The sequence below is a fragment of the Ovis aries genome, chromosome 11, assembly GCF_016772045.2.
Source record: "Ovis aries strain OAR_USU_Benz2616 breed Rambouillet chromosome 11, ARS-UI_Ramb_v3.0, whole genome shotgun sequence".
In the NCBI taxonomy this organism is placed as follows: Eukaryota; Metazoa; Chordata; class Mammalia; order Artiodactyla; family Bovidae; genus Ovis; species Ovis aries.
In genome coordinates, this window is record NC_056064.1 from 32,560,942 (window position 1) to 32,633,030 (window position 72,089).

The 72,089-nt window shown below is 42.9% G+C and overlaps 1 protein-coding gene across 1 annotated transcript; it reads right to left on the reverse strand.

Moving 5' to 3' along the window:
* Window positions 1-19,730: 19,730 nt before the first annotated feature.
* Window positions 19,731-55,781, reverse strand: TEKT3 (tektin 3). Its single transcript, XM_004012716.6, has 8 exons — window positions 55,642-55,781; window positions 46,039-46,646; window positions 42,577-42,660; window positions 37,306-37,376; window positions 33,073-33,216; window positions 31,226-31,448; window positions 28,972-29,126; window positions 19,731-21,688 (listed from the first exon to the last, which is right to left on the reverse strand). The coding sequence occupies exons 2-8, from the start codon at window positions 46,615-46,617 to the stop codon at window positions 21,472-21,474; spliced, it is 1,473 nt and encodes a 490-aa protein (XP_004012765.1). The 5' UTR covers window positions 46,618-46,646; window positions 55,642-55,781; the 3' UTR covers window positions 19,731-21,471.
* Window positions 55,782-72,089: the final 16,308 nt, after the last annotated feature.

The window sequence follows — 72,089 nt, forward strand, 5'->3', positions numbered from 1 at the left end:
CACCACCATCTCTAAGCCACAGTCTATTTTTTAAGTATTTATTTATTTACTTTTGGCTGTATCAGGTCTTCCTTGCTGTGCACGGCTCCTCATTGCAGTGGCTTCTCCTGGGCAGAGCGCAGGCTCTAAAGTGCAAGTTTCAGTAGTTGTGGTGCCTGGGCTTAGATGCTCAGTGGCATATGGGATCTTAGTTCCTGGACCGTGTCCCCTGCATTGCAAGGCAGATTCTTAACCACCGGACCTCCAGGGAAGTCCCTGAGCTACAGCCTTGATGGCAACACTACTCTGAGGCTGGCCCTGCCCAGAGCACTGGTCCAACAGTGCTGGGGGAGGGTCTCAGGGCTGCAGAAACTACACTCTACCACATTCTGAGCCATCACCCCCTCAACTGAGCCACTACTATCTTAACAACCTGCAGACCCCAGGACCATAAAGCTGTCATTTCCAGAGAAATCTGCCAAGTGCTTTAAAGAGTGTGCCTTAAAGCACCTTCCTGAGGCAGAGTCTTGCAGCCTTAAGATATTCCTCTTACTGATGGAAACAAAGCTTGACCTGTTTTGCATTTCTCTGTGGAAGTGGGGAAGATGAGAAGAGGGGCCGACTTGTCAAACAGTCAGGGCTGCTGCAGCTCCTTTACTACAAAACCGCCTCAGGACTAGGACATTCTAGAGCCTGCTCTCCTTCATCCGGAGAGGATGGGCCCCTCTGAAAGGTACCAGCATCCAACCATCTGTTGTCAAGTCCGGAAGCTGTGGCATCACCCCCGACTCTGCGCCTTCTCTCAATACCAGTTACCCGTGGATCACCAAGTGTTAGCAGCTCCATCTCCAAACTGTTTCCACCACCTTCATTCTCATGGCAACCACTCTATTTTAGGCCCTGGTTTAATTTCTCTGAATTACTGCCAAAGCCAAATGCTCTCTCTGCCTGCACTTTGTCACTATCTAATGACCATTAAAAATAACCATCATCACCAACTTGTTGCGTTCTGGACATTGGACTAGTACAGTAAGTCCCCTACATATGAACCCCCAAGTTGCCATCTTCCAAAGATGCAAACATGTGTTTTCGTGTCCAATCACATGAGTTAGTTCATGTCTATAAGATTATTGTACTATAAAATCTAAAATATTTTTCTTTATTTTTTATAGAGTGTATGTTAGTCATGTCCAGTTCTTTGTGATCCCATGAACTGTAGCCCACCAGGCTCTTCTGTCCATGGAATTTTCCAGGCAAGAATACTGGAGTAGGTTGCCATTCCCTTCTCCAGGGGATCTTCCCAACCGAGGGATCAAAGCCGTGTCTCTTGCATTGCAGGTGGATTCTTTAACATATGTGAAAAGTATTATAAACCTATTTCAGTTCAGTACTATCAATGATGGACAGGGAAGCCTGGCATGCTGCAGTCCATGGGGTCACAAAGAGTCAGACACAACTGATTAACTGAACTGAACTGAACTGTCAGTATATAGCCAATCATGTTAGTTGGGTACCTAGGTTGACTTTATTGGACTTATGAACAAATTGGACTTAGAAACGTGCTCATGGATGGGAACTCATTCATGTGTAGGGGACTCACTGTACTGAAATTGACCTGAGAAATAGTAATTATTACTTTTCCCCAACATTTTATTATGAAAAAAAATACAAAAAAGTTGAAAGACTGGTCCAATGAACACCCAAATTCCTACCACTTAGAATCTATAATTGCTACCTTTGAACAGCATTTGCTCTATCATATATGGATCCATCTATCAACCCATTTTACTTTTTATTCATTTAAAAGTTAGTTGTAGATGTCAGGTTATTCACTCTTAAGTAATATGACATGAAAACCATTAAATAAAGTGCAATACACGCTTAACATTTTTAAGGTAAGATTTACATATAGTAAAATGTGCATATCTCAAGGGCACCACTGATGGAAATTGATGACTGTCTCCACCTGAGTAATACAGCACATTATTGTCAACCCAGAAAATTCCATCAAGCCACTTTCCAGTCAATTCCTAGTCCCCAAGGGCAACCACTGTTGACAACTATTATTTTTGGAACTATTATTCCAAAACAAAACTAAACTGAAATAAAACTATCATTCCAGCTATTATTCTGAATTTCAGTGAGGGAAGCAAAGCTAGAAAAATTGAACATTTTGCTCATAGAATCGAAGTCAAAAAGCCTGGATCTTTCTAACTCCAGAGACCATGTTCTCATCCTGGCTTTGTCCCAAAGCTTCAGCTGAGTGTCTCTAGTGAGGTGGCACTGCCCACCAAGGCCTCTGTGGGACACGCTGATGATTTCTTGAGAGAAAAGTCCACTAGAGGATTTCTTGATGGATATGAGCATCTAGAAGAATTTCAAAGGTTCTCAGAAGTCCTGCAACAAAAAACATCAAAACAGAACAAAACAGAAACCTGGTGATAGCCTGCTTATTGTTATTTAGCCACTAAGTCTGACTATTTGCAATCCCATGGACTGTAGCCCGCTGGGTTCCTCTGTCCACTGGCATCTCCAGGTAAGAATAGCAGGGTGGGTGACCATTTCCTTCTCCAGGGGATCTTCCTGACCCAAGGATCTAACCCACGTCTCCTGTGTTAGCAGGTGGATTCTTCACCACTGAGCCACCAGGGAAGCCCATTTATTAGCTGACTTACACCCTTTTCTCCTGTAACAAAACATGCTGTGGTGGTGCTTTGGAATATTCCCCAACACCGTCTGAACTTGGTGACAAGTGGGCTGCAGTTTGTAGTGTCTCTACCAGGCATGTTCTGTCCTGCCTTCTGACCCCTGCCCTGCCCCTTCTCCCTGCCTGGAATTCTCTCAGCCTCCATCTCCGCTCTGACTTATGCTGGTCCTCCAGTTCTCAGTCTATTACTTCTTGGAAAGTTCCCAAATGCCCTGAAAGGACCGGTTAGGAATGTATCCCCTGTGTTGCAATGGTCCCCCCTGCCAACATCCCCGCAAATAGCACTCCTCTCTGTTGCCTTGGAGATGTCTTTTTATTTGTGTCTTTTTTTACTTATATGTTCTCTGTTTGCTAAATATCCACAGACCCTATGACCACCCAGACACTTTTATTTGCTCTTATCTTCTCATTCCATACCTGGGTTAGAAGGAACTGTATCAAGCTGGAAAGTCTCTGGGTCCATAATAATTCCCCAGTTCCCCCTTCAGGGCAGCCAAGAGCTTTGGACAGCCCTCTCCAGGGAGGAAGAAGCCTCAAGTGCTTAGAAAAGACCTTTATCCACTGACCAAACAATGCCCAGCTGTTCCCAGAGGCCAGACCTGTCCTCGAACTTCTCCATTTCCATTTCAGTAGACACCTGGAAGCAGGTGAAAGGACTGTTTAAATGACCATTGTTTCCTTGCTCTTCTGGTCCCCCAACATCTCCTTCAGGAAAACAGTGTATAACATGGGGAGACTGTGTCTTCAAACCAGGCTATAAAACCTACTTAACAGAGAATATAGTTGAAATTCCCTCATGTGGAGGAAACAGGCTTTTGTGCATCAGCCAGGAATGAAACTGTCACTTAAAACTGATTCTATGCGGGAAGATATTTCAAGGACAAACAACCAGCTTGTGAACTTTTCTTGCCATGATCACTTTGGGTTGTTTCTGGTCAGAGGGTAAATCCCTACCACCCTCCTTGGCCAGAAACAGAAGCCCCTTTGTTTGGTTTTTGCCCAGTATTTTCCAAACAGGCAAGGGTCTTTCTGAACTTTTGATCTTAGTCACGTGGTCAGTGCCTGACTTATCTTCCAAGAATCTGCTCCAAGTCACTCCCTTCAAGAAGCTTCTAACACTTTCTGTCTACCATCACACATTTCATATAGAATAGAGCCTTTCTATTCATGAGGAATACATTCTGAGCATGGGAAAGAACCTATTTTAGTTAACGAGCACCAAAATGCCCACCAGGTTCCTCTGTCCATGGAATTCTCCAGGCAGGAATACTGGAGTGTGGGTAGCCATTTCCTTCTCCAGGGAATCTTCCTGACCCAAGGATCAAACCCACATCTCTTGCACTGCTGGCAGATTCTTTACCTTCAAGCCACCAGGGAAGCCCCAAAATGCCAGTAAGTGTTCACAAAAATAGTTGCTTCCCATTTGGAATTGAATGCTCTTTAGAAGAAGTATGCTACCAAAGACCCAAGCACACAGAGGGCAACCTACAGTCCATCAGTATCAATGGTTACTGTCAACAGTCATGTCCTTAGAGGTCTTTCATTTCTTCTCTTCTCCATCATCGCCGCTAGAAACTGGATTTTTCTTAAGGTTGTTTCTCACTACACTGAGATAGATTCTTATCAGTCACACTGTGAAGGTAACTATGCCAGTCACCACCACACCCCTCCCTCCAACAAAGTGTCAACTGGTGGTGGAAAGTCAGCTGGTCTCCTCATTAGTTTGGTGACTTGTTCCTGCCCATACATTTCACACTGTGCCCTCAGCCACCCAGGTCACACTGCACCCAAGCAAAATTAAAGTCATTGCATGTATAAATAAACTGGTACATCCAGACAATGGAATATTATTGAACATACACAATGAGCTATCCAACCTTGAAATGACATGGAGGAAGGTAGCTCAGTTGGTAAAGAATCCACCTGCAATGCAGGAGACCCCAGTTCGATTCTCAGGTCAGGAAGATCCCTTTGAAGAGAGCATGACAACCCACTCTGGTATTCTGCTTGGAGAATCCCCATGGACAGAGGAGCCTGGTGGGCTACAGTCCGTGGGGTTGCAAAGAGTTGGACATGACTGAGCAACTAAGCACAGCAAACTTAAATGCACATGATTAAGTAAAAGAAGCCAGTCTGAAAAGTCTGCCTACTGTATGACTCTGACTCCATGACTTTCTATGAAAGGCAAAACCTTGGAGACAGTCAAAAGATCAGCTGTCAGTACTTTGGGGAGCGGTTAGGAATGAATAGTTAATAGCAGTTAGGGCTTCCCATGTGACTCAGACAGTAAAGAATCTGCTTGCAATGCAAGAGACCCAGGTTCAACCCCTAGGTCAGGAAAATCCCCTAGAGAAAGGAATGGCTACCCACTCCAGTATTCTTACTTGGATAATTCCATGGAGAGAGGAGCCTGGCAGGCTACAGTCCACAAGGCCCCAAAGAGCCACTCAGATTGAGTGACTAACATGGACACTAGGAATGAATAAACAAAGTACAGAAGGTTTCTAGGGCAGTGAAAATATTCTGTATGGTATTGTAATGATGGGTACATGTCATTATACCTTTGTCCAAACCCATACAATGTACAACACCAAATGAATGCTAAGGTAAACTGTGGACTTTGGACGACTATGACGAGTCCTTGTAGATTCATCAACTATAATAAACATATCATCTGGTGGGGGACATTGATAATGGGGAGGCTGTGTATGTGGGGAAGCGGGTAGGAGCTATATGGGAAATTCCTGTACCTTTTCCTCAATTTTCCTGTAAACTTAAAACTTGTCTTTAAAAATAGTCATTAAACTTAGCTTCACAGTGATAAGAGAACAGACTCTGTATGATTTCAATACCTTTAGACCATGAAATTTTTGCACCTTGTTTTATATCCTTGGGTATGTTCCAACATCTCCTAGTTTATAGTCTATGGGAACTTGAATACGATTAGTATCTTACTGTTGTATGAAAATTGCATAAATCTGAATTATTTTGAATTGGCTTATGGTGCTGTTCAAGTCTAGTATATCCTTTTCTGTATATTCATTCTATTAATTTTTGAGCATTTGATATTGAACTGCAACCAAAAATCTTAAGTTATCTACTTAAAAAATGATTGTGATACATACTGGAACTATATATAACTTTGTTCTGTATTTTCCAAGTCTGCTGTAAAGGTGTTATCACACTTTCACAATTTAAATAATAAAAGGAAAGGGAAAAAAATAATCATTAAAAAAATCACTGGATGGCACAGGCCTGTGTCCTTGCTCAGATACTGCTGACACCATGAATACCAAGTCCAGCTGTTGAGAATCTAATTACACTTTATTGCATTTCTTTCTTTTTTTAATTTCCTTATTGATGTTCTCCTTCTAGGCTCTAGTTCTGGAAGGCTGAGACTTGTCTTACCACTCTTCCATTCCTATGGCTAATTTCAGTCCCTGGCATAACATAGGCACTTTATTAATATCTGTTGCATGTATGAATGAAGGGGTTGTTGAAAAAACATACAAATCTCCAAACCTCTGTGTTTCACTAGAAATCTGCACATGAAGGTGGGGATCCCCTGTGTATATGCACCACACTTTGACTGTTAAATATTGCTTTGAGTTGCTTTACAACTCATTTATTTATGTTACTTCAAACATTTAAAATTTCCAGCCTCATGGCTCATCAGCTATCCTTTCTGTTGCTTGGACTTCGAGATGGGTTTAAGGAAAATAGACTTTGAAACAGTAGAATCATAGGATGTCTCAAGAATGCTGGGGCAGTGATGAATGTGTTCTTGAAGGTCTTTATCACTTCAGCATTTATCACCTTTCTCATCATTTTCTATGTTTCTTCTTGAAGGCTAATGCGTGCAGGAACTTTGAGAGCTTCCCCACCACAAAGTAGGAACCCTCTTTGCTTTTTAATCTGACTAAAAACCTAGAGCATGTATATAAAGACACACTATTATTTATTTATTTTTTGGCCACACCCTCCAACATGCACGATCTTAATTACCCAACCAGGGATTGAACCCGTGCCTCATGCACTGGGATCATGGAATCTTAATCCCTGGGCCACCAAGAAGTCCCAAGACACACTATTATTATCATTGCGCTTAGTCGCTCAGTCGTATCCAACTCTTTTCAACCCCATACAGCCTGCCAGGCTCCTCTGCCATAGGGATTCTCCAGGCAAGAATACTGGAGCGGGTTGACAAGCCCTCCTCCAGGGGATCTTCCTAACCCAGGAATAGAACCCAGGTCTCCCGAATTGCAGACAAATTCTTAACCGTCTGAGCCACCAGGGAATTATTTTATTATTTCCATTTTAAACATGAGGAAATTGGAGTTCTGAGTATAAAGAAACATCCAAGTCCATTAGAATTGGACTCTCCTGCCACCAGCTCCATCTCAAGCGTCAACTTTCTCCTGGTTCACTTTATCTCCAAGGATAAACACTTCATGGCACTCGGTCTCTCTAACAGTGGATCTGATAACCCTTGACGAGCCGCCGCCTGGAACAGGCTCAGGATTTTATGTGAACTATTTGGAGGCCTCTGATGGAAGGCTGTGTGGTATGAACATTCAGTCATGTTCAAAACATCTGAGGGACTGAGCTATGTTTATCCAGACCTGGCAGTTCTTGTGTTCAGAACTATTTTCCTGGAGCACACTGGAGGGGCTCGCCTTTGCCAGAGAATGTTCCTATAAGGTTTCTCTCGAGTGAGAGGAGAGCATCGTCCCTGCTCTGAGGCCCTCCTAGGGGTGTGGGAACATAGTTTTCATCAGATGCTTAGAGACACCTTGTTCATTACATGGCCCTCCCAGCGCACATGTGGAAAAGCCACAGTCATACAGATTCACAGCACGTCCACACCGGCTTGCAGACAAGCCCAGGGGTTGTGATGCTGGGTTCTACCGCTCTTTTCTTGACCATAAACTCCAGCCACAGACCACTTGTGGTCTGAGACCTAACCCAGCTCTCAGCATGTGTGACCACATGACTTCTGAACAAAATGACGGGCTGTGTGGGTGGGGATCCAGCTCTGGACCCTAGGATGCAGGAGGCATCAATTCTTTTCTGAATGGGATGAGCCATTAGTGAGCTTAAAAAGCAAGCCATTTCTTACAAGCCGGATGACCTAGTTTTACCTTAGTGTGTGAGTCTGGTTCCTTTTTGCTGTGTTGCAAACTTCATGAATAGTCAAAGCTAGGCTTTTTCCAGTAGCCATGTATGGATGTGAGGGTTGGACCCTAAAAAAGGCTGAGCACCAAAGAACTGATGCTTTCTAATTGTGATGCTAAAGAAGACTCTTGAGAGTCTCTTGGATGCAAGGAGATCAAACTGTCAATTCTAAAGGAAATCAACCCTTAGTGTTCATTGGAAGGACTGATGCTGAAGCTCCAATACTTTGGCCACCTGATGCAAAGAGCCGGCTTATCTGAAAAGACCCTGATGATGGGAAAGATTGAGGGCAGGAGGAGAAGGGGGTGACAGAGGATGAGATGGTTGGATGGCATTACCAACTCAACGGACATGAATTTGAGCAAACTCTGGGAGATAGTGGAGGACAGAGGAGTCTGACATGCTGCAGTCCATGGAGTCACAAATAGTCAGACACAACTTAGCAACTGGACAACAATAAACTTTCCAGAAACTTGCCTTAAATGTTTGCTCTCAGCTGTGTTCTTAGACATCAAAAGAAGTCACTTTCCACCCATTGTGTATCATTTGCCAGGATGGCCCTAACAAAGTACCCCAGAGAAGACAGCCACCTTCTTCCCGTGTCTTCACCTGGTCTCTCCTCTATGTGTGTCAATATCTAGGGTGTCCTTCTCTTATAAGGACCCTAGTCATACTTGATGAAGGCTCACCTATACAGCCTCATGGTAACTTATCTCTTTAAGAATCTTGTCTCTTTATACATCTCATTCTGAGGTCCTGGGGTTAAGACTTGAACATGGGAATTTTAGACAACACACTTCAGCCCGTTACACATCCCTACACAGAACAGTGTTGGAGGGCTTGGTAATTAATGAGCAATTCTTCAAAGGGAAGAAAAATTTGAGAGGAGAGAATTGGAGCTTCACTCCTAAATTCCCTTCCCCCCAAAGGAAGAGACTTGGGGTTTCTGGGTTCCTTCCCTTTTTCTTTCGGGGTGACACACATATTCAAACCACAGAAGCCGATGAACACTAGTGCCTAAGACAAGGAACGTCTTTCTCTACTTTTTCATGCTTTGGTTCACAAAAGAATGGACTTTCTCTCTCCTCCTTATAGACAACTTTTAAAGGGAACCTGGCTGACTTTTCTCTACCACTTCCCAGGGTCCTTCCCCCAGGTAAGAATGGGATCACTGACCCATCGAACATGAAATTCATTCATGGCACTGGGGTCACTGGGTTCAGATCACTGCTCGTGGGCCTACACTGTGGTATTTTCAGGGGATTATATGTAAGGCCAGCTAGTTATCCTCACTCCTGGGTGAGAGACAGTAGCTGAGGGACTTCCCTGTGGTGGTCCAGTGGTTAAGAATAGACCTTCCAGTGCAGAGGTCATGGATTCAATACCTGGTCAGGGAACTAAGATCCCACATACCTAGGGGGCAACAAAGCCGACACACTGCAACTACTGAGCCCATGTGTCCCAGCGAAAGATCCCATGTGCTGCAACCAAGACCCAAAACAGCCAAATAAACACATAAATAAAATAGCATGGGGCGGGGGAGGGGAAAGTCAGTAGCTGAGTCAGGAATTTTTGAGGCCGTGCTGCTCTCTCTCCATTGCCATCTTAGAATGTGGTCTCAGATTTCAATTCTGGGGTAAAAGCCAGGAAGTGAGAGACCCCTGTCTTTGATCCCAAGCTTGAGAGCCCTCTTCTAATTACCCACACTTTGCATTGGGATATTGGGCTCTGAACTGGTGTACTCAATATACCATTAAAAAGGGAAGCATACAGATGAAAATGTTTCTCTGTTGTTTAGTGAGACCTGTGTATATAACCAAATAGCAGGAGGAGAGAATGTCCCTCCCAACCTCTTTTCACACCATGATAATTAGAATGTTAAAAGGAGGATTAATTAAAATAATTGGGGTATCTCTTGCAATAAAGGCCAAAAAAAAAAAAACCCATAAGTTGGTTGGAGGTATTGAGAAGGACATTGTCTGATAAAAAGGGGGGATCATATTCTCTGAGGAACCACAAGCTTTGAACTTTTCAGATCGTTCTCATTTCCTGAAAATAAAGACAGAAAGTTTTCTACATTATCTGTCTCTAGGGGTACTGAGTGTGGCTTATACTACTTCCACAAGTCAACTTTTACTGAATATATATATCCATCCTGTTCAAGGACATCTACCTAATTCATTTAAGAACTTCGTTTTATTTTCTCTTTAAATTTTTTTTCAAAAATTTGTCTTTTTGTTGTTGTTGTTATCACTCTGCTGTTTTAAATCCTCAGTTCACAGAAAAGAATCAACAGCTCCAATGTGGTTTGTTAAGAATAAGAGTATATTGAAAATAGTAATGTAAATACTAGAGCTCAAAATAGCATCATAAATATAAATAGGAAAGAGGATTCCAGTCTAGTTCAACTATAGACTATTAATCTGCATGTGCCAGAGCCGTGATAGGAAAACAGATTTCCTACAAACAACTCCAACTGGAGGGCTGAATGAAAAGTCTGACAAGTGAATTTTTAAACTGGATTTCACTGGATGAAGGAATTTCTTTCTATTTCTGCACTGATTTGTCCTGTTCAGAAACTTCATTAAATAGGAGTATGAAGATTTTTCATCATTTTCCACCAGTGACCTCTTTAATAAACCCACTGAGCAATTTTTTTCTAGAACGACCACCAAATACTGCTTTCCAGTCTTCAGTGGAATCTTTTTCTCTAAGAAGTCTAAAACTTCAAAGCCAACATTCAAAGCCTTCTCCAAAGCATCAACAGGTTGGAGTCAAAATATTTTCCCAAAGTTTACAAAACCAGTTTCATAGCCTTTGACACATTTGTGCTCCGAGAGTAAGTCAAATGAGCATGTGGAAATCATTAGGACATTCACTACCCATTTCTAGTTCTCTGCCTCCTGCATGCCTGACAGCACTGCATCTCCCAGCTGCCTTTGAAGTCAGGCTTCAGTCTGGAAAAAAGGGTGGATAAACAATTTTCAGAGTTCTCTCTAGCCTGCTGCCAGGACTTGTCCATGTTCCAGCAGTGGCTGTTCCACCACCCTGGATCTCAGAGTAAGGATGATGTACAGCAGTCTTCAACTGCCTCTTGCCAGTCACAGACTTTGCTGAGTGAGATCAGGGGCCCACTTGTTACTGCAGCATAACTCAGCTCAACCTGACTGATGTGTAGTGATGGGATTTATTCATCAGCGGACACCAGGAGGAGGATGCCCTGTATTAATAACATCTAATGTGAAAGAGCAACATCATGAAGGCTGGTGGTAAGGCTTGTGTTTGGTTTTGGTTTGTGGTTGGATAAAACCCTGGTGTACCAACTTTTGAACTCACTTGAAATACGAGTGACCTATCTTCAAGGAAGAAGAAGCTGACGACTTTTTCTGTTGGAAACTTATAGTACAGAAGAGGTATTTATTTTAGTGAGCAATTATTGTGTGAGTCATAGTGAGGACTGGAAAATGTGTGTTGGGAACACCAGCTAAGTAGGTATGGCGGGAGGAGGAGCTGGTGAAAATAAATGTCAGGATTACCAGTGTGTGTGTTAATCATGACACAGTAAAGCGGGGAAGACGCTCAAACTGGAAATTTAAATCAAGCGGTGTCCATTCAGCATAGGCCTTTTGACACACGGTGTGAAAGTATCAGCAGGAGGTATAAGATTTTATTCTCTACAATAGACTGTACTGAATAAAAGGCACTCAAATGAGTATTTGAATTTAGGAATGAGCGTTTGGATTTTTAAAAAACATCATTTCGTGGCACTGATAATATCTCTTAAGGCCATCTCAGTGATGTCCAGGGCTTTGTACTATACATTTGGAAATTCATGAGGATTTTTCAGGAGATGGACAATTGGTATAAATGAGTGAGTGATAGTCGCTCAGTCAGGTCCAACTCTTTGCGATCCCAGGGACTACAGCCAGCCAGTCTCCTTTGTCCATGGAATTCTCCAGGCAAGAATACTGGAGTAGGTTGCCATTTCCTTCTCCTGGTATAAATGACTTAATAAAAGAATTTGACTCTTTCCCAATACCTGTTGATTTTTTTTCCATTATCAGAAGAAGAGAGAGATGACATTGTTGGGTAGACAACGTCTTAAAACTGCAACCAAAATGATGTCACAGAATTTGAAAACTTCAAAAACTCAATTCAACCAAAAAGTGCATGAGGAAATGTTCACTGATCCTTCCCAGCTTTTGGCTTTCACTTTTATTGTTCTCCTGGATGTTTGAATAGATACAGAGAGTGTATACTTTCATGATACTTAAAAATCTATAGTCATCTAGAATTTATACTAGTTTATCTTACTAAATTACAATCTAAATTAATTTTTTGGCAAATTGCTATTTATTGAATGATCCATCCTCCCTGCTACTATTATAGAGCACTGATTTCATTAGATCCACATATATAAGGGCATGATTTTGGACTCTGTCTCGGTGATCTGTCTGCCTATCTTAGCTTTAATTACTATAATTTTAAAATGCCACTTCTATAATAATAAGCAAGAATAGCTGAAAGATTTTTAAGGACATTTAGAGAAGTCTTACCTTACAGTAACTTTAAAATTGTTATCAAGTAACTCATCTCTTTAGAAGATAATATATGCAATCTGACTCCTCCAGTGTGTTTGATTTTTTCCTCCCTTCATTGGCTTCTTTCTCTATGCTTGCAAACGTGAACAACATTTTCGTATCTTGAAGAAACTTGCACTATCTTGTGTTTTTCTGGATGTTGCATTCCTGCTTTGTCCCCAGCACCTCTGGACATCTTCTGGGTGTGGGAGAAAGGAGCCCTTAATGGGAAAAAACCTCAACACGTGGTTTTCCTAGAAGCTCTCCCATCTTTCCGTTCTACCACAAGTGTATCCTTCCTTCTTCCTCGGTACCTTCCACTGAGAAGTTCATCAGAAGCTTCTCTGGCCTCTTGCTGCCAATAGCTCAAATCAAAATCTCTCAGCCTAACACTCAGGACCACCAGAGGAAGGGCACAAACTTACTTTGTAGCATCCATACCCACTGCCACCCTAGTTAACGTTTGGGCTGAAAGGGTCTGGGTTTCAGTAGCTGTGTGATCTTGGGCCCTTAGCCTCACTCCCTACAAACCCTGAAGTCCACCAGGGAGTGGCTTAGCCAGTGGGATTTTGAGTGTGTCAGGCAGTGAGGAACCTGCGGGATTCGGAGCCCCGTCTTGAGCGCACATGCAGAACACAGCCCATCTCGTACAGCGGTAGTGGCAACACCTCTAGACTCCTGGAGGTAAACACTGGGACCCTTCCTTTTTCTTCTGTGTTCTTAGAGGTCACCAAGTGGTTCTCTTTCTCATTGCTCACCCTTTTTTGACCCAGTGAAACTATTTTATTTCTTGGCATCCCCACAATTACCCTTAATAGATGCTCTATAAAGCTTTGCAAATAAATAGAGACCACATGGTCACAACACAGAGAAAAGATCCCTGAGAGTCAGAAGGTCTGAGTTTCATCTGGATTTGTCCTCTTCCAACTCTGTGGCACTGAACCACTAAATAGCTTTCCTGGGTTCCAGTGCCCTAAATTTTCATTTCAAGTGGTGTTAATTTTCTGTGTTTAAGAGTCACGTGTGGCTAGTAGCTACTCTTTGGGGCAGAGAAGACATAGGACATTTCCATCATTGCAGAAACCTCTCCTGGACGGTGCTGAGAGTTAATACAGCACAAGAAGATGGTGCTGTGGCTGGCAGACATGTCATAAGATAATCTTTATGGGAAATGCCTGGAATAGAAGCTTCACGGACAGCAGAAACACGGCTGCATTGAATGGAAGAGATGGTCAGTGTCTGTGAGAGGCACTCCAGGGCTTCAGAGGAATTAGATTAGTGGAGATTCAGACAAGCAACTGAGAAACCTCACCGGAACCATCTGGGAGTCATCTGAGCTCACTGAATCATAGGGAGGAAAAGGGGAAAGTGGCCCCACCTCATGTGAGAGTCTGCAGCTTTAAACTCAAGCTACAGGGCAGCTCCCCCAAAATATTGTGAGGCTTCAAATGGGAAACAGTGGTGTTCAGATCTTTAAGCTTCTTAATCGATTTAAGAAATTGAGCATGATGAACGCAAGGAAGTAATTACTGGCCTTAAACAGAAATGTTTTGGTGAAGTAACAGAAATGGAAGCCTGATCACAGGAGGCAGAGTGAATGGACACAGCCTATCATGAAAAGACTCTTCACAAATGCAATGAATTCTCTGGCTGCCATATCTAATCTCAGAACCAAGGTCCTATGCCTGCATTCTAGCTATAACAACTACTGGGGGAAAAAAATCCTAAAAGATGCCTAAAAATAAAAATCAAATTGATAGAAAGAAGGCCAATATCTTCAGAAGCTTAACATCGTAAATTCTGAAGCACTGTGCTTCAGGATACGAAGAACAGAAAAGTTGGAAGGAAGTTCTGGGAAGAAATCAGATTTATTCCTCTTATAATCTGAAACATAATAACAGTACCTTTTATTTGTATGGTACTTTAGAGTTCAAAAATGGCTTTTAATATATCTTTCTCTGAGTTAAAAAAGAAAAAGAAAAAGAAAAAGAAATTGAGCTTGAGTTGAAGAGGCAAAAACATGGTGTTTAGCCCAGAGAAAAGAAGACTGGGAGGACACATATAAGAGGTGATACCTTTCCCATCTCAGAAATGTCCTGTTAACCTGTTAACCCTCTGTTCCATTCTCAGGATCCTCTTCCAAAGAGTCCTATAATGTGTTACTTTTAAGAACACCCCTTGGCCAGGTTTTGTTGTACCAGATATACTGTAAGTTTCTAAATGGCAGTAACCATGACACCACTCCTCTCCAGTCTTCACATCACAACCAGAGCATCCTTCAGGAATTGAGACGATGACCCTCCTTGAGTCACACCCTCCAATGGCTACACATCACAAGTAGGATCAAGATCAGACTCCCACAGCCAGGACCACCTATGAAAATGCAGGGCTCCTTGTTCAAAAATTATTAAGAATTTCAAGATGGTAACAGCAGAGCACTGGCCCAAGCATGAGCTCCCCTGAGTCCAGGGCCTCGAGTGGCTGTGCAGGTCTCATGCCCATGAAGCCAGCCCTGCCCGTTTCTAACTCCCTTATGTTAGTGTTGCCACTCAGTCATGTCTGACTCTGTGACCCCATGGACTGTAGCCCACCAGGCTCCTCTGTCCCTGGGATTCTCTCGGCAAGAATACTGGAGTGGGTTGCCATGCCCTTCTCCAGGGCTTCTTCCTGATGCAGGGATCAAACCCAGGTCTCCTGCATTGCGGGAAGATTGTTTACTGTCTGAGTCACCAGAGAAGCCCTGTAATGTCCGGGGTCTTTGAAAATGCACTTCTCTGTACCACTGTGGGCTCTCCCACCCCCAGCACATTACACATTGATTCTGTCCCTTTCAGATAGTTGCTTAAATGTCACAATTTCAAGACAGCCTCCCAAGGTTCAATCCCTATTTGATTGAGTTGCCCGTCAAATTCACTGGGCTGTCACCTCCATAAGGGCAAAGACCATGTCAATCTTGTTCACTGTCTTATTTCCAGAGCTCAATAAGCACAAACACATGGAAGGGACTCAGTAGAAATCTATTGATTCAGTGAATGAATAAAGAATGAATTGCAAATAACCCACATATTTTCTTTTTTTTTTTTTTTTTTTGCAAGTGCATTGTGCCACTTACTGAGAGATCTTCAGCTTCGCTATTGAACTTTCGCTATTGATTTCTAACATAATTCCACAGTGATGAGAACAGACTCTATGTTTTCAATACCTTTAGACTATGAAGTTTTTGCACCTTGTTTCTCTTCCTGAACAGTAAACACATCTCAAAACTTCTCTATGAAGGTAATTACTCATCTGACCAACCAGAACTCAAATGACTCTTGAAATTCTCCCAAGGTAGCTCTGCATCAGTGGGTTTGAGGTTTTTGTTGACTCCTCATTTCTAAATTTCATAATTAAGAGCCCTTTCTACATTCCCTAACACTGCTATTCCACACTGCTTAGCACCCATTTTACTAATACATTCCTGTGTATCCTCAGCTCCTTGCAAACAAAGAAAAATGTGTCCGAAGCTAAGCGTCTTAAAATCCTCAAGATAAGATGAACAGAAACCAAACCAAGGTGAGAAAGGGAGGGACCTACTTCTAAATTCTCTTTCCTGTCTAGAGGAAGTTAGCTATTTCTGTTGCTATAACTCCAGCTCAGAAGACAGTCCAAAATGCACACATACAGGAAAGAACCTATTTTAGTTAACTAGCACTAAAATGCCGGTAAGTGTCACAAAACACAATCGTTTTCCATTTGCAACTGAACACTCTTGAGGAAAAACATGCTGTCAAAGACACAGGCACATGGAGGGCAGTTCTACAGTCCATCAGTATCAATGGCTATTGCCAACAGGATGCTAGAAGAGCTTGATTCCTAGAACTGAGTACCTTCTGTTAAGCTGTTTGAGATTTTTTTCTTCTATCTGCAAAACAGTATACACTCAGATATGGTCCTTAAATTCTATTTAAAGATATACTCAAAGAAGTTTAGATCTAGGACTTTGCAATACTTCAGCAAAATTAATTCATTGATATTGATGAGATTGATTGCTCAAAATATTATATCCTCATGAATATCTGTTGGGAAAAATAATATGTCGGTCTTAAAATAATTTTCTTTAAAACACCACAAGCTTTGATAATGTCTAATTTATTCTAAATAGTCAGAGTTCCCCTCCTCACTCTGCCATGGTGTCCCTGGAGCTGCTTTTTGGTCTTGATGAGCTCTTTAGGAGCTCTTTGCTAAAAGGAAAGAGTTGGCAGCAGAAAGGGTCTCCTATTAGCTTCCAGCAAAATGAGTAAACAGCAGGGTCCCCAGGGAACCAGCCATCAATCACAAAACAGAACCCTTCTGATGTCGGAAGAGAAAGATCTGGGCTGAGGGAGAAGTCAGAACTGTGAGAGCAGAGGCTGCAGAATCTGTGCGGCCACTTCTCCATCCTGGGCCCCTGCAGGTTAGACTCCCCTTCCGACGTCTAGATTCTTACCTGTGTGAACACACACGTGGCCCCAGAATCCTTCTCAACATTCTGAGTAAGCACAACTATGGTCTAGAGCTGGTCTTCCAGATCAGATAGACTTCCCACCCTTGGAGAAGAGATGAAGTATTGTCTCTTTTCCTCATGAATGAAGGCATGAAGGTATAGGGTTCAGGAAATACCATCATGGCACCCTGCCTAGAATGCTGGTGTGGGTAATCTCGACAATGGTGGGTCCAGCACCACTGGGACCAGCTGAAGGGCCAGGGCTAGAGGAGTGGACACCAACAAGGTCAAAGGGGACACATCAATGAGAACCATTCCACCTCCTCCTGCACTGGGTCAGCCCTGCACACAAAAGGAAGGACTCCAGCCCCGTTTTCAGGGCAAAACAAAAATTATAACTGAGCACCAGACCCCACATCAGCTATTTACAGCATGAACTCAAGACTCAAAAATGCCTGGCGAGGTGTTTATGACAACACTCTCCAGGGACGTAAAAGGAAATTACTAAAATTATAGGTGACTTGGCTATTTAGGGGCAGTTACACACATTTCTAAATCGGAATGATGCTTGGCTGGGTGGAAGCCTTCAACATTCCACAACCCTTCTTAAAGCCACATAATATTAAAGACAGTTTGAGCCTGAGTACACGAGGCCAGATCACGTGTTGATATTTGCAGACCTGGGATTCTTACACAAGATCACGCTCTGTGAGTCTTGGCTGTTCATGGGTCCTTGTGTTTGAATATTTGCCCTGGTGAAGTAGTTGTGACATTTAGACCAGAAACCAAATGTTTATTTGTGGAATTTTGCCTTGCCCACACTTTACCAAAATAACAAGAAAACTAGCCTTTTCCTATGTCTGAACTGCGTCTTCTTCCCATCACATTCTTGTAATCCTGGGAACATATGTTTAAGTAAAAGGACTCCACATTCACACATTCCTCAAAAAAATACAACAAATTATAATTCATGGAAAAAGTAGGCAAGACTTTTCCCGAAACATACAAGAAATAAGAGACATGTGGAATTTATGTTTTTTCTCACCATTGTCTAAAAATGATGACCACCAACACTTGATTGCTCTAATTGCTAAGTGTTTGGTGGCACTTATATATCTTTGTTTCCATTAGAAGCAAAAGGAGAATGACGAAACCTACAATTTGATGTCTAAAATGATATACTGGGACTACGAAAATAACACTAGCACAACCTTATCATGTTTATGTCAATTCTACTAGCATTTTGAGATGTTTTGTGAGCTTGACTAAACCAAGAATTGCTGGGAAAAAAACTTTAGGAAACAGAGAGAGAGGAATAGACTTGGGGTTATTAGACAGCGGTTAGGACAGAGCAAAAAGAACTCAGGCAGAAAAAGATGCTATTGAGAGATAGAGAGAGGTAAGCATGCAAGATGCAAGTAGCGAGAAACAGGAGAGAAGAGGCTTCCTTCCCCCACCCCCACCCCCACCCCCACCCCCAGTAATTTCATCTTTCCATTTTAGAGTTTCGAGAACAATGGATTCAAAGCTAGCATGCTCTCTACATCATCTCAAATTGAATTCCAGATGGTTAAGTGAAACTTAAGAAGTCACGAACTGAATTAGAAGAAATTATAAGTAAATAATCCTGTGGTGAGAAAGAGCTTTCCTGGTGTAATTCCAAAGAAATAAATCATAATGGAGACATCTACACAGTTCACCCTCTGAACATTAAACACTATAAGCAAAATGTAAACGCAAGTGGCATATAAAGAATATATGTTCTGTGTATGCATGGCTGAGTCTCTTTGCTGTTCACCTGAAACTGCCACAACATTGTTAATCACCTATATTCCAACACAAAATTAAAAGTTTAAAGTTTTTTTAAAAAGACTATATATTCTTGGGAATTCTCTGCTGGTCCAGTGGTTAGGACTCAGCGTTTTCACTACCTGTGACCCAGGTTCTAAGATCCTACAAACCGCAGAGAAAGTGCAGCCAAGAAAAAAAGAATATATGTTCAGTACGTAGGATGAAAGTGTGTGTCACATGATATACAGGGAACTCTTAAAAACAAATGAAGAAAAGATAAATCCTTGGGGGAAACAGGCAAGTAACAAGGACAAGCAATTGACCAAAGAAAGTCAAGGACCCAGTAAACAATGTCCTACCTCATGATTTTCCAAGGATGAGATGTGAAAGCAATAGGACCACTTTTCTGTGATGGGAAGGACACAGAAAGTCAGGCCCTCTCACGGGCTGGTGGTAGGGATGCTAAGTAACACATTCTCTCAGGAACGCCATTTGACAAAATACCGTAAAAGCCCTTCCCAACGTGCGCCTGAGTTCTGATGTAACAATTACACATCTAGGAACTTATCTTCAGGAAAAGATTAAAGATGTTTGCATCTTTGCAGACATTTCACTAACAAGATTCAGTCATGGCTACATTTTTATAAAGAAAAGTTCCTTTTATAAAGACGAATTTCCTGGAGGTCCAGTGGTTTAGGACTCCATGCTTTCACTGCCAAGGGCACAGGTTTAATCCCATCCCTAGTCAGGGAACTAAGATCCCACAAGGTGCACAGTGGAATGAAAAGAGAAAAAAAATATTTATTAAAAAAATAAATTAAAAAAGAAGAGTCAGCCGCAATAAAAATATCCAATAATGGGGGATGGGACATAAAGCATTCTGAAAACTCTAGACAATGGAATATTAAAAAGCCATCAAAATGATGCTGTGGAAAGGGATTAAATGACATGGAAAGAGTATACATTTTCAAGTGGAAAAAGCATAAATGAATTGAGGTGTGCAAGGCTCTGGGGATGGAGTCAGTCACATAAGTTTCAGCTTTATAAGGGCTACTTTATTTGGAAGTCCATTTCTGAATGGAAAATGTGCACAAAATCACAGAAATAAAATATATGTATATCAAAGCATCTAGTTAGTTTAGAAGTAATTGGAGATTTTTATTTTCCTCTTTTGCTCATTTGTATTTTCTCTTTTTTATCAAAGTATAGTTGACTTACAGAATTATATTAGATTCAGGTGTATGAGTGATTCAATACTTTTACAGATTATAATCCCTTTAAAGTTACTACAACATAAAGGCTGTATTTCCCTATGCTTATGTATTTTATACATAATAGTTTGTACCTCTTAATCGCCTACCCTTCTCTTGCTCCTCCCCCTGCCTTTGCCCACTTGTAACCACTAGTTTATTCTCTGTGAGTCTGTTTCTGTTTTATTAATTTCATTGTTTGTCTTACTTTTCAGATTCCACATATAAGTGATAACATAGTGAAATAAATCAGCCATAGAAAGGTAAATATTGTTATCCCTTGTCTGTATTTTCTGACATTTCCATGAGTGGTATATTGTTTTTACAGACATTGAGGCAAGGTTTTAAAAAATGATGCTGTTTATTAACAGCTAATGACAGAAACCCATTTGAATAAGAAAATGAGATTACCAATCAGCAGCATCATCCAAAATGTTATTAATCATGTATTTAAATATAAGCATTACATACTATACATATTTGTAAATAAACATTGCATACTACCTATATATGCAAATAAATTTTATATGTACATATATTATAATAGAAAAAGGACTGGAAACATGTACCATAAAATGCTAAGAAGCTTCAGTGATTATTTCTGGGTGTTGTGAAAATAAGCAATTTTCAGGGGTTCTGTGTGTGTGTTTCCCCTATTTTCCACAATAGTTGTTCAGCAAATGTTTTTCATTTGTAATAAACAAAAAGTTTTTTTAAAAAAAAATACACAACCCCTGAGATAAGGCGGGACCTCCTACAATGGAAGTGATGTCCCGTTTACTGGTCCATCCAGCATCAGCACCTTTTGGTCATCTTTTTGGGCCCTCTGCACTCACAGGTGAGGTGAACACGTCCTGCTGATTCATTGCAGCGCGTTTGGCGTTTCTCCCCTCTTGGTTTCCAGGCCATCTCTCTAATTCAAGACTCTCCTTCCCCAGTCATGGCTTTTACAAGGACACGTCCCCACCCAGAGATGTCCACTGTTCCCCCAACCGACATGGAATTGAAACCCTCCCCCAACATTTCCAGGCATCTCACCCATCCTATTTCTTCATACACACCCTCCATCAGGAATCACAGCCAAACTGTCTCCTTACTATTGTCCAAACGCACTCTGTTTTTCCAGCTTCCTTTTTGGTTCAAGAACCCGGAAAACCACCTTCCCAGAAACCTTTCTCCTTCTCTCAAAACCCACCTGCCAGGACAGGATCTCTGTCCCCAGGGCCTCAGAGGAAATACACTTCTCCTTTCCAGCCCATTCATGTTACACAGAATAACAGGAATAATAGAAATAAATGTTCTTACCTAGTCTGTTACATTGTATTTATCTAGCCCAGAAGTCTAGTAAATCATAGAGGATGAAGGTTTGGATGCAAAGAAAGGGTTCTCCAAGACAGGACCCCAGTACGTGTCTATAAATACGATCCTTTAATAAGTGAACAGATCATCCCTTGCTTAAGTGCGGGCGCAGGGCCCTGGTCCCGCCTGGTGCCGGGAGCGCCACGTCTGGTCCGGGGAGAGCGCCTAGCAGAAGCCCACCAGGCGCAGGGTGCTGGGGAAGCTTCTGCGCATGCTCATGCACTTGTCCTGGTCGATGTACAGGGAATTGGCCTTGATTGCCAGGTCATGCTCCAGCGTGGCCTTAGTGTGGGCCAGCGACTGCAGCGTGTCCTCCGCGTCCCTCAGGCGCTGCTGCAGGGTCTGGATGGTGTCGTCCACCTCGTACACCTCGTTCACCAGCCTGAGTGAGGAAGAGGCGCCCGTTAGGTTAGCAGAGGTCAGGCCAGTCATTGCTCAACCTGGGGTGCGTGTGCTTACTGCATTCCCACCGGTCACCCCAACCTCAGAACTACTTCACTTCGCACGGGAAACAGTATCGGTGTGCAGTTAGTTGCATGAGGCCAGGAGCATTCCTGTGGTCCATGCTGTTGCTGCTGCTGCTACTAAGTCACTTCAGTCGTGTTCGACTCTGTAGGACCCCATAGACGGCAGCCCATCAGGCTCCCCCGTCCCTGGGATTCTCCAGGCAAGAGTACTGGAGTGGGTTGCCATTTCCTTCTCCAACGCATGAAAGTGAAAAGTGAAAGTGAAGTCGCATAACCAGACCCAAAAGGCTGGGGGACACCATCAAGTTTTCACGTTCGCATTGGTCATACACACACACATATCGAACGCTATATATTTTTTTAAAGGCCAACTTTTAAACATTTGAATTTCTTTTAAATAATAAAGATTTGGGGAAATCGAAACAGCTTAATTTTCATACATTGACATAAAAACGGTTTGCATAGTTAGGAAGAGGGGGATACCCGATTGTATTCAGTGGCTAGAATTCAGTCCAATCTGTTAACCATGGGGGAGGGGTTAGTTAATGGGGCACTTCTCCAACTGTGATACCCCTCCCCCTACCAATGCCCCAGAGTTCCAGAGTAAACACCGAAATGTCAAAAACCCAAGAGAACATGGAAAGACAGTGCATGAAATCAGCTACACGAGCCACGAAACAAGCTGCAGTTCTGCTTGTGCTGCTGCTGAAAAACATGAAACATTCTCCTTAAGACTGAAAGGAAAAAAGGCATGATTTTATATTAAAAACAAAAAACTAGCATCTCCCTTTCAAATTATTTTCATCCATATTGTTTTCATTTTCATTTCTTTAATTATCAGTGAACCTTTCTTCAATGTCTATTGGGCATTTGCAATTCTGCAAAAACAATTTGGCAAATGCTTTCCCTAATTCATTTTTGACTTTTAATCAGCTTATGATATTTTTGTTAAAAGTAAGATTTCAATTTTAAGTAAGCTGTCTTTCTTTGTCTTTGTGATTTCTTCTATTGTGTTTATATGTAGAAGCCTTTTCTCTTCCCAAAGAACAATTAAGCAAGGACTCCTTTACAGTCTGATCTGGCCAATAATATCCAAAGGATATGACCACATGGTCAATCAGGAGAAAGAATATGAAACAGGTTACAAAATGACAGTAATAATGATAATTTATTGACTGCATGCACGCTCAGTCACTCAGTTGTGTCTGACTCTATGACTCCATGAACTGAGCCCACCAGGCTCCTCTGTCCATGGAATTTTTCAGGCAAGAATACTGGAGCGGGTTGCCATTTCCTCCTCCAGGGGATCTTCCCAACCCAGGGATCAAACCCACGTCTCTTGTGTCTCCTGAATTGGCAGACGGATTCTTTACCACCGAGCCACCTGGGAAGCCAGTGAAAACACCAACTCCAAATTCATCAAATTTTGACCAGCGATTGAAAGCTAAAGTTTTCCTTATTTGGAGGTTCATTTTATCAGGAGACTGGAGTTTATGAAATTAACTAAAATGTACCATAATCTAAAGAGAAGAGTGACAGTGAACAAATAGGGATGGGGACATTTCTGGAGCTAGAAAATTATCTCATGATCACAGAAAAATATTTAGGCCATGTTTAAATCATTATACCAAGGCCATCTTATAGCTCCACAGAACTTTGCAACTGAAAAATAAATGTGAGAGGTCATCAAGCCAAGCTTCCTTGTTTTATAGTTGAAGAAACTAAACCCCAGGGACTGATGAACTGCCCTCCCTGCAGGCACACATTCATGTTTATACACCGCATGGTCATCCAGGAAGATGGAAGGAAATCAGGGGCCTTGACAACCATAATAAAGAACTGGGTCCCATTTCCTGCCCGACCCACTCAGCATCCAGAAGCACAGAGCAGGGAAGCTGGCCTCTGCACTCTCTCTTACTCATGAATTTGAACAAAGTGAAGAGTTTGACATCGAAGGATAAAGGAATGATTTCTTCGTTGTGTTAACTTGTGTTGAATAATATTATGTGAGAACGAGAAGAAATAACATCAATGTCTGATGATAACAGACACCACAGCTGGATGATGGGGTACTACACAGTCATACCTTTTATAAAAGAATTTGTTCTTGCCTTGGGATTCCCTGGTGGCTCAGTGGGTAAAAAATCAGATTGTAATGCAGGAGACCTGCGTTCTATCCCTGGGTCGGGAAGATTCCCTGGAGGAGGGCATGGCAACCCTTGTCTAGAAACCTATGGACAGAGGAGACTGTTGGGCTACAGTCCATGGGGTCCCAAAGAGTGGGACAAAACTGAAGTGACTGAGCATGCATGCATTTGGGGAAAGAGACTCAGAATATAATGTTGGTTGAAAACATTAACCTATTTGGAAGCCTCCTGCAGCCAGCCCAAGGTTGGGGGGCACTGCAAAGCACCCCCAAAAGGCTCATGGAGGCAACGACAAGCTCATGTGCACACCCACACCATGACTTCATCTCAGAACCTGACCTGTTTTCTTATGTTGCAGTGGGGGAGGGGAGGAATTAAACTTTTGTGCCAAAGTTTCCTTTGGTCTAAAATCAGTAAACACAGCATCTGAGAACAGAGCTAAAAGCATTTGTTGTTGTTAAGGTCAAGTTGGATTCTAAAAGTTAAGTTTCTTTTTTGAAGATCCCAGGGTTTACAATACCACTAGCAAAGAAACAGGTCTTCAGAGAGACTGTTGAATAGGGCTGGTGGCAGGATTTACGAGGGCCCGTTGTTTATAATCACACCGGCCTGCTTCTTGTCTCTCATCCTTCACTGAACTGTTTTCACTGCTTCAAAAGGAACTCTGAACCCGAAGGTAGGGATGGAGCAGGATTATATGAGTCTTTACTCCTCCAAGCCAAATATGTTAGTCTAGTGGGAAATTTATCTGTGAGAGATCTTCTGAAGACAGACACATTAAAATATCAATTTCTTAAAAGGAATATAATTTCTTAAAAAGATACTTAGAATGCAGGCAGCTAGCATCCTTGTTTTCCTATTGCTGTGTGAAGGCAGCGCAAGGTATTACGCCTCCCTCAACTTGCGCCATTACAAATACATTTTTCCTCCTCTTTCAAGGCCACGTTCCCCTCTCAGTTTCCTTATTTTTTTGGCAGATGGCAGAGAGCCATTCTGCTGGAAACACTTCTTCTGGGGGAAATCACAGAACTGAAAAACAGTTTGCATTCAAATACAAATAAAACTACCATCGTTTGAAAAAAAAAAAAAAAACAAGATGAAGTACAGCAGAGCCTGGTCTGGCCTGCCACCAAGGATGCCAAGAATGTTTAGAATTGCTCTTGAAAGAACCCATTTAGAAAAACTTCAAATGCAAAGCAAAGTCTTGAAATGAAAACAGCATTTCTTCTCTGTCCCCACTCCCCTGAGTTCACGGTTCTTATGTTTTCTTCACCCAGACAGCCAAAGGCTGCTTTCAGAATGCTCGATGAAAGAGAAAAATAATCCCCTCCCTCAATAATCATCCTCAATTCCACAGTTGTTCCTCTAGGACCATATTTTTGGCAACGATATTTTAACAAGAAATCTTTATGGAAACAAAAGCAGGTTTTGTCCTGAAGTTGGTAAAGGAGCAAAGGAAATAGACACACGGCACGGTCGCCAGGAAGAAAAGGAAAAAAAAAAAAAACCAACCAGCAAATTCTGTTCAGCCAGGAAGGGGGAGAAAAGAGGAAAATGCACTCAGCATCTTAGAAGTGGCTGTAAACACCGTACTGTCTGATAACTGCAAAGTCAAATTTGACCATGACCCAAAACCCTTCCAGAAAGCAACCCTGTGCTGGTCTGATGGCAGCCTGAACAATTTCTCTCTCCCTGCCTCTACTTTCGATGACTTTGCAGAAATTGTTGGAGCATGAAACTGCAGCTCAGCTTTTCCTAATAATATTTGCATAAAACCACTATTCATGATCTAATCTAACTGGCCAAATGGGTGTGACCCCACTCACTACCAGGTTCCTGTAATAAACAGACACTTCTGACTGGCTGCCTCCGGAGTAGAGGCCCACTTATCCTCCGAGATGGGCTGTGTGTGAGTAGCGGTTCTGCAGAACCCACTTGGAGAAAGGGGGCCTGGGTGGGTGGCCTCCTCCAAGGGATTGCCGGACGACAGCTCCACTGAGAGAAACGCAGCTGCCGCGGGAGATGAAAGCCAGTGGCATGTGGTCTGGAGCCCATCTCTCAGTATCCAACACAGACAACATGCGTGCTGCCCGTGGAGGGGGCTCTGCAGTGATGCTTCCTCTGTGAGCCTCAGGTTCATCTTCTTCTCCGAGAGCCAGATATAGCTGGTGCTCGGCTAAGCCATCCCATGGCGCATCCAGAAGCCAGAGGAGGTCAGGCCCAGGACTGGGGGTGCCAGGGGCCCCACCCAGTGAAAGAGAAGCAGAAGTAAATCGCCAGGTTGGCTGAACAGAGCTCAGGAGCAGACAGGCAAGGATTCTAAGTATCCTTCCAGCAGGTGCCAGCCAGGCCACGTCATTCAGCTCACGTCTGCCTCAGTTTCCCTATGTATAAGGTGAAGATCACGCAGGAGGTAAAGCGTGCAGGACAGCGCCCAGCACAGAATAAGATCAATAAATGACAATGGCCCTGCTGATTGTCGGGATTCCCTGGTGGCTCACACAGTAAAGTACCTGCCTGCAATGCAGGAGACCCAGGTTCAATCCCTTTGGGTCAAGAAGATCCCCTGGAGAAAGAAATGGCAACTCACTCAAGTATTCTTGTCTGGAGAATTCCATGGACAGAGGAGCCTTGTGGGCTACAGTCCAGGGGGTTGCAAAGAGTCGCACTTGACTGGGTGATTAACCCTTTCATGGTGATTGTCAGCATCACCACCTTTATCATCTTCATCATTTCCAGCCTCACAAAGACTCCCCCCACCACCACCACCATTGGACATATGTATACCTATGGCTGATTCATACTGATGTTTGACAGAAAACAACAAAATTCTATAAAGCAATTATCCTTCAATTAAAAAATAAATTTAAAAAGACCCGCCCCCTTTCCTTCCCTCCGGGGAACACAGAGCCTCAGCCCCTTGCTTGTTCCCTGGGTAAGAGCTCAGAGTCCTTTTGTCCCTAGATAGAAGGGAACTCTATCATGGAGCAGGGCAGATGACAAGGCCAGTGGCCTCTCCCCTCTGCACAAGTTCAAGTGCTGCCCCATCGCTCCTCCAGTTGCTATAAATTTGACTTGCTTCTACGCAAATTGTTTCAAGACCTAAGCAGAGCCATGATGAAGTCCAGAAAGAGGCAGACTGGCTTGTACTGAGAAATTAGAAATGAAGCCAGAATGCGGGTGAGGGTGGCCAAGTCCACATGAGGCCATCTAAAAGGAATCTTCCAGGTTAAAATGATAAGAATAAAATACACCTAGTGTCCGGGCACATGTAGGAGATGCTTGATGAAGGCCAGCTGCTTTCAATTTCTACTGAGAACAAGAACAAACTGAAATGAGCCGAGATGAGCTGTTGGGGTTTAGGGAATCCTAAGGATGCTCTGCGGAGAAAGCGATGTCTTGCCTGGAAAATCCCATGGATGGAAAAGCCTGGTAGGCTGCAGTCCATGGGGTCACAAAAGAGTTGGACACGACTGAGCGATTCATTTTCACTTTTCATTTTCATGCATTGGAGAAGGAAATGGCAACCCACTCCAGTATTCTTGCCTGGAGAATCCCAGGGACGGCGGAACCTGGTGGGCTGCCACCTATGGGGTTGCACAGAGTCGGACACGACTGAGGCAACTTAGCAGCAGCAGCAGCAAGGATGCTCTGACAGAGAAGGCAATGGTGACCCACTCCAGTACTCTTGCCTGGAAAATCCCATGGGTGGAGGAACCTGGTAGGCTGCAGTCCATGGGGTCGCTAAGAGTCGGACACAACTGAGCGATTTCACTTTCACTCTTCACTTTCGTGCATTGGAGAAGGACATGGCAACCCACTCCAGTGTTCTTGCCTGGAGAGTCCCAGTGACAGTGGAGCCTGGTGGGCTGCCGTCTATGGGGTCGCACAGAGTCGGACACGACTGAAGCAACTTAGCAGCAGCAGCAGCAAGGATGCTCTAAAGGACCAGAGCAGGTATTAGCTGCCCAAAGAGGTGAAAGAGGGCAGCGGTGAGAGCTGACAGATGGAGTCTGGGGAGCTGGTGCCCAAAGTCCCTTTTCTGATGAGTTCGGGGGACTGAGAAGCTCACAGTGGCCAACCTCTGAGCTACTTCCAAGACAGGAATCTGGAAACCCCAGAGACTCCAGGGAGGTGTAAAGGAACCCAGTGCCTCCTCCATCTGCTGAAGGAGGCTAAATGTTTGTTAACACTTTTCTTGTATGTAGTGTTGATGTCATTTCCTTTTTTCTCTAACCGTGGTAAAATATACATAACACAGAATTTACCATCCCAGCTCTTAAGTTTGCGGCATTAGTACCATCACAATCTTGTGCATCCATCACCATCTTCTACACTTGGAGAACTTATCATCATCCCAAGCTGCAAATACTAACACCATTACTGACACTTTAAAGAAGGCTCCTGTCAAAGCTACGGTCTTTCAAGTAATCATGTACGGATATGAGTTGGACCATAAAGAGGGCTAGACACTGAAGAATTGATGCTTTTGAATTGTGGTGTTGTAGAGGACTCTTGAGAGTCCCTTGGACTGCAAAGAGATCAAATCAGTCAATCCTAAGGGAAATCAACCTTGAATACTCATTGGAAGGACTGATACTGAAGCTGAATCTCCAACATTTTGGCCACCTGATGTAAACAGCCAACTCACTGGAAAATATCCTGATGTTGGGAAACACTGAAGGCAAAAGGAGAAGAGGGTGGCAGAGGACGAGCTGGTTGGATAGCATCACCAATTCAATGGACATGAACTTGAAACCTCCAGAAGATGGTGAGGGACAGGGATGCTGGCCATGCTGCAGTTCATGGGGTCACAGAAAGTCAGACATGATTTAGTGACTGAACGACAATGACAACAAAAAAGGCTGCAGCACCAAGACCATCACTAGGTTCCCCCACATCCCCGAGCTGGCAGACACGCCTTTGAAAGGAGCTCAGAGCTGCAGGCAGGCTGGGGGCTTCCCCAGAGGAGCTCAAGCAGACCCAGGAGGCACCACCCCTCATTACCATGACCCCAGCCTGGGCCTCCCCACCTCTTGCCACCCACTCACCGCAGCTGAGCCATGTCTCTGCACAGTTCTATGTTTGGTCTCCTGGTCCGCTCGTCCAGACGGGTCTGAGCCACCTTCAGGAAGGCAGACTTCTCCATGATGGCCTTCTTGATGGATTCGATACTCATCTCTGTCTGGAAAATCTCCTGCAGGGTCTGTACCAGGAGAAGCAAATGCCTGAGGCTTTGGTGCCGAGCCACCAACAACCTGCTTCCCGCCCTGTGCATCTGGGACCCAGACTCGTCCTCTGCTGGGAACAGGGGTTCTCTGGGGGCCTCCTCCTTTCAGCACCATCTGAGACCTGTGGTGGGAGGTATGGCACCTGCTCGCACCCTCCGGAGAGCATCCTCCAGACGTGGCGTGTGAACACTGACACCACAGAAATGGGCAAATGCCGCAAACCCGAGCTCGCTGTCCTCCTTTCCCCAGATCACCAGCTGTTAGACATTGACTAGCGCACATCTGTACATGACCCAGAGAAAGGCAGGGCCAGGAACTTTGAGGGCACCCACTTCCCTCCCAAGTTTGTGTGCCCTTAAGTCTTTACCTTCCTGCTGTCTCTTCTCACTAATCTTAAAGAGGTTTTCCTGCCAGTGGAGGATTTGCCTTGAAGCAAGTCAAGGTCAAGCTCTGGGGTGTCTCCACGGAAGGGAGAAGCACTGGCGGTCTGGTAAGCCCGAATTTATATTCACTTTGCCTTAGAAAAGGCTGCCCCAGTTACCTAAACCTGAATCCCTCCCACCCTGGGAAGCCCTTGAACAGGTAACGAAGTGAAAATGAGGTCCTTAGGGTTGGTCCTAATCTAGTCCGACTGGTGTCCTTATAAAAAGAAGAGCCTGAGACAGACACGCATGCAGGGGAGACCACATGATGATCCTGGAGAGGGTGCCCATCTACAAGTCTAGGAAAGAGGACTTAGAAGAAACCAACCCTACTGATGACTTGACCTCAGACTTCAGCCTCCCCGACTGAGAAAATAAATGTCTGTTGTTTAAGCCGCCCTGTCTGAGTGCTTTGTTATGGGAGTCTGAGCAAACTTAATACAGCGGTAAATAAAAATTTGTTGAACAAAGGGACTCCATCATGTCACTTTCTAAAACATCTTTGGATGGTCTCTCACTGGCCAGGGGACCCTGCCTTTAGATGACCTCTCATTCCCCTTTAGATGCCCAGGGAATCGTAACCCTTCCCATCAATGAGATCCACGGTCTGGCTCCACCTAGTTTTCCAAGCTTCTCTTTCAGGACACACACTGTCCATGCCAGTCAGACCAGGCTCTTTACAGACCTGACTCAACCCCTGATCTTCCCCGCCTCGAGGCTTTGTTCATGATGCCGCCCCACCCAAATGTTCGCTTCTTCCTCCAAACCCCCAAAACAATTTCTTTATTGGCTATTTGGCAACCACAACTTGTAATTTTCTATTGTTTTTAATTGTGTGTGAGCTTTTCAAGTGACACACACCTTCTCTACAAATATAAGCTTCCTGGAACAAAAACCTTTCATCCATCTCTCTGCCCTTCACCAAAGTTGAAACTGTCTGGCCCAAATGTTTATGGCCCAAAGAATTCACCGTGAGAAGGGAAGGTGAATTCTTACAGCCTGGGAAGAATGGTGCCCTCAATCAAATAGTACCTCCTTAGAGAAACACACGCGACAGTGTAAGGTTCTTAAAAAGAGAAACAGAAAACTCTATGCAGCATAATCCACAGAAATAATAAGAGCTCCAAGCCCGATACTAAGTAATACAAGAGCTCCTTTTTTATCTTGAAACCCACGAATTCTGCCTAAATCCTTCATTTTATTGTCCTTATAAAACAAAAGCACTTTAAAAAGTTCAATATCAGAAACATCTTGAACCACCTAATAGTTTCCAGTGTTTGGTTTTATATTCCAGAAAAAAAAAGGGGGCTGCAATAATTTAACAGAAAACATCCCTACCATATGTTCTAATACTTAATTCACTTTCTAGTTACCTACAGTAATTCATTAAACTTTAATAATAATATTTTTGTAACTGTTAAATAATAGGAGCCTTTTACAATATAGTGCATTCTTTGTGTTCCCCAAACCAGCGGATTCCAATTTCATGCTGACACCTGGCTGCCTGGCTAACATAAATGGTGTGCTTCCTACTGGTTCTCATTTTCTTTAGTCTGTATGGCCAGAAGTTGTGTGCCGTATGGTGGACACAGGGCCCCTGCCCTATCTTCACCAGGTCAGCCGTGGGGCCCAATCCCCAGTGCCGGGCTTACCTTTGCCAGGTGAGTCTGAATCTTATTTTTTGCATCCGCGGTTTCAGCAATGCGGTTGGTGAAAGCCAAGTTCGCCTTGTTGAACTGATTCCACATCTCATTGGCTGTCACCACCAGGACGTTTTGGATGTCGTCTCTCAGTTTCGCAGAGGCGGCTCGCTCACTCTGGGAGCGAAGAATGTTGTCGTCGGTAAATTTGGCCCAGGACTCGGGCACTGAGACCCTGAAGAGAAAGGAAACAGATCCAGACAACGGAAACAATGATGAATCAGCCTAGACGGTCTGCAGGCAACCGTCCATCCGGCGAAGGAAAAAAAAAAACAACAAAAACCAAATCGCTTGATTCTGGTTTTATTGCGTGAAGTGTAAACATCAGAGCAAAGCGCCTTTTAAACCTGTCTTAATTGCTCCTTGTTTCACTGCTTACTCTGGAAAGCCACAGTATATATTAAGTTCACTACCAATGTAGGGGGAGAAAGGATTGCTGAAGGGTGTATATCCATTCATTAGAAAAGTGTCTCACCAGCCCCATAAGTGTTACAAAAAACTATTCAACCTCAGGACTAATCAAAGTACTGCTGAAAACAGCTTACTAATAACCCTTTGTCAGAACAGCGAAGAGCTAAGAGAACAATTATTTTCCAGTGAGCATGTTTAGAAACAGATTCGCTCATATCCTGCAGGTATATGCTCAAGTCGCTCAGCTGTGTCAGACTCTTCGCAACGCCATGGACTGTAGCCCGCCAGGCTCCTCTGTCCTATTTCCCAGGCAAGAATACTTGAGTGGGTTTGCCATTTCTCCTCCAGGGGATCTGCCTGACTCAGGGGTTGATCCTGCATCTCCTGCACTGGCAGGCATTCTTTACCGTCTAGGCCACCAGGGAAGCCCTATCCTGCAGGTAGGAATGTTGAATTGCTACAGGCCTGGTGGAGAGCAATGTGAACTGAGTCTCTCAAATGTCATAACCCAGAAATTCCACTTCTAATTGACAATGTAACATTACCTCAGTTTCCAATGTGCAACATAATGATTTGATTTTGGGATATATTGCAAAATGCCCACCACAGTAAGTCTAACTAACATCCAGCATCACACAGTTACAATTCTTTTACTTAGGATGAGAATGTTTAAGATCCCTTCCTGGTAGCTCAGACAGAAAAGAATTTGCCTGCAATGCAGGAGACCCAGGTTCAATCCATGGATCAGGAAGATCCCCTGAGGGAGGGCATGGCAACCCACTCCAGTATTCTTGCCTGGAGAATTCCATGGACAGAGGTGCCTGGCAGGCTACAGTCCATGGGGTCACAAGAGTCAGATAGAACTGAGTGATTGAGCACACACACAAAGAAAGGTAACCCAGGGTTATCAAGAGGCAGAGAGACAGGTCCTCTCATAGAGAAAAGACCATCCATCCCAGATCACATCCAGGGGCCTGGCAAAGAAACCATGGACAGGGCAAGTCTAACAAAGAGTGGAAATAAATTATTCAACGTTCAGCTGTTTTTCAGCTTGTATTCCTATCACCCCACCCCCCATTCAGGGCATCTAATATACTGGTAACATTTTATTTTCTTTATGCTTAATTGTGTTGTCTTGGTTTTCTGCCTCAAGCAGGTGCTGTTTTCATAGTTAGGGTTATAAACAACAAATCATTCTTTTACAAAAGATCACAGGATACAAGTGACCACAGCACACGTGAGCTTACTGAAGACCTGTCCATAGCAGGTGAGTCCTACCTTTCTGCGTCTTCCCATGACTTCCAACTTACCTGTACGCTGCATCCTTCAGAAGGCAGAGAGAATAAATTCAGTGGCACGGAAGCCACAGGCAGCCTGCGCCTACTTACGTGGCATCCACCCTCTCCACTCCACGGAAGTAGCTGACGCCGTCCGACGTGTTTCGCAGATGGTGGCATTTATCATCGATCCTGTAAGCTGACTGCTTGTCACTCAGGTCCTTCTCCAGCTCGTGCTGGGCAGCTCTGTTGGCTCTAAAAGGCAGAATGAGACAGAGCTTCAGGCTTAGGAAACAAGGTCACACAAGGAAGTGTGACTGCCCTTCTGGGTGGGGAACCACCCCTACCCACTCCCTACCCCTCTCCCCACACCCACTCCTTCCCATGACCTCCCATGAAAGTCTGCTCCTTCACACAATGTCCAACTTCTCCATTAAAAGGAGCTTCCCCTGCAACCCAGACGTCCATCTATCCAATGGATAGAGTTGTGGTACATGTACGTGGTGAAATATTACTCCATGAAAAGGAATGAATTTGAGTCCGTTAAACTGAGGTGGGTGAACCCAAAGTCTGTTATACAGAGTGAAGTAAGTCAGAGAGAGAAAAACAAATATTGTATATTAAGGCATATATATGGAATCTAGAAAAAATGGTACCGATGAACCTATTTGCAGGGCAGGAATAGAGATACAGATGTACAGAACAGACCTGTGGACAAAGCAAGAGGAGGAGAGAGGATGGGACGAATTGAAAGAGCAGCATCAAAACGTTCATTACCATATGTCAAATAGCTAGCTAGAGGGAAGCTGCTGCACAGGACAGGGAGCTCTGTGACAACCGAGAGAGGTGGGAATGCCTGGGAGGTGGGAGGGAGGTTCAAGAGAGAGGGGATGTATGTATACCTATGGCTGATTCACAATACTGTATGGCAGAAACCAACACAACACTGTAAAGAAATTATCCTCCAATTAAAAAAAAAGGAGCTTCCCCTAGAGACCCTAGAGATGTCCATACATATGAGTGATGAGAACGCTATCCAGACTTTCCCTGCTATGGGCAGAAGATGCGTGGACACACAGAACTGGGTATCTGCAGCCCCACAGGCTGGCCCCCATCTTCCTAACACACAAACCGCCCCAGACAGGACACTGGGTTGGAGCAATCTGTCCACATCTGTGCTTCCCTTGCCTTCTTCCTTTTCCTCTTCTACATCCTAACCCCTTTCCCTTCTATTCCCAGAGAGCAATCCCCTGTGAAGTTATTAGGAATTCAGAGTCAGCCTCCTTCCATCTGTAAATGACCTCAGTTTGTGGTCACCCCAGGTCTGAGAGGTTTGCCAGGAGATAGAAACCAAGAGTCAAAATGAACCTCCCTGGCAGGAGCCAGTGTGCAGAAAGAGATCAGGAATTGCAGTACCCATGCTCGTGCCCCAGCGGCCATCCTCCTGGGAAGGAGGAGCCCTTGGGGAGCTCTGAGATGCTATGATCACAGAGTGCCTACTCAGCACCCAGGAAGCAAAATGGACAAAGCAAAGGGCTCCTCCCGAGAGGAGCATACACCCTACTTCAAGGCAACAGGCAGTCCCCATAAGGAATAGGCAAATCCTGCGGCTTGTTAGCAGAACAATTCAGAAAACAAAGCAGGCAAAGGGGGCCAGGAATGTGAGTGATGATTTTAAACAGGATAGTCAGGGTAGGACTCCTAGAGGAGGTGGTGCTTGACCCAAGACTTGCAGAGGGAGAACCAGACCAGACAAAGCCTTACTGGCCATTGGAGGGAGTCAGGTTTTTCTCTTAGATGGAATGAGAGACCACGGACTTGCATTCTTACAGGATCATTCTGATGTGGGGTTGACAACAGACTTTAGAGGACAGAGAGGTCCCATTAGCAGACACGTGCAGTTACCCAGGTGAGACACAGTGGCAGCTTAGACCAACAGGGCGGGGCTAAAGGAGGTGAGAAACGCTGAGATTCTGGAGATGCTTTAAAGATAAAAAAAGGGGAATCTCCTAGGAGATCAGACATTGGTGAAAAAAAATAATAAAACCTGATGTTGAGTTACTGGAATAGTAGGAAGCCATCAGTGAAGGTGGGCGAAATTGAGAGTGGGTGGGGGAGAAGAACACAGAAGGTCTTGCTTAATGTCTGAGTGTCTATTCAACATCCAAGTGGAGATTAAAAGTGGGTTGTTGGAACTGGGGAGAAAGTGCTGGGCTAGAGTAAAAATTGAGGAGGCAATCACATAAATCACATACAGAGAGCACCTGAAAGAAGCAAAGAACTGGATAATCCTAGTCATTTCTGAATTCTGGTCTCAGCACAGAAAAGCCACCCAGGAAAACCTGAGTGGGACTGAACCAGCTGATTTCTAACTTGGCCTGTGGCTTTGGGTACTTCACCGGACCTGTCAGAGCTCTTAATTTTGTGGTCTGTAAAGTAGAATGAGGGTAGCAGCATGCAGGTCGTCTGCATTTTGTGAGTTCTAAGTCAGTGCATCCGTGTACACAGGATGAGAGAAGAGGGAGCTGCCTTCCTGCTGCTTCCCGAGTCCAGTCTCTCGCCTCAGGCTACTGGGATGAATCTCTGGGACTCGAAGACCTTCCTCATCTGTCATCTGGGACCAAGATGCTCCACAGGCTTCCTCTCTCGGGCTGACACTCTTGACCTCCTCTGACCTGACTTCAGAACCTCCTTAGGAAGGTCTTCTCTCCATCCACCACCCCAGCACCCAAGACGGGAGAGAGCTATGCTGCCATGTTGGTCCCTAATGAGACTCCATTCTCAGCTGAGATCCTCACTGGTCTCATTGTTTCTTCCTTCATTATTCCTCCCAAGACAAGTAGAGCTGAAACCGCTCTCCCATTGCCTCTACTAGACCAAGTCCAGTAACCATGTTAGGGATTCCAGCCCCCATCTCCTAGATGGAGAAACCATCCCAGGAAATTAGGTGGGCACCTTGGCCACTGTGTATTAAAGAGCCGAGGATATGGAAGATGGGTGGCAGATTTTAGACTATGGAAAACAATGAGGAACTGGGCCAGAAGAAAACAGAACAATCATTGGAAACACACTGAACTGATTCTGCAATTTCCAAGGAGCAGGAACCAGAAATTAATATCACAGCTGCTGTGTCTTGCATTTATAGCTTAAGTGAACTGTCCACTTACTTAACCAAGCCATGGGCAGTCAGCCATCCACAACCAGTCCTCAGCTATTTCTGAATTTAAAAAGCCCTTTCAATCACAGCTTGAGAGACACCTTAGCCATCTGAACCTGACTGACCTTCACAGCATCCATCCTGAAGGTCAGCAGACTGAGAAAAACCACCACTTTCAGAGCACCTGTTCCCTTGGCTACATCACACATTACTGCTGACAACATCAGTACGGGCAGAAGGATCGTTCCCTTTGTGTGACATTCTCCATACTACTTCTTTCCCGGGCCATCACCAAATGCATGTTGATCTTTCTAGTCCTTTCAGCCAGTGCTTTTTCTATGCTGACAGTTGTTATCATGGCTTTGAACCCTCCTTTGACTATTCTTTGCCCTCAACCTCCACTATAAATATTAAGTACCTTAGTATCTACTATAGAGTCAGACAGAGGAGCCTGGTGGGCTACAGTCCACGCGGTTGCAAAGAGTTGGACCCGACTGAGCGACTGAACTGAACTGAACTATCTACTATTGCCAAGAGAAGAATAATTTGTATTTGGTTAGAGAGGAGGATGGGTGAATGACTGCAATGCCACGGATGTAGTGAATGCAGAGATGTCATCACAGCACCAAGGACCATCTACCAGGGTTGCAGGAGACCAGAGAAGGCTGAGTTTTTAGGAGGAGCAGAGTAAATATAAAAGTGAAAGTGAACGTAGTTCTCAGTCGTGTCTGACTCTGCATGACCCCATGGACTACAGCCTGCCAGGCTCCTCCATCCATGGAATTCTCCAGGCAAGAATACTCGAGTGGGTAGCCAGTGCCTTCTCCAGGAGTAAATATAAAAGTGTCACAATTCATCACTTTTCCAGCTGTTGATCTGAACATGTACAAGTCAATCTCTTATCAAAAAATAAAGTCTTCTGAGTTAAAAGAAACCTTGGTCATAGCTCAATTTAGGACAGAAATCCTTTCTAAACCATTGCAAAAAAAATATTTCTTAAAATAAAAATGTAAAGTAAATATCCCAAGTATTTATCTTAACCTCTAAATAAAAACATATATGTGCATATGGATGTGTCCATGTATAAGAAATCCTTACATAAGATGTTAAGAGAAACCTGATTGGGAGGCATGGAAATATAGCTTCATGATAGATTTTTAATTGTATAGAGAAGTTAAAGTTCTTACGCCAGTTGGGCAATGGCTTTGTCCAAATACAGCTTCATCCTTTCTTGACAACACAGAATAATATCAACTTCCTACTCAATTGAAAGAAAAGGAACATTAATGTTTTGATTATTGAACATAATGTTCAAAGTCAACAATGTAACAAAACAGCAATGAGGAAAACCCTGTTACTGGGAGAATTGTGACATAAAATAAGAAAATAATTTGATACCCCCTTATTTACCTATATGCCCCTATGACATTTCTGTCTCAATAGTAGACTGAAATTCATCCTTTACAGGGTTATAGGGAAATTATATTATGGAACAAGTTGGGACATGGGTAAAATTTTAGGAGTTTTATCTTTTATTGCTGGTCTTTAATTAAATCAATGGATCAATTAATCATATTCTGGTGATGCACAGGTTGAATTGAATGCATGGCTTCTTCTGTACTAAATACTCTTGCAAGAAAAGCAAATCTGGGAGGGAAAAGGATAGCCTAAAAGGCAGTTCTCTCTGAAAGTGCATGTGACTTTCAAATAACCCAGTTTTATGTTCCAGACAGAGCCCAACCTCCACCCTGGGAGGCCAGCCCTCCCCTCATCCAGCCTCTTGCCCTCAGCCCAGCTCCTATACTGGTATAAAAAGCTGCACTCTCCACACCATCTGCTTGGCCACACACGTGGTACTTTGATGCTGCTAGAATGTATACACTGTTGACATATGTTGTAGCAGAGATTGTTTCAATATTTACTTCCCTTTGAATTTCATATTCACATATCAGAACCCTAAATAGCACCAAGAAGACATTTTTTTTTCAAGAAGACATTTAAGAAGTGCACATAAGCACTGTTGCCACTTTTTCAAGTGAAAAATGATCACACCATCCTATTGAACAATGAACTCCTGAACACTCTCCCGTGACATAAAACAATACTGTGATTAAAAACCTCAAAAATATTTAGACACCACTAATGGGGATGCCTTTTTTCAAGGTTTTGACAAGTGCTGCCAAGCTGCCCTTCAGAAAAGTTATCCCCAGTTATTAATCTAACAATGAATGAAGGTGAATTTCCTCACCTCGCACACCCAGGGGACACTGTGATTGCTCTCAATCTTTGCCGACATGCAAGCCCCCACATAAAAGTGCACTTGTCCAGATATGCATTTTAATATTATGACTATGTATTTGTTTGTGATTTGACTTTCTTCTTTTGTGAACCACCTGTTCATGTGCTTGTACACCTTTTCTGTTACGTTTTTCTTATTTATAAATATTCTTATATTTAGAATTCAATCTTTTCCCATTATATGTCATAAGTATAACATATGTGTCATAAAATATTTTTTTACCAGTTTGGTGCTTGCCTTTGTATTTTGCGTGTGGTGTTTTTGATACAGACATTTATGATTTCTATGGTGTTAAACTCTTAAAAGTTCCCCCTTTGGGTTTCTGCTTTAATTTGATTTTAAAGTCCTCTTCTCTTCAATGTTAATTATTACTCAACCATATGATCCTCTTATTCTTTCATTGCTTAATTGGTGAACATAAAAATATTATGCCTAGAGCTTATTTCAGTGATAAGCCTCCTGCCTGATCCTCTGATACTCTGAATGATTGGAGTAAATGAAAAGCTAAATTCCCACAACATGTGACCAAGTTCCCCCACTCTTACAGGCAGCAAGGATTTCTCACGTGTTCTCATCGTAGGTTGTGCGTGTCTTTGATTTTTAGTACTATTCAGGCTTCATCTTTCTGGCTTGGTGTGTGTGTGTATAGCTAGTTCACAGAGGTGTTGACAAAGGATCCATGGAATACTGCTTAGAAAACACCACTTAAAACCCCAAATCTCAGTGAGCTTTTATGCTATGTGTACACAATGCACACAGAGGGAATTCCTGGAACTTCACATGGAAAAAAACTACATTTAATGAGACACTTGCTATGAGATCCTTCAGCAGTTTTTTTCACATCTGAATTTAAATAATGTCATATGGCGAACGTCATGGTTGAAGGTAGAAGGCTTCGTGGGGATAGGGAATGCCTGAAACCAAAGACTTTTGGAACCTGTTCCCCAATGCTAACGCCTACTAAACCATACTCATACATGGGCCTCCAGGAAATGCTCCCAATGGAAGCAAATGCAGGTCAAATGCCTTATCCCCTCAACTGCCCATGAAAAGGACGTTTACAGAAGATGGTGGACACAGACAGAGGGCAGAAGTATGAGAAAAGCCCAAATATAATAGCTACCAGATCAATAGCTACCGCCCGACACCCAGGGAAGCAAACAGAGATCATGGCAGGAAACCCAAGAACAGCGTACTAGGAGCCTGGCAAGTGGGCCCACTCCCTCTGGATCCTGAACTTGGGGAGGAACAATAAACCCCATGAATAAAAGGGTCACGGTGACTGCTCTGCATTTCTCAGAGTCTCAGTGATCAGAGTGAATATGTTGTGGCTTAAGATGGAAAGAGAACAAGAAGATGCATCCAGGCATTTGAAGAATCTCAAACAAATCCTACTTTGAGCAGGTGAAACCTTTGCGAGGCATCTCGTTACGGTTCTCCTCTTGGGAGCTATATAGTCTTGGGATGGGGAGAGGGGTTGGGGGATAGAACAGAGACTTCACAGCCTTTGGCTTCCCCTCACCTCAAGCAAAACCCCGCCTTGCTGCCTCACACTCCTGGGTCTTGGGTGGGATAGTGGTGAAAGACACTTTGGCATCAGTTAGCCCAGCTCCAAGGCTGGTTTGCAGATGCTGGGACCAAAGGCAAGTTATAAACTAAGAGAGATAACACTTACCTCTCTAGGCTGCAGGGTAGATAATCACATGCCTTGCAGGTGAAAAGTTCTCAATAAGGCGTGGACCTTACAACATGACATGGGTCATAGAGCATGATTTAGAACTTGATCCTCACGCACAATGTGGGCTCCGCCCTATTCTCAGCTGAGGGACATTGGCCAGGTCACAAGAACCCTGAATGCTGACCCCACGTGTGGCTGCATGCTGACTCGGCTACACCCTGAACTGTGGACATACAGTCATTTCTGGGACCTCACTGTTAAACCCAGACCCTGCTTCTAGCGGAATGCCACTCTGCGTATCCACGTTAACTGAGCCTTTTCAAGTTTGAGGAAAGTGGGTCATCTAACACACTCTTAACAGACAGAAGAGGTTACTAAAATCAAACTTTAAAAATCAAACTGTAAGTCCAGTTGTATCTGGAATCTGGATGATGGCAAATGTCACCTATAGGAGAGGACACTCCATTTCTTTGTGGGATTGGTTTTGTTTGGGGTTTTATTTTTGTTGTTGGGGGTTTTGTTTTGTGGAATCTTAGTTCCCCAATCAGGAATCAAACCCATGCCCCCTGCAGTGGAAGTATGGAGTCCTAACCACTGGACCACCACGGTTTCTATATACAGTGTTTTGTAATGATGATACTCTCAAATTCTCACATATCCTTGAGTTTGGGATGCAGAAGGTGTTTCCTTAGAGATCTGCATTCTCAGTATTTGCTCCTCCATCACTTGAAGTTGACCCATCACCTGGTTAGTTATGAGGAGGCTGTAGTCCCCCAACCTATTTAGAGGCGGAAATCCTAGATAGGGAAGGCATGTCTTGCTACTGGCGGTGAGAACCCAGCCAGACATTCTTTCCATGCTGGCATCAAGGTTCTGTTCAAAACTGTCTCAGAGCAGAATCCTCCTGGGACACAGTCACAGAACCAGTAACAGGCCCCTCAATAGGAAGGGAAGGCAGAAGGCATCAGGGTCCAAGAACAGTTCATTTTCAGGCTTCATGAATGGGAATGAAAAAATGAGTTATCCACGGACATATCCACTGGCACTTGGGAACGCAGAATGAATGCTTAATAGAGTATACAAGCTGAAAAACAGAAACGGGGAAAAGTACCAGGTACATAAGAGCTGAAACCTTTCAGGAATGGCACAGACCTTGTGAGAGAGAGCCTAGGAGGTAAGGTCAGAGAATGGAGAACAAAATCATCTTTAGTTGGTGGAAGGTGGAAGAGAGCCTAATGGGAGGACCAGCACCATACGTCAGATATAACTATAAGCTTCTGGATGGCAATTTCGCTGCATGTCAAAAGCTCTACAACTGCATGTACCCTTCGATAAATCAATTAGATTTTCAAAAATGTATTCTAAGGAAATAATCAGAAATACATACAGTTATTAATACCATGCCTGTGTGAGGGCAAGGGCCACTTGGAAATCTCTGTACCTTTCCTTCTATTTGGCTGTGAACCTAAAAATGCTCTAAAACATTGTCTTAAAAAGTAGCACTGCCTTTCCAAATCTACATTTAAGAATAAACACCATTGAGCGTGTATCCCACCAAAAAAAGCACTGTTCAAATTCATAGATATAGTATAATTCTAATCTTGAAGATATGTTTGTCTTCAGATTGGATGTCATCTATCTCTGCGTGATTAAGAAAAAAACCAAAACACTCTAAAATGAATAGTCATTCCTAACTGAACTTTGAGTGATTATCTTTTCTTTTTTATCTTCTTTATCTATGTTTATATGTATTGCATTTTTCAAATTCCCTCAGGAAATATCTATTACTTTTATAACCTCCCCAAAATATATCTTTATATAAAAATAACACACTCCTACTATATAGCACAGGGAACTATATTCAATATCTTGTAAAAAAATAATAGAAAAGAATATGAAAATGAATATATACATGTGTATATTTTATACACACACACACTCAAATATGAATCACTCTGCTGTATACCAGAAGCTAACAAAGTGAAAGTTGCTTAGTCGTATCCGACTCTTTGCAACCCCATGGACTATATAGTATATGGAATTCTCCAGGCCAGAAATACTGGAGTGGGTAGCCTTCCCGTCCTCCAGGGCATCTTCCCAACCCAGAGACTGAACCCAGGTCTCCCGAATTGCAGGCAGATTCTTTTACCAGCCGAGCCACAAGGGAAGCCATAAGAATACTGGAATGGGTAGCCTATCCCTTCTCCAGGGGATCTTCTCAACCCAGGAGTCTAACCAGGGTCCTGTGCATTGCAGGTGGATTCTTCACCAACTGAGTTATCAGGGAAGCCCGTTGTAAATCAACTACATTTCAATCAAAAAAAATTAAATGTGTTTTTTTCTAAATGCTATAAATATCTGATACTACAACTCCCTACTTATGTGTCTTTATATAACATCATTTTTGTTTCTATACATTAAATGGTAAATGCACATTTGCAAGTAAGTTTCTTGTTATTGAAGGATTTGCCCCATATTTACCGTCAGCAGCTCTTTTTCCACTTCATCATGAACGAGATCAATTCCCATTCTCTTCTCTCGATGAAACAGACATTCTCGGGCTACCTACAGGCACAGAAATAATGGGAAGCACTAATACAAACTGACTAAAATCAGTGACTAGCACCTCTAATAACCTTTATTGACAAGTCAATAAAGACTCCCAGTACCAACTTTTCAAGCCATTTTGTTGGAAACCAAACAAGAAACTCACTGTGACAACTCAATGAATCCCTACTGCTAGTGAAAAGGTAAAGAGTTTGAAAAATTACTGATTTGGAAAGTTGACAAAATGAAGCAGATGATGTCCTACTTAATCCCCACAGATCATGTGAGAAAATTATTTGGCATTAATTCCTTCTAGAGAATAGTTCCTTCTAGTTATAGTTCACTATAACCCAAATCATAGTCTTCAAGATATTATTTCTAAATATTTTCTACTGAGAAGTGAGAGGAATAAACAAGTGATTATTTAAAGACACAAAAAACATTTGTGTAGCCAAAAATCCAGGTGGTTATTAAGTACCATTTATTGCTTTCCTAATTATAAAAATAATACAAATCCTTAATCATTAAATTTAAAACAAGAGAGAAGTTGAAAATTTTATTCATACTCTTATCACCATTGTGTTTGTTTTTAACAAAACAGAAGTTATAATGCCCTCATAATTTTACATTTTAGGATTGATATTAAATAGTAGACCTGAAATAGTCTTTGAGACAAAGTATGTTAATGACTTCAATAGAAAATAGCTTAGGTAGCCAACAACTAAATTATGTATGAAAGAACATTATGTGTTAAAATACTGTTTTTCAAAGAGTATTTCATGATGTGGGATGACTGTCCAATGTTAAAATTTTTTAAAGCATAAAACATAATAGTATGTACACCATGCTAAGTCACTTCAGTCATGCCCAACTCTGTGCGACCCCATAGACAGCAGCCCACCAGGCTCCCCTGTCCCTGGGATTCTCCAGGCAAGAACACTGGAGTGGGTTGCCATTTCCTTCTCCAATGGATGAAAGAGAAAAGTGAAAGTGAAGTCGCTCAGTTTGGATATAATATCATTGAACAAAATCTTGGAGTGAATCTCTAATTTTTTAATAGCATAATGTATACTTAGTAGAAGATTAATTAATGGGTTGAAGGAAACTCTTATTTCAATGTGTATTACAAAATTGCTTTCCAGCAAGTTTCTACTCATCCGTAGTCTACTAACAATATACAGAGTATCTGTCTTCTGCATTTTTGCTGACCCTATATATTATCAGTTTTCATTTTTGCAAATTTGAATGAGCCTAAGAAATTTACTTCATGCCTTAGCTTGCATTTGTTTCAGCTTGCATGTGTATCATTGAGTTTTAATATTTTTTCTTACATACAGTGGACCATCGGTATATCCTCTTTTGAGATGTATCTGTCATGTGACTAATTCTCATTTTAATTAGGGTCTTCTGCTACTGTGCTGGTTGTAAATGTTTAAACACACAAGATTTCTGGACCAAAAAAACTGCAGAAAAGAAATTTAAATTATACCCATCTTATGGGAATCAGTCATCACCGAAAGGAATGGTAAGGGAAGAAATTTAATCTCCTCTGGAATTAAGTAAAAGTGGCTACCATTTTAAGGGTTCATTAAAGTAGGAGTGGCGAGGGATGTAAAACAGACCAGAAATCCTCAAAATAATCCAGAGCTCAGAGAAAGTACGGAAGGACTTCTGATCCCCAAAAAACAATTCAGGATAAGTTCATTTAAAACCATCTCGTTAGTGTCCTATAGACCTTTCTCAGCGTTTCTGTGGTTCTGTATATTTGTGTGCACTTGTGTTCAGGGGGGAGGAGGCACAATGAGAAGTTACAGTGTGGGGGGCAGGTCTCCAGCAAACGCTCCAACCCACTAGACTTCCAGCTCCTCAACACTGTAATCTCTTCTACTACAGATGCCATAAAATAAGACCTCCTGGAAATGCTTATCACTTGGAAAATGAGTTACACAAACATGGAGTAAAATGGTGTTAGCCACACACATACAACTTCTCAAATAATTTGCCATCTGCACATCTTCAAAGACAGAATGTTTTCTGTCAATGGTAGTGGATAGAATGGGGTCAGGGTAAGCGGCGGGGGGGGGGGGGGGCGGCGGGGAGCAACATACACTCAGAGAGTTAGTGGCAACTGGATCTCCACTCAGAAGCCTAATCAGAGGCCAGTAGCCAGATGAAAGGCTGCCTCCAAGACCACAACTGGCTCAACCTTCATCCAATTTCTCTATTTAATCAAACTTATTCCATCTCCTAAGGTCGGCTCATTTGATCATTTCACTGTGCCCCAAAGTGGAACCACCACATGCACACAGAAGGCGTTTCATGACATAGAATAAAAGAACAGCTTATCTTTTTCCTTTCAGACAACGTTTACGTTAGACCAGGGACAGCAATGACCAAGCAGCCTATTTAAGAGATGGGAAAATGGCATTTTCACCATAAAATACTGTGTGTCCTAAGAATGTTGCTTTTTCATACTGTTCATGGGGTTCTCACGGCAAGAATACTGAAGTGGTTTGCCATTCCCTTCTCCAGTGGACCACGTTCTGTCAGAACTCTCCACCATGAATGGTGGGAGAGCTGGATTACATGTATGTATGGATGGATGTGAGATACAGTAATGTATGGATGTGAGAGTTGGACTGTAAAGAAAGCTGAGCACCAAAGAATTGATGCTTTGAAACTGTGGTGTTGGAGAAGGCTCTTGAGAGTCCCTTGGATGGCAAGGAGATCCAACCAGTCAATCCTAAAGGAAATCTGTCCTGAATATTCATTGGAAGGACTGATGCTGAAGCTGAAACTCCAATACTTTGGCCACCTGTTGCGAAGAACTGACTCATTGGAAAAGACCCTGATGCTGGAAAGATTGAAGCGGGGAGGAAAAGAGGATGACAGAGGATGAGATGGTTGGATGGCATCACCGACTCAGTGGACTTGTGTTTGAACAAGCTCCGGGAGTTGGTGATGGACAAGGAAGCCTAGCATGCTGCAGTCCGTGCAGTCACAAAGAGCTGGACACAACTGAGCGACTGAACTGAAGAATGTTGCTTTAATTAGCCTGTGTGCAGAATTTTTTCCTTTTTTTTTTTTTTGGCTGTGCCACTGGGCCTGCAGGAGATCTTTGTTCTCTAACCATGGATTTTACCAGTGACCTCAGCAGTGAAAACACAGAGTCCTAACTACTGGACCACCAGAGAATTCCCAAATTCTTTCTACTTAAACAGCTGTTCTGAAAAATGTGTGAAAAATAGCAGTGCTTTTATCATCAATGAAACCTGTTACAGATATATTGATAGGGGCTTGGCACCTACAGGTTAAGTGGAATATACTGCAATAGATAAATGATCTTGACAATTCAATGACTGGGTTATAATCCTGTTAATAAAGTCTTATATTTACCTGAAGAGGGGCTTCTGTCTCCATCAAAGCCCTCTCCAATCTTTTCTTAATGTCAGTTAGTTCATTTGTCTCTCCAATCATTGCATCCAACTCATGAATGATTTCAGATTTCCAAAACCCTATGTCGTTGACTCGTTCTCCCAAATTTTGGGTGGAGTCTGCCTGGGTTTTTCTTGTTTGCTGGTATTTGTCTTGAATCAAGCGAGATGTGTCCACTCTTAGCCTCTCTGAATTGTGTCGGGAAGTGTTGGACTCTTGAAAGTTGGTTAGGTTGGACCTGTACCAATCGTCAGGCGTATACCTGGTGAAGAGGGTGGTTCTGTTGGAAACAAAAGGTAGCATGGTGCTCTCGGACACCCTCTGAGATCTGGTGCAGTACGGGTCCAAGGTTGGCCAGTTGGAGGCTGCTTTGTAGTATGTGCTTGGTCTCCAAGGCAGGCTCAGGCTATGGGTCAAATTGTAGTGGGGGAAGCGATCCCTGTAGCTTGAAGCCATGCTACTGATGGCTGGTAGGAAGTTGGCTGGTGTTGGTCTAGGGTGGGCATAAGTTGCCGTTAAGGTAGAACCTAGAAGCTCCATGATGCTCAAACACTATTTGTAAATCTCTCCTGTTTAAAAGAGGTCAGGGGGAGGCAAAAATAGATAGTCACATAAACTAACTTAGGCAAAAACTTACACATACAAGGTCACATCTGGCTTAATATACGTAGCAGTGATAATGCATTAGATATTTCTTTTAATTTGATGTCCACCTTCACTAGTGATAACATACCCCAATTTTTTTTGATCTCTGTATCTCTAGACTGTATTCAAATCACATTTTTTGTAGACTGGCCATTTGAGTTTTTGAAATATTTGTTTTAATTATGAGAAGTAACATTGTCTTGTAACAAGTTCAAATCAAGAGCCTGGACCATGCTTTTTAACAGGTTGGGTTCAAATCTTGGCTGAGCTCTTTACTAGCTATGACACGTTGTACAAATGATTTAACCTCTCAGTGCCTCATCTCTAAACTGGAAATAATAATAGCAATCACTACTTTGGATTGCTATAAGCAATATTAGCAGCAAGGGGTTGCTTAGTATTCCCCTGCCCCAGGCCCCATCAAGCTTTCTAAATAAACATGCAGTCAGAGTAGCAATTGCAAGTACGCAAACACAGTTCAAGGAGGTACCCTGATACCCTTTTCCTGGCAACTTGCCACCTCCAACATACACAGACATGTAACTCAGCCCCTGCAGGGCTATGAGGATTGAGGAGGACGAGGCTGAGTGTTTGGAATACTTAGCACAGTTCCGGGCACAAAGTAAATGCTCAATAAATGTTAACTTTAAAAATTACTTGTGTAGAGGAATAAACAAAGTAAAAGATGAATATCCATTCTTTCCCATCAAAAAACTACTCCTCAGAAGTATACATTGTGAATAGTTCATTAATAGTTTTATCTTTCCAGATTTTTTCTTTTCTTATACTAACACATAGACTATTTTTAAATCTATATACATTTCCCTAACATACATATGCACAGGGCTTTTTAATAAAAAACTGAATTATCGTAATCATTATATGTATCATTCCAATAACATGCATTTTTAAAAATAAACGTATTTTGGATCTCTCTCCTTATTAAAACATATAGGTGCACTTCATCCTTTTGGGGGGCTTTCCAGGGGGTACCAGTAGTAAAGAACCCATCTGCCAATGCAAGAGATGTAAGAGACACAGGTTCGATCCTTAGATCGAAAAGATCCCCTGGAGGAGGGCATGGCAGTGCACTCCAGTGTTCTTGCCTGGAGGATCCCATGGTCAGAGGAACCTGGAGGGCTACAGTCCATAGGGTCGCAAAGAGTAGGACACAACTGAAGCGACTTAGCACAACCTTTTTTACCAGCTGAAAAGTAGTCTATTGTCTAGAATTTGAGGTTACTGTCAGTCCACAAAGCCAAGGATGCCATAGATTATTGCATACATTTCAGCATCTAAATGTTATTCTACTTGGGGGTTAATGTCTATGGACTCATTTACTGAAAATAAAAAATAATATCAGATCCGATCTTGTAGTCTGCTCAAAAAAAAAAAAAGAAAAAAAAAACAGACAAACAAAACAAAAACAAGTTCAACAATTCTTTAAATAGCTGTTTTGACACCATTGGTACCCAAACCACAAAATGTTCTATTTGTCAAACTGTAGCTAAATCAAAATCCACTGAGACCACATGTGATGAAACAGCTGCCCGCCGCCACAGGTGGTGTCCCCCACGACACTAGCTCCCTGACTATTTCCTACTTCTCCCCTCCCTCAGCCCCCAAATGCCTTACACTGGCCAAGCTTAGGTTACAACAGAAAAAACAAAAGCCTTAACAACCACTTTCCATTGTGAACCTCTGAAACCCACTGCTTTTTGAAAAAGCAAATTCAAAGTAACTTGAGACCGTAGGGTCCTCATGGCTACCTTTAGTTTCAACCTCTTTCTCAAGCCCCATACAGAAATAAATTGGTCAGTTTTCTTTGAGCCAGAAGCTTCAAGTAAGACTAGACTACTCTTGATTGGCTTTTTTTAATTACTGACAACAATGAATCTGAAAGTTAATGTCAAACTTGGTTCTTCGGCCATGGCATTCCAGGTGTAGAATTACTACATGTATTTAATCAACACCTATGATGTTGCATCTTAAGGCATTCCAATCCATGTTTGTCAAATATTGAACCATGAGTCATCCACTCCAAAGGGTGGCATGTGAAAGGCTGAGGTTCACAAGCCAGAGAAGACCTATGAATCAAGAAAATCAATACGGCTTATAAAAGCATCCAGTAATATTTTTAAATTAGAGATGGGATATAATTTAAAACCTGGAATCTGAAGTATAAACTCAGTTGTTTAAAAAGTTCCCAGATATAGAGCTCCTCACATACGGCAGTAAGTTTCACATGAGAGACAATATTCTCTATCCCATACTCCAATATTCTATACTCTAACTCCAGTAGGCCATTTTATCAGTCATGACTGTGCTCAATTGCTCAGTCGTGTCTGACTTTTTGTGACCCCATGAACTGTAGCCTGACAGGCTCCTCTGCCCATGGAATTTTCCAGGCAAGAATACTAGTGTGGGTTGCTATTTCCTATTCCAGAGGATATTCCTGACTCCAGAGCTCGAACCCGTGACTCTTGTGTCTCCCGCATTGACAGGTGGATTCTTTACCACTCTACCACCTGAGAAACCCTATAAGTCATTTGCTGCTGCTGCTGCTGCTAAGTCGTTTCAGTTGTGTCTGACTCTGTGGTGACCCCATGGACGGCAGCCCACCAGGCTCCCCATCCCTGGGATTCTCCAGGCAAGAATACTGGAGTGAGTTGCCATATCCTTCTCCAATGCATGAAAGTGAAAAGCAAAAGTGAAGTTGCTCAGTCGTGTCGGACTCTTAGTGACCCCATGGACTGCAGCCCACCAGGCTCCTCCATCCATGGGATTTTCCAGGCAAGAATACTGGAGTGGGGTGCCATTGCCTTCTCCGAAAAGAGGATTACTCAGTCTTAAAAAGGAATAAAGTATGATCCATGCAATGACATACATGAACCTTTAAAACATTATGCTTATTGTAAGAAGCCAGACACAAACAAACAAACACCACATACTGTATGATTTCATTTATATCAAATGCCCAGAATAGACAAACCTATTGAAACAGAAAGTATAGGTTAGTTTTTGCCAGGGGGCTGGGAAGAGAGATTCGAATAGGGAGTGACGGTTAAACAGATACAGGTTTTTTGGAAGGTGATAAAAATGTTCAGGAATTAGATAGTTGCAACAGCTATATAATCTTATGAATAAACTAATAAAACCCATGAAATTGTACACTTTAAAAGGATCAATTCTATGGTATGTGAATCTCAATTTTAAAATGCAAAAAAATAAAGTTAAAAAGATCTTTCCCCATTTCCGTGCATTAATATCATACATGAATCCACATACCTTGCCAATAGTTTCAGTGAGGTGGTGTGTACATATCTGAAGTCTGCTAACCCAATGTTGTCGCAAGACAACAGCATGGTAATTTTTTTCCCCACACTGGCCAAGAAAATTAAGAATGTCATGGCCCCTAAAATACTTAACTCAAAATAGATTTCTGCCTTCAACCAGGATAGAGCAATAAAAAGTAGACTTAGCCTCTTCCAACTAAAAAACCAGACAAAATATATGCAGCAACTGTTTTCAGGCAGCATAGGACTCCAATCCCTGAGAGAAGAGAAACAAATACGGTGAGCCCTCTGATCACCTGGAGGCAATTTCCAGACCATGAGGAAAACAGATGAAAACCAAACACAGCCTGGAAGTTCTGACCTCAATTTGTGAGTTTAGGAAGAGGTCAGAATTTGGAAAAGTCTGAGACAGCTGGAAGTTGTGATGTAGGATTCTGGAATAAAATGATTTATGCAGAAACAGAGCTCCATAAATCTATGCAGGGTCCACTTGAGTCTTTGTTGAGTAATAGACTGTACAGACATCAAGAGACATTCCACAGACCTTAGCAAAGAACGATGGCGGTGTTGTTAGCTGAACAATTCCTAGAGCCAGAGAAAGCACAGAGACATTTTGAACCCAGACCAGCTGGAGTAGAGACCTATTAGTGATCACCTGGAGCATTCGGTGGAGACCCCAGAGAGGTCACACATTAGAATGGGACTGACCTAGCTCTAGAATGAAGGTACTAAAGACTCTAGCAAAGCTTGAATACAGTCCTCAAAGAACTGAAGCTAACCCACAAGCAAAGTGCCTGACAACAACAAGATGCTGAAACATATAATATCACAATGTCCAGCACCCAATCAAAAACATCCAGACATGCCAAGAAGCAGAAAAATGTGACCCATAAATAGGAGAGAAATCAGTCAACAGAAGCAGGCATGAGAATGGAGGAGATGTGATGGAGATAGAAAACTATGTACGAATATTTAAAGAAAGACGAGAACGTAATAGAGATATGGAAGACTTAAAACAGAACCAAATGAAACTTTAAGGATAATGTGAAACAGACCACCAGTCCAGGTTTGACGCGTGAGACAGGGTGCTCAGGGCTGGTGCACTGGGATGACCCAGAGGGATGGGATGGGGAGGGAGGTGGGGGGTGGGGGGTTCAGGATGGGGAACACATGTCCACCTGTGGCTGATTCATGTCAATGTATGACAAAAACCACTACAATACTGTAAAGTAATTAGCATCCAATTAAAGTAAATAAAATTTTTTAAAAAGAAACTTTAAGGATAAAACATACAATATATATTTTTACAATTTCACTGGATTGGGTTAATTGAAGAATAGACACCAGAGAAGCAAAGATTAGTGAGCTTAAATCTAACCAAACCAAATCACAGAGTTTTTTAATTAACTGAAAAAAAATGAAAAGGGGCTCAGTAAAACTACAGTATAATATCAAGTGGTCTAACATCATGTACTCAGAATGTCATATTAGGAGGAGAGGAGGCAAAATATCTAAAGAAATAATGGCAGCAAATTTCCCAAATTTGGTGAAAACTATGAACCCCTAGGTCTAAGGAGCTCCACACACTCCAAGAGGATAAGTACAAGCCTGTCTGTGTATGCACACACACCACCACTACGATCACCTCCTCAAGGCTCATCTTAATAATAGTGCTGAAAGTCCACAAGAAAGAGAAAAATTTTAAATCAGAGGAAAAAACACGTTAGGTAGGCAAGAAAAAAAATTAGTGAAGAATTCTTCTCAGAAGCTCTGCAAGCCAGAAGACCATCAAACAACCTCTTTAAAGGACTGGAAGAAACTGTAATCCTAGAATTCTATTCCAGTGAAAGTATCCTTCAAAGATGAAGTTGAAAATAAAAGTTTTTCTTAATAAAAGAGCAAAAGCCAAGAAAATTCAGCAGCAGCAGAACTGCAGTAAGAGACTTGGTAAAGGAAATTCTTCAGGCAAAAGGAGATTATACCAGATGGAAACTTGAATCTGCCCAAAGGAATGAAGTGTCAGAAATGTTAAGTATGTGTGCTAATAGGAAAAAAAAAAAAAAAAACCTTTTCTAACTTTTAAATTTCTTTAGAAGATGGTTGTTTAAAGCAAAAATAATAAAAAAATGTACTGTGAAGTTTATTATAAAAAAAAACAAAAGTTGTATGATAACAATAGCACAAATGATGGGAGAGCTGAAATGGAAAAGTACTACTGTAAGGTCTTATGATTAAATGGAATAATGTTATTTGAACGTATACTGCAATAAGTCAAAAATGCATACTGTAAACTTCAGAGCAGCAGTTCTCAAAACATGATCCAGGAAACCATAGGCTTGCCTCAGACCTCCTCTGGGGTGACAAGGTCAAAATTATTTTTATAGAAAACACCCAGATGCAATTTGCCTTTTTCATTCTTGTTCTCACAAACGTACACTAGAGGTTTCCAGAGGTGACATTATATGTGCTATCACGACAGAAAGTCCACAAGAAAGAGAAAAATTTTAAATCAGAGGAAAAAACATGTTAGGTAGGCAAGACGTGTGTATCACGACAATACAGAAATAGATACGAGCGCCAGATAAGAGAAATTTTAGAAGTTTACCAAAAATGTAAAACAACACCACTCTTCTCACCCAATTTGTTTCAGAAAACATGGTTTTTCAATGGAAAGTGTTATTTATGCTACTAAGAGGCTTTCGTCGTTATTTTTTAAAGAGTTAGTATTGTTAATTTCTCAATTGTAATTTCTAATAAGTATCAACAGTGTAATTAAAGCTCTACAGGATATGTTCTCTCTGACCATATCAGAGTTAAACTAGAAATCAATAGTAGAAAGGTATTTGGAAAATCTTCAGAAAGTAGGAAACTAAACAACACACTTCTAAATACCCTTTGGGTCAATGAAGAAATCACACAGGAAATTAGAAAATATTTTGAACTGAATGAGAATAAAAAACAGACCATATCCAATTTACGAAATGCAGCTAAGTGTATTTTGAGTGAGGCTTTTAGCTTTAAACGCTTATACTAGAAAATAATGAGCTAAAATCAATGATCTACACTTTCATCGTAATGGCTAGCAAAAAAAAAAAAAAAAGAAAGAAAGAAAGCAAAGTAAACCCAAAGTAGAAGTAATAAAAAGTCAATGAAATAGAAAATGAACAAATTTTTGGAAAGCAATGAAATCTTAACAGTAAAATTGATAAACCTCTTGCAAGACTGATCCAGATTTTAAAAAGGAGAAGACAAAGTACTACCAGAAATGAAAGAGGGAATACTACGAAAGACCTTGCAAACATTAGAAGTTAATAAGGTGCTATTACTAACAACCTATGCCAAGGAATTTGACAACAGAGAGGAAACAGGCACAATTCTTTAAAAACACAACCAACCAAAATTAACTGGAATAAAAAGGTAACCTGAATAGCTGTATAGGAATTAAAGAAATTGAATATGTAACTTAAAATCTTTCTTCAAAAAAAACTTCAGGCCCAGATGGGTCCAATGATAAATTTTAACCAAGTTTTAAGGAATAATATCAGTTTTTAAAAGCCCATCACTTACTTGGGTGATATGCCTTTCACAATATTTAAATTATTTTCTAAATTCTAACTCACCCTCTTCCCAAGAGGCCATGAGCAGCACATACTAAGATCATTAACTGATGCTATAAATATCTCATATTTGCAAGCAAACTAAACAAATTCTTTGGGAAGATGACTGAAAATAGCTGTGGAAAAATTCGTCCCCTAAATCATGCAATTGTTTTTTATTTTCTGCTTTTAGTCATGACCAAAAGGCATTTTAAGAAATAAGACCTGTTACAAAGTCAAATACAGTATTTGACTGTATTCATTGAAGGTGGGGTCAATAGTTATTTACATACTGGAAAAATGCTATAATAGTCTTCTATAAATATTAACATGCTAAAATATAATTAATCACACAGAGATTGTAAATCCGGGAAAGCTCTATTTAAAACCCAAAAAGTGGCCTCAAGTTGGAGAAAAACATTAGCACATTTAGTCAAGGCTTTAAGATCATAAATACTTTAATGTATAAAAACCTATAAATTATAGTCTACAGAAGGCATGGCAAGGACAGAAAGTTTCCATGAATTGTTTCACACCTTGTCTCAAATCAGTGGCCAGCACAGGCTTGAAAGAATCACACAAAACCTCTGTTCCTTTGGCCATATGTATTTAATTACAATTTCAAGCGAAACAGAAATAAAACACTGCCCTTAACACATTAATAAGGACCAGACTTGAAGAAATTATACCATATTTCAATGTTTAAGTAATTTCTCCCTATGCATATATTCAATAAGAATGCAGGAAAAGTTTAATAACTCTTTCTTCTAAAATAAAAGCTTGATAAAAAACTCTTCATTGCTCGTGAGAGTATAAATCACTACACATTGAAAAACTACGTATGGGGCAGTATCTATTAAAGTGGAAAATGCACATTCTCTAAAAACCAAAATTCAATATATATTATATATACACACTCAAATACAAAAACCCAAGTTTGTATACAATTAGAATGTACAAGAATATGCTTCTAGTAGTTTTTAAATGGGAAGAGCCTGAAAGTCCATCGACAAGAGTACACATGGGTAATTTGTGGTAAATTCATGCCAGAGTTATCACACAACAGTTAAAAGCAATGACCTAGAGCATGCATAGAATGATATCATTATGTAACTGTTCAAAAGGACGCTATATATTGGTTTCTGGATAAATACCTAAGGAGTAAAAGTATAAAAATATGCAGAGTATAAATAAACATTATATTCTGGTAGGTGGGGAAGGAGAAAAAGGACCTGGAATTCCCAAGGGACACATATGCGGCCTCTTCCCTGTCTGTAACAGCTGTTTGGGTTTTTGTTTTATTTTTTTAAACAAGGCATACATGCATGCTTGAACACTTTATTTTGTGAAATATTTTCTTTTAAAAAGAAAAAGATTTTATCAAAACATTTGGCCTATAAGTCAAACAGTTTGCTTGCTTTTTTCACAATAGCCAAATGAGTGATTTACCCATTTCTAAAATGTTTATTTACCTACACCTACACAAGAATCCAGGGAGCAAAAAGGGACTTGGTGTAAACTGTCAAAATACAAGTGAGCACGTCATAGCCAGAGCTAAACAGAAAAGGCCATGAACAGTGAGCAACTGCCATGATCTGAATTTCAGCACCTCTTTGACAGGCCAGGTGACTGCTTGTCCAGCCCTCCCCTTGGCTGCATTCTGAAGACCTGGGTAAGGAATCCGGGAGAAGAAGGACCAAGGTTGGGCACCTGATATTATACTTAGGGCCTGAGGTTCTGACGCCCCCTTCCTGGTTCTGCATTTAGAAATAACTTCTCAATCCTTGAAAAGCATCAGAAATATGCATTAGGAAGGCTTGGGGGACTGCGTAAGGGTGCCTATTGGTTTGTATAGTTTTTATTTGGAAGGGTGGGAGGAGAGAAGTGAAGATGGACGGGGAGGTGAGAATTCCAGGGTTTCCAAGACCTCACCCCGAATTCGGACGCCAGACGTTGGAGTCCGAATCGGGGCAGGGGCGCTGTAGGGGTCGTCCCAGCGGCAGTCAGGAGCCCACGGGACCACTCACCTGTCAGGGGTGCCCGGCGAGGGGCAGGGAAGCCGGCGGTGAGCGGGAGGGGTCGCAGTGGGAGGGGTCGCAGCCCCACCACCTACAACCCGCTGAGGCTCGGAGGACCGGCCTGCCCTGGCCCCGCCTATCCCGCCTGTGACGTCAGCGCACACGGACCACTCAACGGCCGCCGCTGCGGGCACGCCGAGGCAGCCGATTGGCCGGTGGAGAGAGAGAGGCGGGTGGCGGGAGCTGGAGGGAGGAGGCAAACCCAGCGGGCTGGTGATGGTTGCCATGGACGCTCTGACGCGTAGTAACCGCGGCTCCCGGGAGACCTCGAGGCTGGAGGGGTGAAGGGGTGAGGGATTCCCCGCCAGATGTTGGTGGTCCATTCTAGGAATGCTGACAGGCACCTACATTTCCACCTGCTTCGCTCCATGAAGGGATTATCCAGCGAGCTTTCCGCACTTCCTCACACTCAGGAAATGATTTGGAGCTTCTGTAAACAGGAGTCCTCGCTGTTTGGATAGGTCTGGGCCACGTGTCTTACCTACATCAGTGTTCATCCATGCACCTTCCATTACATGCTCAAGCTTGGAAAAGTTCATTAACTTAGGCAAGGACAAACCAAGTCTAGGCTCCCAGACCCTTACCAGCGCCCTGCCAGCGTCATCCTATTTTCCCATATTCAGTTCAGTTCAGTTCAGTTCAGTTCAGTCGCTCAGCCGTGTCCGACTCTTTGCGAAATATCAATAACCTCAGATATGCAGATGACACCACCCTTATGGCAGAAAGTGAAGAGGAGCTAAAAGCCTCTTGATGAAAGTAAAAGAGAGTGAAAAAGTTGGCTTAAAGCTCAACATTCAGAAAACGAAGATCATGGCATCCGGTCCCATCACTCCATGGGAAATAGATGGAGAAACAGTGGAAACAGTGTCAGATTTTATTTTGTTGGGCTCCAAAATCACTGCAGATGGTGATTGCAGCCATGAAATTAAAAGCCACTTACTCCTTGGAAGAAAAGTTATGACCAACCTAGATAGCATATTCAAAAGCAGAGACGTTACTTTGCAGCCTAAGGTCCGTCTAGTCAAGGCTATGGTTTTTCCAGTAGTCATGTATGGATGTGAGAGTTGGACTGTGAAGAAGGCTGAGTGCTGAAGAATTGATGCTTTTGAACTGTGGTGTTGGAGAAGACTCTTGAGAGTCCCTTGGACTGCAAGGAGATCCAACCAGTCCATTCTGAAGGAGATCAACCCTGGGATTTCTTTGGAAGGAATGATGCTAAAGCTGAAACTCCAGTACTTTGGCTACCTCGTGGGAAGAGTTGACTCATTGGAAAGGACTCTGATGCTGGGAGGGATTGGGGGCAGGAGAAGAAGGGGACGACAGAGGATGAGATGGCTGGATGGCATCACTGACTTGATGGACGTGAGTCTGAGTGAACTCCGGGAGTTGGTGCTGGACAGGGAGGCCTGGCGTGCTGCAATTCATGGGGTTGCAAAGAGTCGGACACGACTGAGCAACTGAACTGAACTGAACTGACTGAACCGCAGAATGCCAGGCCTCCCTGTCCATCACCAACTCCTGGAGTACACCCAAACCCATGTCTATTGAGTCAGTGATGCCATCCAACCATCTCATCCCCTGCCATCTCCTTCTCCTCCTGCCCTCAATCTTTCCCAGCATCGGGGTCTTTTCCTTCCCATATTCTTTACCAGCAACTCTTCCTATATCTGGCATAAAAAAAAATTACCCTGAGCTACCCTTTTCACTGGGCTTCCCATGTGGTACAACTGGTAAAGAATCTGCCTGCAATGTGGGAGACTTGAGTTCCATCCCTGGTTGGAAAGATCCCCTGGAGAAGGCTACCCACTCCAAAGGCTACCCACTCCAAAATTCAGGCCTGGAGAATTCCATAGACTATATAGTCCATGGGGTCGCAAAGAGTCAGACATGACTAAATGACTTTTACTTCACCCTTTTTACTGGGACTTCCCCAGTGGCTCAGTGATCAAGAATCCACCTGCCAGTGCAGGACACACAGGAGACTCAGGTTCGATCCCTGGGTCAGGAAGATCCCCCGAAGGAAGAAACGGCAACCTACTTCAGTATTCTTGCCTGGAGAATCCCATGGACAGAGGAGCCTCAGTTCATGTCAGTTCAGTTGCCAGGCCTCTCTGTCCATCACCAACTCTCGGAGTTTACTCAAGCTCATGTGCCTTGAGGTGGTGATGCCATCCAACCATCCCTCTGTCATCTCCTTCTCCTCTTGCCTTCAATCTTTCCCAGCATGAGGGTCTTTTCAAATGAGTCAGTTCTTCACATCAGGTGCCCAAAGTATTGGAGTTTCAACTTCAGCATCAGTCCTTCCAATGAATATTCAGGACTGATTTCCTTTAGGATGGACTTGTTGGATCTCCTTGCAGTCCAAGGAACTCTCAAGAGTCTTCTCCAACACCACAGTTCAAAAGCATTATTTCTTTACTGCTCAGTTTTCTTTATAGTCCAACTCTCTCATCCATATACAATCACTGGAAAAACCATAGCTTTGACTAGATGGACTTTTGTCGGCAAAGCAATGTCTCTGCTTTTTAATATGCTATCTAGGTTGGTCATAACTTTTCTTCCAAGGAGCAAGCGTCTTTTCATTTCATGGCTACAGTCACTATCTGCAGTGATTTTGGAGGCCAAAAAATAAAGTCTGTCACTGTTTCCACTGTTTTCCCTTCTATTTGCCCTGAAGTGTTGGGACTGGATGCCATGATCTTACTTTTCTGAATGTTGAGCTTTAAGCTGACTTTTTCGCTCTCCTCTTTCATCAAGAGGATCTTTAGTTCTTATTCGTTTTCTGCCATAAAGGGTGGTATCATCTCCATATCTGAAGTTATTGATATTTCTCCCGGCAATCTTGATTCCAACCTGTGTTTCATCCAGCCCAGCATTTCTCATGATGTACTCTGCATAGAAGTTAAATAAGCAGGGTGACAATATACAGCCTTGACATACTCCTTTCCCTATTGAGAACCAGTCTGTTGTTCCATGTCCAATTCTAACTGTTGTTTCCTGACCTGCATACATATTTTTCAAAAGGCAGGTCAGGTGGTCTGATAGTCCCATCTCTTTAAGAATTTTCCACAGTTTATTGTGATCCACACAGTCAAAGGCTTTGGCATAGTCAATAATGCAGAAGCAGATGCTTCTCTGGAACTCTCTAGCTTTTTCAATAATCCAGAGGAGGTTGGCAATTTGATGTCTGGTTCCTCTGCCTTTTCTAAACCCAGATTGAACATCTGGAAGTTCATGGTTCAAGTACTATTAAAGCCTGGCTTGGAGAATTTTGAGCATTACTTTACTACTGTGTGAGATGAGTGCAATTGTGCGGTAGTTTGAGCATTCTTTGGCATTGCCTTTCTTTAGAATTGGAAAGAAAACTGACCTTTTCCAGTCCTGTGGCCACTGCTGACTTTTCCAAATTTGCTGGCATATTGAGTGCAGCACTTTCACAGCATCATCTTTCAGGATTTGAAATAGCTCATCTGGAATTCCATCACCTTGCTAGCTTTGTTCGTAGCAATGCTTCCTAAGGTCCACTGGACTGCACATTCCAGGATGTCTGGCTCTAGGTGAGTGATCACACCATTGTGATTATCTGGGTCATGAAGATCTTTTTTATATAGTTCTTCTGTGTATTCTTGCCAGCTCCTCTTAATATATTCTGCTTCCATTAGCTCCATACCATTTCTGTTCTTTATTGTGCCCGTCTTTGCATGAAATGTTCCCTTGGTATCTCTAATTTTCTTGAAGAGATCTCTAGTCTTTCCCATTCTATTGTTTTCCTCTATTTCTTTGCACTGATCATTGAAGAAGGCTTTCTTATCTCTCTTTGTTATTCTTTGGAACTCTGCATTCAAATGGGTATATCTTTCCTTTTCTCCTTTGCAGAGGAGCCTGTCAGGCTACCTGGTATCACAGAGCTGGATATGACTGGGCGCACAAGCACCCTTTCTATTGCTTTTCCCATGCACAGTGTGCTGCATTTTGTACTAATCCTCAGAATTCTGGATGGGCCTTTCTGATGCCTCAGGCTGTGGATGAAGTCATCACCACCAGCCAAAAGGCCTGCAGCAGTCGTGAAACAGACTTAGTGAAGTCACTCAGTTGTGTCCACCTCTTTGCGACCTCGTGGACTGTAGCCTACCGAGCTCCTCCATCCATGGGATTCTCCAGGCAAGACTACTGGAGTGGGTTGCCATTTCCTTCTCCAGGGGATCTTCCCGACCCAGGGATTGAACCCGGGTCTCCTGAATTGGAGGCAGATGCTTTAACCTCTGAGCCAAAACTGCCTGCAAACTCATTCGAGATGGTACTCAACCTTTGTGACTTCACACAATATAATGCCCAATATTATTGCTAATTGAATATTAAGATCAGTCAATGTCTGATTTTAAAATAAATAGGAAAAATGATGGCAGATTTGGTCTTTTGCATGATAGTTTGAGTCACTAAAATTTAAAACTTCCTAATTATTGATCAACTCTGATCTCCACAGAAATAACTGGATGATTTCTTAAAATAACTTAGAAACCTTCCCTCCAAATAATTGTTCCATGATTATCAAGTCTTTGCCAGAATTAAGAGGTTAGTTATCTCACTCTTTAGTTTTATTTTACAATAGACACCTTCTAACTGCTTATTTTTCTTTTGTTTATAAAAGAGAATAAAACCTAAACAACCTGCATTCTATAATTCAATCTCACTCTTCTCAGCAGCTCCAGAAACTCGGTGATGTATCTGTTTCTTTTCATCCCTGTGTCTGCAGCATGTGGCTTAGTCCAGCCACACAGGTGTTTTGTTTTGTTTTGTTTTGTTTTTTGGTTAAGTGAAAGGATGTATGTGGTGATTAGCAATAGGAGATCATCAAAGGTATGGAGAAGAAGCAATAAAGCAGATCGTGCCTGTTTTCTAACTTTGCTCAAGGAACACACTGCTTGAGGCCCTCTCTACCTCTGAGTTCCTTATCTGCTATGTTTCATCCCCTCAGCCCCATAACCACCTAGCCTCCTCGCCTGTCTCTCTGGGGCTTCCCATCACTCAACCCATTACTCTTTCTCAAAGATGCTATCAGCCAGAGACATCCCTGGAGTTCCAGTGGTTAAAATTCCACCCTTCTACTGCTTGGGAGTTAGGGGAACTGAGATCCTGCCTGCCACATGATAAAGGCCAAAAAAAATTTTTTTAATTTTTTAATTTAAAAAAAGATGCTATCAGCCTGTTCCTAGCTCTACTTCACCATCAGAAACAACATGTGGTCCCTCCATCTTCACTCCTGGATCCCCACCATTGTCTCCACACCCATGGCTGGCTCGCCCTTGGCTTGCTCCTCTGTTCCTCCTCTCAAACCCTGAGGTGTGCATTGCTTTAGATTTGCTGCTACTGGACATCAGTGCCATTCCTGTTTGGTCTAAGATCTGATGCTATTTGAAATCTGTTGACTCAGTTTTCCCTAATTCATGAAGGACTATTGTCCTAAAACTCCCATTTCACCCCTGTTTGCCCAAGACTTGTGGTAAATGAAAAGCTTAGGTTCCATCTCTGTGAAGGCCTGTTCATCACCCTCCATACCTCACTCTTCTCTCACTCACACCCTCATCATTAGAGAAAAGTGAAAGTGTTTGTCACTCAGTCATATCCAACTCTTTGCAATCCCATGGGCTACAGCCCACCAGGCTCCTCCATCCACAGAATTCTACAGGCAAGAATACTGGAATGGGTCGCCATGCCCTCCTCCAGGGGATCTTCCCAACCCAGGGATTAAACCTGAGTCTCCAGCATTGCAGGCAGATTCTTTACCATCTGAGCCCCCAAGGAAGCCCTCATCCAATGAGAAAGATTTTTCACAGAAGCATGCTGCCTCCCTCCACTCAGATGTCTGAAATATTTCCAGCATCTTTCACTTCTCTTCCACCCTCAGGACCTTCCCTTCCACCTTCCAACACAACCCATGGCTGGTACTGAATTAAGCCCCTGGGCGTTCCTGCTTCTCTGAGTTACTGACCTATACTGCCCTTCCTTGCCTTGTCAAATCCTTAGATAAATGATCTTTGTGCATGGCCTCTACATGGATTCCTGCCTGATCTCACAACTATCCCAGTCTCCATGGGCTCAAGGTCCATGTCTAGTCGTCAGAATCTGTCTACATTCCTAGTCCAGTAGTCCAGTCTGGTTTGACACACTGCATGCAGGAAAGCCAGCTGTCACAACCCTCCACTGGAACTTTCCTGGACTGTGAGCTCCTTAATCTATAATTGGGTATGGGATCCCGGTGGCCTTCATGAACAGAATATAACACTAATATTTACAGAAAAGCACTTTATGAAGGGTTTATTGGCAACTTGAGTGTGTGATGCATTCACTGAGAATTTTATCTTCTTACAAGAACAGAAAGGTAATAGCAGTTGTCACTGTTATGTTTTGCTTATGTTACTAGGTTATCTATAGGGGTGTGTTTTACCATCAGCTTTTTTCACTGAATGACTGTTTTCAATGACATGAAATTGCAGGGCACACCTTGTTGGCAATATTTCCAGAGAGCCAAGGTACACTGACTCCATCAAGTTTAGATATCATATTCTAGCTCCCTTGCTTAGCAAGTGAGGAACTGTGTCCTAGAGGCTAAGTGACATGCCCAGGGTCACATTTTTGCGTTGCTTTAGGATCAAGTAGAAAACAGTGGATGCCACAGGTCCCTCACTCATTATGTTCCCATCCTCTGTGATCTCACTGTTGTATGTTTTCACATATTGCCTTCCGCATCAGACAATGTCCCTATTCTTCAATGGTTCCTTAGTCACAGGAACCATTTTGAAGCGCTCCCTCTGTGCCAGCTTCATACACATCCTCTATGACCTTCATCATACCCCCATAAAATTGATGATATGATCCCCCTTTGGCAGGGACTTACCAAGGTTAAATCAGTTGACCAAGGTCACATTAGCCAAGAGGTCTTAGAGTCTAATCTAGGTCTGTCTGACTCCAAACCCCACAGTCTTTCCTCTACATCCAATGGCTGTATTCCTTCTCGTATATTCTCCTTTCTAGCCTCAGCACACCATCAAGTTTGGTGTGTGTGCGTGTGTGTGTGTGTGTGCGTGCATGGATTTCCCAGGTAAGAATACTGGAGTGGGTTGCCATTTCCTTCTCCAGAGGATCTTCCTAACCCACGGATCAAACTCACCTCTCTTGTGTCTCCTGCATTGGCAGAGAGATTCTTTACCACTGCGTGTCTCTTGGGAGAATGAATGAGCACTTGGAAAAAGAAGGACCAGCTTCTCTCCCCTACTCTTACTGATGATGTGGTCTTGGGCAAACCCCAAAAACACCCCAGGTCTATTGTATCTCTCCATAGAATGGGGCTAATGATGCCTCAGGGGCCTAAAACGAAGAGTATTAATACTGTGCTCTGTTGAAACTCTTCCCAGAAAATAGATTGACATTCAGATGCTCACTTACAAGTGGTTCTGGAAAGGCTAAGGGTACTTAGCTCATCTAAAGGGAATGGCAACCACTCCAACAAGGCCAGTTGGACTGCCTCCCCAACTCCCTGGAAGAAATGAAACTCGAGGGATAAGCAACCCAGATTGGAGTTATCAGGGGACGTGCATTATAGAGTATTAATCAGCAGCTGAGATGGCTAGACAGTTTATTTATCTCCGTAACCCAAAGTCTTATATGATCTGGGACACCTCTGAAATTCAAAGTTCCATTTAGAAGGTCCTGGTATTTATTGGCAGGCCAACATCATCAATTAATCATCATCAACAACAAAGATGACTCATTTTAAGTGCTATAGGGGAAGTCCTGGCCATCTAAAGAAGAGACAAAGGCACAAACAGGACAGTTGGGGTCGGGGAGAGCTTTCCATTTAAAGTTGTTCAAAGTCATACAGTGGTAAAAGTTAGGTTAGCAATATACTTCATGCTATGTAAGAACAAGCAGAGAACTATATCAAGGCTACTCAAAAGATCTGACATTTTAAGAGCTGAAGCCATTTTGTAATATTCTTGCAAAGATTCTGCAGAGACTGTATTATTTTTTAAATGTGACTGTTACAAGCAAAGAGACTAATAGGTCTGAGCAGGCTGGTTTTTAAGCAGCGATACACCATTTTTCCTCTAGATGACCCTTTATCAGTTAAGAAAAATCAGCTTCTAAGTAAGTTCATTTGTATCATTTTTTTTAGATTCCACATATAAGGGATGTCATAACGCTATTTCTCTATCTGACTTACTTCACTCAGTATGACATTCTCTAGGTCCGTATGACATCCTTTATGTGTGGACTCTAAAGAGACATGATACAAATAAACTTATTCACAAAACAGAAACAGACTCACAGACTTTGAAAGGAGCTTATGGTTGCCAAGAGTATGGATGGGGGAATGGGATAGTTAGGGTGTTTGGGATGGACATGTACCCACTGCTATACTTAAATGGATAACCAACAAGGACCTACCATATAACACAGGGAACTCTGCTCAATGTTATGTGGCAGCCTGGATGGGAAGGGAGTTTGGAGAATGGATACATGTATATGTATGGCTGAGTCCCTTCACCATTCAGCTGAAACTATCACAACATTGTTTGTTAATTGGCTATACCCCAAAACAAAATAAAAAGTTTAAAAAAAAAAAAAGAGAAATTAGCTTCTGAACTCAGCTACCACTGAGAGGTTTTAAACTTTAGTGAAAGCGATAGAACATGTCAAACAGAGACAGTCAGTGTCTCGAATTTACTGGACCAAGATCATGCAAGCTATCAGAGTGTTTTTTACCACTGGACATGCAAGCCAGTGAACTAGGTAACTAACAGTAGTTTGGTTTACAAACTACTGGCTCACAAGATCCCATTGGTAAGTTCTCAGGAATTCTGTTGTTTTATAGTCATTATTTAAAACTAAATTATTTCAATGTACAATTAAATATATTGTATTGAGACAATGGCAACAAATACTCAAAACATCACTTTCTAATTCTTTCACAGCACTGTACTATTTTTCATCCTCTTGAGTTTATTTTCTCTCTCTCTCTCTCTCTCTCTCTTTTTTTTCCCCCCTCTGGCTGCTCCACACAGCTTGTAGAATATTAGTTCCCCAACCAAGGATTGAACCTGGACCCTCAGCCCTGAAAGCTCCAGGTCCTAACCACTGGACCACCAGGGAAATCCCCTCTTGAGTTTGTTTTCATCTGTTGCCCTGTTATAGAATAAAATCAATACATAATGACAATATCCATTCCCATTTTTAAGTTCAGTGATATCACATCGGTAAATCGGAATTGACCATGATGGAAGTATTTAAACCATGAAAATCATTAAAAGCTAGAAATCAAGGATTGATGTATTGTTTCCTTGATTGTGTAGACTCAAGAACGTCGTAAAGAAAATGCTACAATACTGATGAAACTTAAGAAAAGTCTTGTGTGTGTAGCCCTACATTGCGACAAACAAACAAAGAAAGAAGCTACATTCTTCTTACTGAAGGCAAACATCCGATTCAGCAAAGAAGCAGTTCATTTTATTAAGTGAAATTTCGGGATACATCTCCAGTTTTGTCTCATTCATTAACATAAAGGAAAATATCGATCAACGGTCAAGTTGAAACTCTTGTTCATTGTTGCAGGATTGGCTAGAGACAGAAGAGTGTAGCAAAAATCAATAAAAGTGTGTGGTGAAAATCAGTTGGCTATGTGGGATTTACAGTCCAGAGCCCTGTGATTTTTGTGATTATTTATAACTTGTATGTTATTAATATCTATCTTTGTATAGTAAATGTGTAGTAAACTTATGTGTTTATATATACAGACATTTTCCCAAGAGAGCCAGCTGTTAAATGTTTACATCAGTGGAATTGGGCCCGTGTGCTTATCCTTAAAGAGATTATCATCTGGCAGGACCCAGGCAAAACCCCTGTGGTACAGGCCCCAGGGTGGTGAGAAGTGTTAGAAAGGAATTCAATCTGGAGTTCTGACAGGGCAAAGCAGCAGTCATCCAGGGACCCCTGGAAGATTGGTTCACAGGTTACATGGAAAATCATGTAGCTCTTTAGACGGAAACGTGTGTAGAAATAAAAATGGAGTTGGATATACATAGAAATGCTATATGTGTATGAGATATTTGAAATGGCATTTCACATGACTTAATGAGAAAGTTAACTTATTTTTGTTGATGTGACTGAAAATATTTTATCGCTCATTTGTAAACTAGAAATAGGCAGAGTGTGGTTGGTGGTGATTGTGGTCTGCCTGGTGTTGGCCTTTGTCTGATTTCTGTCCACTTCAGTCGATTGCTTCTGCTGAGGTCATGCTGTGGACAAAGTTACTAGAAAACTGAAGGTGCCTGCTATGACCTGCTCCTAGTTTCCACTTGGGTTTGTTGTTGTTATAGTCAGGCCATAGAGGAAAGACTTTTCAGCTGATGGAATCAGCCATGACCTCAGAGCCTGGGGAACAAAGCCTCTCCAGAGAGCTATTTGGGAGGCTGTAGAGGTGCTATTGGTGCTCTGATCCCCCCAACCTCGGACCCTTTGACCATTCTGGAGTGCTGGTGTCTGGTGGGCTTTCCCTCCAGCAGTGGACCTTACCTCTCCCTGAAGAAGGATCTCCAGAATCTAGCTTGCCTGCACCAGAAGAGATGGGAAGCCATGCATCAGGCCAGCCCTTAACCAAAGACCAAGTTCAAGAGTGGAACGCACCCAGCTGAGACAGCGCTGAGATGTGACATGTGCCGTCCCCAGGGCTCCCCTGTAGGTTTGAACCAGAGTCACCCCCCACACCCCGCCACCAGGGACTTTCCCTGCCATCACACTCCTGCTTCTCCTGACTTTCCTTCCAGACCCACTGCTTTGTTTTCTCCACCAGCTTTTCCACAGGAACATCCTCTGATCTATCACTTTCACATGAATCCTCAGAGGAACTCAAGCTAAGACAATGGCCACATTCTGCATCATGTGGTCCTCACCTCCATCTAGCACCCGCGGCCACAGCTGACTGGCCACAGGTGGGCACAGGTGGCCTGTCTGCAGTTTGGCCAGCACGCTGAGGAGCTGTCACCCAGATCTGCTCTAAGCAGATCTGCTCTCTTAGGAAGTCTGATCTTGAGTCATCGAGAGAATAGCCTAGTCATCACATTCGATGTTGCAAAACTCTGGTCGAGAATCACATACTTGGCCTGCCTGGGAGCCACCAGATACCCTGTCATTGGAACCTTATTGTCTCCTCGGTGACTTCCCAGTTTGCAAACAATCTTCCATTTCCAAGAGATTTCTTACTTCTCCACATCCCCTTCTTCATATCCTGCTGGTAATCATTGTCTCTATTTCTCAAAGAGCCTAAAACACAAGCAAGGAATCACTTCTGGTAGACCCAATTTCCTGGTCAAATTCTTAGGGAAAGGGTCCTGAAAACTACCGTGGAGGCTGTAATGATTCAGCAGAAGCAAAGTGAAGTTGAATTAGTATTCATATTACTCAAGTAGTGAAGATGGAAGGAAACTGTATGCAATATTGAAAAGCTGGAAGAGGCAGATGAAGTTGTACAAGCAATACACACAGTGGTTACCTGCACAGGGCTGGTACTGGATCACCTGCCACCCGGCCTGACACCACCAGGGAGTCTCCAGTGACCTCTTCGCCAACACTGCTGCCAGAGCCGCAGTGCAGGCAGAGGCTGTGCTGGAGGAGAGGGCCCTGGATCAAGACACCATTTTTATTTTAATTTTAATTCATTGTGTAACACTAATATCACAGTATGTAATAATAATATTACAATGTCATTATGATGTACCAACATCACATTATGTAATAATAATATCATTGGGAAAGACAGGTGCTAGGAAAGATTGAAGACAGGAGGAAAAGGGGACAACAAAGGATGAAATGGTTGCATGGTATCATAGATTCAATGGACATGAGTTTGAGCAAACTCCAGGAAACAGTGAAGGACCGGGAAGGCTGGTGTGCTGTAGTCCATGGAGTTGCAAAGAGTCGGACAAGACAGAGATGGAACAACAACAATAATAACATCACAGTCTGTTTTACATGTTAAATGTATGAGAATGTATGAAATAGAAATGGTAGGAAAAACATAAATGTGGGTCAGGAACATGAATTTTTTTTCCCAAACCAGGGGCCAAAGGAAGGTGTGTCACCTGCAAGGCACAAAGAGGAGGCAGAGAAGGTGACAGGACAGCGTGTGTTTGTCCCTGTGTCTACTCCAGGAAGGAGTTGAGGCAAGCCCTCTGCCCTGGTCCAGAGCTGGGGGTTTAGTTTGGTCAGTGGAAGATGCTGGCTTGAGAGAAAAAAAGCCATCTGGTTACCTGCACAGAGCTGGTCCCCTGGTGACCACAAGTTGGTTTTGCCACAAAAGAAATTGGGGTGAAGCAGAAGTAGAAGAAGCAGCTGGCTCCCCTTTATCTTCTATGCCCCTTCTCTCCCGAGGTGAGGCTCTCAACATAAGGAGGAGAGAAATCGCGAAAAGTAAGAACGGGATGGCTACAAACCAGCTGCTACTGCTACTGCTAAGTCGCTTCAGTTGTGTCCAACTCTGTGCGACCCCATAGACGGCAGCCCATGAGGCTCCCCCGTCCCTGGGATTCTCCAGCAAGAACACTGGAGTGGGTTGCCATTTCCTTCTCCAATGCATGAAAGTGAAAAGTGAAAGTGAAGTCGCTCAGTCGTGTCCGCCTCTTAGCATCCCCATAGACTGCGGCCCACCAGGCTCCTCCGTCCATGGGATTTTCCAGGCAAGAGTGCTGGAATGGCGTGCTATTGTCTTCTCCACTACAAACCAGGAAACCCTATAAATCAGGGATGCTGCAGCCTTTGGTTTGGAAGTGCTTTTTGAGTCTTTGGCTGCCTTTTGCTCAAGAAAGCATGTGAGTTCTAGGGATCAGTGGAGACTGAGGCTCATTGTCCAGGCTTGCTCCAGGTTTGCCCTCTAACTAGATTTAAAAAGGAACTTCTGACCTAACCTGGCTCACCAGGGCCCCCAAAGAGGCAAGAGCTCAGGGCAGACATCTTTGTTCAGAAATGGAGTTTGAACCGTCCTCAGGGTAGCCTGTCAGGTGAGGTGCAGAGAAGAGAGATGCCAGCTGCAACCCTCCATATCGAAGATGGTAGACCAGCCCTCTGCAGACTCCTGCAAACAAGCAGGATCTGTGCTAGCCTGGAATCAACATCAGCTCCTCCACGCCCACCCCACACTTCCCCGGAATGCTCATAAAAATACTAACTGCTTCGCATAGGCCAATAATTAGCTCACCAGTCACAGCACAGGGACGCTGTGGCTCTGGGAGAACATTCCCCAGTGAGTAACAGGCCACATCGGAACTTCCCTGAGAGCTCTTAGAATGCAGATTTCAGTACCTCATCCGCAGAGGACCTGATTCAGTAAGTCTAGGGTGGGGCCTGGAAATCCAGGCAAACTTTGTAACAAAGAAGGGCTTTACTTAGATTTGAGCAACCATACCAGATCTTACGTTTGTTCAGATAGCCCTTTCTTTAATCTTTATAAAAATATTTGGGGATTCTTAGAGATGAGGAAGGCACCACCCATGGCTCATCCCGTGAAGGGACGCAACTCTGCAGAGGCCCCGCTGTCGACAGCAGTGGTTCCCTTATGACGTGCTTGGTGGGTCAGCACCCGGCACACAGGCAGGGTGCCTTCTTCAGCAGCCAGGTCAAGGTCGGGCCCCTGGCCTCCAGGCTTGGCCAGCTCCCACTGTGTAACTGCAGAATACACGTTTTCCTTTTCTCTTTGAGCCTTGATGGAGAAAGGGTTGGGTAACGCTTCTCAGGACTCCTATCTGCCAGGCATCCCTAAAGATCATAGCATCACCTGCAGCGACTGCCTACGTCCCCTCCTGGTACCTGCCCCAGCCAGGAGCTGCGTGCTCCAGCAGTAGAAGAACCATGAAAAAGGTCTTTCTGTCTGATGTGGGCACATGATGTGTTGGAAAGGATGTGGGCTCAGTGATGAGACAGACTCAAGCTGCAGGTTTGTTTCTCTGCCTCTTCTGGTCCAAGATGATGAACATGCCACTTAAATCTCACTGGTTTCAACCACACCTTCTCAAGTACACATGGAACGTTCTCCTGGATTGACTCCACACTCGGCCACAAGGCGAGCCTTGGTAAAACTTAACAAAATTGAAATCCATATTAAGCATCTTTTCTGATCACAATACCATGAGATTAGAAATAAACTCTAAAAAACACAAAGACGTGGCAGCTAAACAATACGCAACTCAACAACCACGGGATCACTGCAGAAATCAAAGAGAAAATCAAAGAAGACCTAGAAACAAGCAAAAACGAAAGCGCAACAGTCCGCGACATCTGGGATGCAGTAAACCTCACTGGTTTCCTGTCTGCAACATTGGGATAGTCATCCCAACTCCCCAGCTTCTTACTCGGGTTCACTGAGAACACAGGTGGAACAGTCCCGGCCTCCCAGCCACAGAACCCGCTCATTCCTGTGGAACGAGAGAAGGGTACCTGAGGGGCGGGTTTGAAAACCTACACAGCCCCAGGCGGCTATTTTCTCCCGCTGGAAAGGAAGCCTCTCACGACAGAACCGCAACAGGACAGGATGTAATTACAGGTGGCTGTAACTCAGCCACAACCTGGGACAGTTCACCAGCCCTTCCTGAAAATGACCAAGGGCTTCTTGAAAGGTGACAACTATTTTTAAATAACTAGACTGGGGAAGGGGGACTTTTTTTTTTTTCCTCTCCTCTCAGCTTAAGGTAGATGGGCTCAAATTATGAATCCTGGGGCTAATTTTTTCCCCTAGTTTTACAATTTTTTCCCCTAGTTTTCCCCTAGAGTTCCTATGCTTTTCAAGCACAAGCCTAGAAATAATTATGGAAATGGATTCCCTGACTCCTGACACACACACTCAGGAGTCTCTCTCCCTGGAGTCTCTGTGGGATCCAGGAAGCAATGGCAGAGGATGGAGGCAGGTGAGGACACCCCCACTCCAAGGACGAGGCACAGAAGAACAGAGCCGAGGGGGGCACAGGGGGGCACAGGAAAGTCTTAGCTGGGTCTGGGGCATCGTCTTAGACGCAGCCCAGTTTTCTTCTCCAGCCCAGTGGAGAGCACCAGAACTCTGGAGGTACTGGAACCCTTTACAAGGGGCAGGTAGGCCCTCCAACCATTTCAGGCCTTCCACTACTGTATGTGTTCATTTCTACAGCCTACCGAGCCTCAGGGAGAAGGGTTCAGAAACCCTCCTCCTGGCTCTCCATCTCTATCACAAACAGTCTTTTCTCTGACTTTCAGGAGTGTGTTGCCTTGGGTATAAAACATCCCAGGATGTCCAACTGCAGGACACTTCAGAGACTTGTTAACAGGTTCAGAAAGTGCATCACTCTGATAATTAGGTAGTGAATTCTGTTGCCAGTTCAGGGGTTTCCAAACAGTTTCCTACAAAATGGAAAGAAGACCTAACCAGCAGTTCACTCATCAGATAATTCTTGTTGTTAGATGATCTTGTTATTTTTGACACATGACTCAGAAGCTGTCCTATTTCCAGTTGTGCTGTGCTTAGTCGCTCAATTGTGTCCAACTCTCTATGACCCCATGGACTGCAGCCCACCAGGCTCCTCTGTTCATGAGATTCTCCAGGAAAGAATACCGGAATGGGTCACCATGCCCTCCTCCAGGGGATCTTCCCAAACCAGGGAATGAACCCAGGTCTCTTGCATTGCAGACTAATTCTTCACCAGCTGAGCCATCTAGTAGCATTCATATAAGAATACTCTTTCCATAAATTAGAAGGAGAAAGAAAAATAACATACGGTATCACTTACACGTGGAATATAAACTAGGACACACACAAGAATAAATAACATACAATAAAATAGGACACAAATGAACTTATCTGTGAAAGAGAAACAGACTCACAGACATAGAGAACAGACTTGCAGTTGCCAAGAGAGAGGGATGGACTGGGAGTTTGGGATTAACAGATGCAAACTAGTGTATATAGGATGCATAAACAACAAGGTCCTACTGTATGGCACAGGAGACTATATTGAATATCCTGAGATAGACCATAATGGAAAAGAATATTAAAAAAAGAATGCATACATATGTATAACTGAATCGCTATACTGTACAGCAGAAACTAACACAATATTGTAAATCAACTCTACTTCAGTAAATTTTTTTTAAAAAGGAATATTCCTTCCACCCCTATCTGTATGAACAAGGTTTCTCAATATCAACTGCTCAAAAAATGAGGCATTGGCACAGAACTGACACTGAAAACAAGCCCAGTTTAGCAGTAAGAGTTGCATTAATCTAATCATGAATGTATGTTGTTTTGATTCATAGTTTGACTAAAAAGCACCACAATATTTAAGAATGTGTTTGGGGGCTTAAATACTAGCCAGCAGTGAATGAAA

Bases quoted from the DNA above. Each gene is read 5' to 3' on its own strand.
- TEKT3 (XM_004012716.6), bottom strand. From the start codon at position 46,617: ATGGAGCTTCTAGGTTCTACCTTAACGGCAACTTATGCCCACCCTAGA. The intron at 31,449-33,072 runs GTAAGTAGGCGC...CTTTCTCTTCAG, and splicing joins GTGGAGAGGGTGGATGCCAC to GGTCTCAGTGCCCGAGTCCT. The intron at 21,689-28,971 runs GTGAGTGGGTGG...TTCCTCACTCAG, and splicing joins AGAGACATGGCTCAGCTGCG to GCTGGTGAACGAGGTGTACG.